We start from the raw sequence: 72,089 nt of genomic DNA, 5'->3' as shown, positions 1-72,089 counted from the left end.
GTAACATAGCGGGCTGTTTTGGGTTAGTTAATTAAAAACTATGATAAACTTTGATTTAAAAGTTGTTCTTCTGGGAAAATGATTTTTCTTATGAACATGAAACTATATCCAAAAATCATGATTAAACTCAAAGTGGAAGTATGTTTTCCAAAATGGTCATCTAGACGTCGTTCTTTCGACTGAAATGACTACCTTTACAAAAATGACTTGTAACCTGTATTTCTGACTATAAACTTATACTTTTTCTGTATAGATTCATAAACTTAAGTTCAATATGAAACCATATTCACTCAAAACGGATTTAAAACGAAGAAGTTATCGGTAAAACAAGATTGGATATTTTTACTTGTTGTAGCTACGTAAAAATTGGTAACAAATCTATATTAATCATATCCTAGCTAACTTATATTGTATAATACATATATTCTAATATATTATGTAATCTTGGAACAACCATAGACACTCTATATGCAGTAATGTTGGAGTTAGCTATACAGGATTGAGGTTGATTCCAAAAATATATATACTTTGAGTTGTGATCTAGCCTGAGACGTATATACACTGGGTCGTGAATTGGGTCAAGATAATATATATCAATTTATTTCTGTACATCTAACTATGGACAACTAGTTGTAGGTTACTAACGAGGACAGCTGACTTAATAAACTTAAAACATTAAAACATATTAGAAATGTTGTAAATATATTTTGAACATACTTTGATATATATGTACATATTTGGTATAGGTTCGTGAATCGACCAGTGGCCAAGTCTTACTTCCCGACGAAGTAAAAATATGTGAAAGTGAGTTATAGTCCCACTTTTAAAATCTAATATTTTTGGGATGAGAATACATGCAGCTTTATATATGTTTTACAAAATAGACACAAGTACATGAAACTACTTTCTATGGTTGAACGATCGAAGCCGAATATGCCCCTTTTACTTGGTAACCTAAGAATTAGTAAACCAGTCTACTAATTGATGCGAATCCTAAAGATAGATCTATTGGGCCCAACAAACCCCATCCGTTGTAGCGGATGCTTTAGTACTTCAAATTTTTATATCATGTCCGATGGATGTCCCGGAATGATGGGGATATTCTTATATGCATCTTGTTAATGTCGATTACCGGGTGTTCACCGTATGAATGATTTTTATCTCTATGTATGGGATGTATTGAAATATGAAATCTTATGGTCTATTATTATGATTTGATAATATATAGGTTAAACCTATAACTCACCATCATTTTTGTTGACGTTTTAAGCATGTTTATTCTCAGGTGATTATTAAGAACTTCCGATGTTGCATACTAAAATAAGGACAAGATTTGGAGTCCATGCTTGTATGATATTATGTAAATCTGCATTCAAGAAACTTATTTTTGATGTAATATATTCATATTGTAAACCATTATGTAATGGTCGTGTGTAAACGGTATATTTTAGATTATCATTATTTGATAATCTGCGTAATGCTTTTTAAACCTTTATCGATAAAATAAAGGTTATGGTTGTTTTAAAAATGAATGCAGTCTTTGAAAAATGTCTCATATAGAGGTCAAAACCTCGCAACGAAATCAATTAATATAGAACGTTTATAATCAATATGAACGGGACATTTCACTCGGGTCCTCTACGAGCATTCCATCAAACCTTAACAATTGGTGTCTTGTTTTGCTTAAGTCTTTTAACCTCAAGATCCATTATTTCGACGGGTTCTTCGACGAATTGAAGTTTTTCGTTGATTTGGATTTCGTCTAACGGAATAGTGAGATCTTCTTTAGCAAAACATTTCTTCAAATTTGAGACGTGGAAAGTGTTATGTACAGCCGCGAGTTGTTGTGATAAATTAAGTCGGTAAGCAACTGGTCCGACACGATCAATAATCTTGAATGGTCTAATATACCTTGGATTTAGTTTCCCCCGTTTTCCAAATCGAACAACGCCTTTCCAAGGTGCAACTTTAAGCATGACCATCTCTCCAATTTCAAATTCTATATCTTTTCTTTTAATGTCGGCGTAGCTCTTTTGTCGATTTTGGGTGGTTTTCAACCGTTGTTGAATTTGGATGATCTTCTTGGTAGTTTCTTGTATTATCTCCGGACCCGTAATCTGTCTATTCCCCACTTCACTCCAACAAATTGGAGACCTGCACTTTCTACCATAAGGTGCTTCAAACTGCGCCATCTCAATGCTTGAATGGTAGCTGTTGTTGTAGGAAAATTATGCTAACGGTAGATGTCGATCCCAAATGTTTCTGAAATCAATAACACATGCTCGTAGCATGTCTTCAAGCGTTTGTATCGTCCTTTCACTCTGCCCATCAGTTTGTGGATGATAGGCAGTACTCATGTCTAGACGAGTTCCTAATGCTTGCTGTAATGTCTGCCAGAATCTTGAAATAAATCTGCCATCCCTATCAGAGATAATAGAGATTGGTATTCCATGTCTGGAGACGACTTCCTTCAAATACAATCGTGTTAACTTCTCCATCTTATCATCTTCTCTTATTAGCAGGAAGTGTGCTGATTTGGTGAGACGATCAACTATTACCCAAATAGTATCAAAACCACTGGCAGTCCTTAGCAATTTAGTGATGAAATCCATGGTAATATTTTCCCATTTCCATTCCGGGATTTCGGGTTGTTGAAGTAGACCTGATGGTTTCTGATACTCCTCTTTGACCTTGGAACACGTCAAATATTCTCCTACGTATTTAGCAACATCGGCTTTCATACCTGGCCACCAAAAATGTTTCTTGAGATCCTTGTACATCTTCCCCATTCCAGGGTGAATTGAATATCTGGTTTTATGTGCTTCTCTAAGTACCATTTCTCTCATATCTCCAAATTTTGGTACCCAAATTTTTTCAGCCCTATACTGGGTTCCGTATTCTCGAATATCAAGATGCTTCTCCGATCCTTTGGGTATTTCATCCTTTAAATTTCCCTCTTTTAAAACTCCTTGTTGCGCCTCCTTTATTTGAGTAGTAAGGTTATTGTGAATCATTATATTCATAGCTTTTACTCGAATGGGTTCTCTGTCCTTTCTGCTCAAGGCGTCGGCTACCACATTTGCCTTCCAAGGGTGGTAACGAATCTCAAAGTCGTAATCATTCAACAATTCAATCCACCTACGCTGTATCATGTTCAGTTGTTTCTGGTTAAATATGCGTTGAAGACTTTTGTGGTCGGTATATATAATACTTTTGACCCCGTATATGTAGTGCCTCCAAGTCTTTAATGCAAAAACAACCGCGCCTAATTTCAAATCATGCGTCGTATAATTCTGCTCGTGAATCTTCAATTGTCTAGACACATAAGCAATTACCTTCGTTCGTTGCATTAATACACAACCGAGACCTTGCTTTGACGCGTCACAATATATCACAAAATCATCATTCCCTTCAGGTAATGACAATATAGGTGCCGTAGTTAACTTTTTCTTCAACAATTGAAACGCTTTCTCTTGTTCATCCTTCCATTCAAATTTCTTCCCTTTATGCGTTAATGCAGTCAAGGATTTTGCTATTTTGGAAAAATCTTGGATGAATCTCCTGTAATAACCAGCAAGCCCTAAAAATTGGCGTATGTGTTTCGGAGTTTTCGGGGTTTCCCACTTTTCAACGGTTTCAATCTTTGCTGGATCCACCTGAATACCTTCTTTGTTCACTATATGACCGAGGAATTGAACTTCTCCCAACCAAAATGCATACTTTGAAAATTTAGCGTACAGTTTTTCTTTCCTTAACAACTCTAGCACTTTTCTCAAATGTTCTTCATGCTCTTGGTCATTCTTTGAGTAAATAAGTATGTCATCGATGAAAACAATGAAAAACTTGTCAAGGTATGGTCCACACACTCGGTTCATGAGGTCCATGAACACAGCTGGTGCATTAGTCAACCCAAATGGAATAACCATAAACTCGTAATGACCGTAACGCGTCCTAAAAGCAGTCTTTGGAATATCATCCTCCTTCACCCGCATTTGATGATACCCAGAACGTAAATCAATCTTCGAATAAACCGACGAGCCTTGTAGTTGATCAAATAAGTCGTCGATTCTCGGTAGTGGGTAGCGGTTCTTGATGGTAAGTTTGTTCAACTCTCGGTAGTCGATACACAACCTGAATTTACCATCTTTCTTCTTGACAAACAGAACAGGAGCTCCCCATGGTGATGTACTTGGTCGAATGAAACCATGCTCTAAAAGTTCCTGTAATTGACTTTGTAATTCCTTCATTTCGCTGGGTGCGAGTCTGTATGGAGCGCGAGCTATTGGTGCAGCTCCTGGTACAAGGTCTATTTGAAATTCAACGGATCGATGTGGGGGTAATCTCGGTAATTCTTTCGGAAATACATCGGGAAATTCTTTTGCGACAGGAATATCACTGATGTTCTTTTCTTCAGGTTTAACTTCCTCGATGTGTGCTAGAATGACGTAACAACCTTTTCTTATTAGTTTTTGCGCCTTCAAACTACTAATAAGATTTAATTTTGCGTTGTTCTTTTCTCCGTACACCATTAAAGGTTTTTCCTTTTCACGCATAATGCGAATCGCATTTTTGTAACAAACGACCTCTGCTCTCACCTTTTTCAACCAGTCCATGCCAATTATTACATCAAAACTTCCTAACTCGACTGGTATTAAATCAATTTTAAATGTTTCGCTAACCAGTTTAATTTCTCGATTCCGACATATATTATCTGCTGTAATTAATTTACCATTTGCTAATTCGAGTAAAAATCTATTATCCAAAGGAGCCGGTGAGCAACTTAGTTTAGCACAGAAATCTCTACTCATATAGCTTCTATCTGCACCCGAATCAAATAAAACATAAGCAGATTTATTTTTAATGAGAAACGTACCCGTAACAAGCTCCGGGTCTTCCTGCGCTTCTGCCGTATTAATATTGAAAACTCTTCCACGGCTCTGCCCATTAGTATTTCCCTGATTCGGGCAATTTTTAATAATGTGACCCGGTTTTCCACATTTATAACAGACTACGTTGGCAGTACTTGCTCCGACACTACTTATTCCGACATTACTCGTTCCAGCATTATTTGTTCCTTTATTTCTGTTATACATTGGTCCGTAGACCTCACAATTTGTCGCGCTATGACCATTTCTTTTACACCTGTTGCAAAATGTTGTGCATAACCCCGGGTGATTCTCTTCACACCTTTGGCATTGATGTTTCTGATTATTGTTGTTGTTGCGGTTATTATTGTTGTTGGGACGATTATTGTAATTGTTGTTGTTGGGATGTTTGTTGTAGTTGTTGTTGTTGGGATTGCGATTGTTGTTGTTGCGATTTATGTTGCGGTTGTTGGGATAGTTGTTGCGATTGTGGTTGTAATTGTTGTTGTAGTTGTTGTACTGGTGAATCTTGTCACTGTTTTCCTCCCACTTCCTCTTGAGTTGTTTCGTGTTGGCTTCTTCAGCTGGCTGTTCTTTAATTCTCCCCTCAATCTGATTTATGAGTTTATGAGCCATTCGAATTGCCTTCTGTATGGAAGCGGGCTCGTGTGAACTCACATCTTCTTGAATCCTTACTGGTAACCCTTTTACAAACGCGTCGATCTTCTCTTCTTCATCTTCGAACGTTCCCAGACACAATAGGCACAACTCTGTGAATCGTCATTCATACGTGGTAATGTCGAACCCTTGTGTTCGTAACTCTCTAAGCTCTGCCTTGAGCTTATTGACCTCGTTTGTAGGACGGTACTGCTCGTTCATCAATTGCTTGAATGCTGACCATGGTAGTGCGTAAGCAGCATCTTGTCCTACCTGCTCAAGATAGGTATTCCACCATGTTAATGCCGTATCTGTAAAGGTATGCGTAGCGTACATAACTTTGTCCTCTTCAGTACACTTACTTATGGCAAACACCGATTCGACCTTCTCGGTCCACCGTTTCAATCCAATTGGCCCTTCGGTTCCATCAAATTCCAAAGGTTTGCAGGAAGTGAATTCTTTGTAGGAGCATCCTACACGATTTCTTGTGGAATTAGTTCCACTGCTAGATCCAGAGTTATTGTTATTTTGTATCGTAGCCTGTACTGCGGCTATGTTTGTTGCAAGGAAAACACGGAAGTCTTTCTCACTCATGTTCAAATTCTGACGAGTTGCCGGTGCCATTTCCTTCAAAAATAGCCAAAAGAATTGAGTTAATCATATAGAATTTAAGAGTAGTCAATAGTATTTCGTAGCATAATATGAACTTATTTATAAAAGCTTTTTCTTCATATTAGCATTTTATAGTTTTAATTAGGGTAGTACCTACCCGTTAAGTTCATACTTACTAGCTACTATACAACTTAACTACTACGCTTCTATATGAAAAACTTATTACAATAAAATTTCGCGTTCAAACTTTATACAAAATATTACAAACTTACAATACCGCTATTATACATATAGGATGAAATATAACACATAATAACATTGCTACTCGGCAGCTATAAAGGCAATTCTAGTTAATACGCAAGTTTTTTAGCAAAAGAAATAAAGACACGTAATTCATAAGTCCAGAAACAAGTCATGCATTCTGGTTTTACTAAGACGACTTCTCATCCTTGGTTTTGTGGAAAGTAACCGTTATGACCATTGGCTAAGCAGCATGTTGTAATGTCATCAAAAGGACGAGGGTTGCGTAATGCCCAACAGCCCCGTAACAATCTAAAAACTTTGTTTCTCATCTCAACTACCGAGTCCGTCACTTGTGAGAACGTTTTATTTAAAAGTTGCAACCCAATGTTCTTTTTCTCAATTTGATGAGAAGCGAACATTATTAACCCGTAAGCATAACATGCTTCTTTATGTTACATGTTAGAAGCTCTTTCTAATTCACGAAATCCTATGTTGGGATATGTTGAGTCAAAATAGGTTCTTAACCCGTAGCGAAAAATTGCATTTGGGTTCCCCGCATTTAACGCTTTAAAGAAAACATGGCGTAACTTACAGTCTCCCCAATGTGATATACCCCACCTATCAAAGGAAAGCCTTTTATAAACTAAGGCATTTCTGTAAAGTCTTTCAAATGTTTGACAAGTTAATTTCGCCATAACTAAATGTGCTGATGAATTCTGACCGACTCTAGACAAGATTTCCTCAGTCATATCCTCTGGTAGGTCTTCTAAAATATTCGGTTGTCTATCCTTAACGTCCATTTTGTTTTTATACTGTAAAATAGACAAGGATTAGATTCGTAAAAGATAATTAACAAACAATACAAACAATTTTTACATAGAACATAAAAGGGCAAGCACAATACAATACACATAATACACAACATGATTACAACCCTCTAATCTGAATCACTGGTTTCTTCTTCTTCGGACTTGGTTCGTTTTCCTAATTTTCTGGGGATATATGGTGTTCCTCTAATATGAGCCGTCGTTTTCCACAATAGTTTAGAAAAACCTGGTGGTTTAGAGGTTCCCGGGTTATTGTTACAATTTAGGAAATACGGACGTTGCCGATACATATAAAGTTCATCGGGGTTGGAATCATGTTTCTCTATTTTTATACCTTTTCCCTTATTATTTTCTTTTGCTTTATTAAATTGGGTCGAGGTAATTTCTATAATATCATCGGAATCCTCATCGGGATCTGATTCATCGGAAAATTGGTAATCTTCCCAATATTTTGCTTCCTTGGCGGAAACACTATTGACCATTTTTAACGTTGGTCCGTTGGTTGAGGATTTTCTTTTATTTAATCGATTTACTGTAGGTGTCAATATTTCTTCCTCCAGAACCTCTTCTTCTTCCGGTTCCTCCTCTTCCGGTTCCTCTTCTTCTGGTTCCTCCTCTTCCGGTTCCTCCTCTTCTGATTCCTCTTCGGGAATTTGTGAATCTTCCCAAAGTATATTCGACTCTTCATTATTATCAGGTGAGTCGATGGGATTTGTACTAGTGGTAGACATCTATCACACAATATCAAACATATTAAGAGGTTAATATATCACATAATAATTACATATAGTTTCCAACAAAAGTGTTAAGCAATCGTTTTTAAAGAAAACACGGTCGAAGTCCAGACTCACTAATGTAAACTAACAAACTTGATAAGACACACTAATGCAAATTTCTGGTTCTCTAAGACCAACGCTCGGATACCAACTGAAATGTCCCGTTCATATTGATTATAAACGTTCATATTAATTGATTTCGTTGCGAGGTTTTGACCTCTATATGATACATTTTTCAAAGACTACATTCGTTTTTAAAATAAACCATAACCTTTATTTTATCGACAAGGTTAAAAGGACACCACCTAGATTATCAGAAATGATAATCTAAAAAATATCACACTTACACACTACCAATACATATTGGTTTACAATATTAATATATTACAACAAAGTAAATTTCGAATGCAGTTTTAAACAATATTATACAAGCATGCTGACTCCAAATCTTGTCCATATATTAGCATGCAACAGCGGAAGCTCTTAATAATCACCTGAGAATAAACATGCTTTAAACGTAAACAAAAATGTTGTTGAGTTATAGGTTTAACCTATATATTTATCAAATCGTAATAATAGACCACAAGATTTCATATTTCAATATACATCCCCTACATAGAGATAAAAATCATTCATATGGTGAACACCTGGTAACCGACATTAACAAGATGCATATAAGAATATCCCCATCATTCCGGGACATCCATCAGACATGATATAAAACTCGAAGTACTAAAGCATCCGGTACTTTGGATGGGGTTCGTTAGGCCCAATAGATCTATCTTTAGGATTCGTGTCAATTAGGCGTGCACTAATTCTCAAAATTAGTGATGTTCCCTAATTCTTAGGCTACCAAGCAAAAGGGGCATATTCGGCTTCGATCATTCAACCATAGAAAGTAGTTTCATGTACTTGTGTCTATTTTGTAAAACATTTATAAATCTGCATGTATTCTCATCCCAAAAATATTAGATTTTAAAAGTGGGACTATAACTCACTTTCACAGATTTTTACTTCGTCGGGAAGTAAGACTTGGCCACTGGTTGATTCACGAACCTATAACAAATATGTACATATATATCAAAGTATGTTCAAAATATAATTATAACATTTTTAATACGTTTTAATGTTTTAAATTTTTTTCAGTCAGCTGTCCTCGTTAGTAACCTACAACTAGTTGTCCATAGTTAGATGTACAGAAATAAATTGATATATATTATCTTGACCCAATCCACGACCCAGTGTATACACATCTCAGGCTAGATCACAACTCAAAGTATATATATTTTTGGAATCAACCTCACCCCTGTATAGCTAACTCCAACATTACTGCATATAGAGTGTCTGTGGTTGTTCCAAATAATATATATAGATGGGTCGATATGATATGTCAAAATATTTGCATACGTGTCTATGGTATCCCAAGATTACATAATATATTAGAATACATGTATAATACAATATAAGTTAGCTAGGATATGATTTGTATAGAATTGTTACAATATTTCCCGTAGCTACAACAATAAAAAAATATCCAATCTTGTTTTACCCATAACTTCTTCGTTTTAAATCCGTTTTGAGTGAATCAAATTGATATGGTTTCATATTGAACTCTATTTTATGAATCTAAACAGAAAAAGTATAGGTTTATAGTCAGAAATATAAGTTACAAGTCATTTTTGTAAGAGGTAGCCATTTCAGTCGAAAGAACGACTTCTTGATGACCATTTTGAAAAACATACTTCTACTTTGAGTTTAACCATGATTTTTGGATATAGTTTCATGTTCATAAGAAAAATAATTTTTCCAGAAGAACAACTTTTAAATCAAATTTTATCATAGTTTTTAATTATCAAACCCAAAACAGCTCGCGGTGTTACTACGACGGCGTATGTCCGATTTTACGGTGTTTTTCGTATTTTCAGGTTTTAAATCATTAAGTTAGCATATCATATAGATATAGAACATGTGTTTAGTTAATTTTAAAAGTCAAGTTAGAAGGATTAACTTTTGTTTGCGAACAAGTTTAGAATTAACTAAACTATGTTCTAGTGATTTCAAGTTTAAATCTTCGAATAAGGTAGTTTTATATATATGAATCGAATGATGTTATAAACATCATTACTACCTCAAGTTTTGTGGATAAACCTACTGGAAATGAGAAAAATAGATCTAGCTTCAAAGGATCCTTGGATGGCTTGAAAGTTCTTGAAGCAGAATCATGACACGAAAACAAGTTCAAGTAAGATTTCCACTCGAAATAAGATTGTTATAGATATAGAAATTGAATCAAAGTTTGAATATGAGTATTACCTTGTATTAGAAAGATATCTTACTGTAAATAAGAAAGATTTCTTGAGGTTAGATGATCACTTTACAAGATTGGAAGTAAGCTAGCAAACTTGGAAGTATTCTTGATTTTATGAAACTAGAACTTATAGAATTTATGAAGAACACTTAGAACTTGAAGATAGAACTTGAGAGAGATCAATTAGATGAAGAAAATTGAAGAATGAAAGTGTTTGTAGGTGTTTTTGGTCGTTGGTATATGGATTAGATATAAAGGATGTGTAATTTTGTTTACATGTAAATAAGTCATGAATGATTACTAATATTTTTGTAATTTTATGAGATATTTCATGCTAGTTGCCAAATGATGGTTCCCACATGTGTTAGGTGACTCACATGGGCTGCTAAGAGCTGATCATTGGAGTGTATATACCAATAGTACATACATCTAAAAGTTGTGTATTGTACGAGTACGAATACGGGTGCATACGAGTAGAATTGTTGATGAAACTGAACGAGGATGTAATTGTAAGCATTTTTGTTAAGTAGAAGTATTTTGATAAGTGTCTTGAATTATTTCAAAAGTGTATGAATACATATTAAAACACTACATGTATATACATTTTAACTGAGTCGTTAAGTTATCGTTAGTCGTTACATGTAAATGTTGTTTTGAAACCTTTAGGTTAACGATCTTGTTAAATGTTGTTAACCCATTGTTTATTATATCTAAAGAGATGTTATATTATTTCATTATCATGATATTATGATATATTAATATATCTTAGTATGATATATATATACAGTTAAATGTTGTTACAACGATAATCGTTACATATATGTCTCGTTTCGAAATCATTAAGTTAGTAGTCTTGTTTTTACATATGTAGTTCATTGTTAATACACTTAATGACATGTTTACTTATAATTTATCATGATTAAACATAGTGTATCAATATCTTAATATGATTCATATGTATTTAGTAAGACGTTGTTATAACGATAATCGTTATATATATCGTTTTGAGTTTCTTAATTCAATAAACTCAATTTTATGTATATAACACATTGTTAAAATACCTAATGAGATACTTACTTATCATAATATCACGTTAACTATATATATAATTATATATATGTCATCATATAGTTTTTACAAGTTTTAACGTTCGTGAATCACTGGCCAACTTGGGTGGTCAATTGTCTATATGAAACCTATTTAAATTAATCAAGTCTTAACAAGTTTGATTGCTTAACATGTTGGAAACACTTAATCATGTAAATAATAATTTCATTTAATATATATAAACATGGAAAAGTTCGGGTCACTACATCAAGCATGAATTGCAATGAGGTACATGTATTCTATCCTTCTAATTATAAAGAATTGTTAGATAATTACAAGACTATTAAATTTGTGTATGATAGTAGTCGTGACAAAGTAAAACTTTTGGAGAAAGAATTACACAAAGTTAGACAACTTAACAAAGTTTTTGATGAAAATAACACCTTGAAAAGAAAACTTGAAAGGATAACTATTTGTGATTCATCAAGAGATAAACATGAAATGAATATATGTCACGACTCTAGCAAACACAAATCTTGTAATCAAAGTCCATTGTCTATTATTAGGAAAATTAAAAATATGGGAAAAATGGACCAAGCTAGCAATTCTATGGTAGGAATAAGTTAAGGATTGGGTAATCTTAAAATCAATCAAAATCAATGATCAAAATGCTAATAAGAATAACATTCTAAAAAAGACTTTGTATTAATAAAAGGTTTTTCTTGCAAATGCAAAATTGTTTTTGAAAAGTGATTTTAAAATATTAGTGTAGGAAGCTTACTTGCCTTAGGATTGCGTGTTTATGTGAAAATAGGTATTGCATGCTAAATACTAGATTGATGTGTTTTGTGTATACTATGTGAATGATTATATATATATATATATATATATATATATATATATATATATATATATATATATATATATATATATATATATATATATATATATATATATATATATATATATATATATATATATATATATATATATATATATATATATATACGGCAGCACTACGGCTGACCGTATACACGACCGTAGACTCCTGTCCTGAACGTGTAAAAATATCTGCATGGCTAACACCACGGTCGACCGTGCGTGGTCTGATTCTATTTTAAATTAAACTAAACCCTCACTTTTATTTCTCTTCAACCCACTTCAAAACACACACACCTACACACGGCTGAGGAGATCGACCGCACGGAGAAGAATTCTCATTCCATTAATTTCAATTCCTACTTTTCGGTATGATTAATCCTTGCTTTCCTAGCATTCAATTGTGTTTGTATGATGAATTAGGGTTATGAAGAAACCCTAACTAAAGTAAGTCAAAACTTGAATTGATGCAAACAATCAAATTGTTCTTGAAGAACAACTTGGAAACGATTGTAGTAGTACCTATCTATGCGTTAATTTAACAATGACTAATTCTAGGGTTCATTATACATCTAGGTTAGATTTTCATAGAAGCATTGTTCATATGATATAAACAACATTGTTGCAAATTGAGTGTAATAATGTTAGATGTCAAAACATGTGTTGATGATGATCTCAAAAGTCTAGAACACATATGAACCTTGTGAAAATCTTAATCTAGTTGCAAACTCATTGACAATAATGAAGAGTGAAAATGTGAAGAATATTAACATCAAAACACCTAAGTATTGATGATAATTAAAGTTTACAAAAGTTGTTGCCTACAATTGAATTATACACCTTGAACTAATCTGAAGTGTCATTGTGTAGAAAATGGCAAGAGGAAATGAACCAAGAAGAAAGGACTCATACAACCCACCTTCAGATCCTATAGAGAGAATTAAGTACAACGTTTGGTTTCTCTCTAGACGTCCTATCACTGAAGGAAGAAAAGTTGCCCACGATCAAATGCCAGAGCTTATGAGACAATTCAAAACTCTTCGATGGGAAGCATTTCTCACTCTTGATGGTCCCATTTATCCATCTCTCATTCGCGAATTTTATGCAAATTTCAACTTCGTGAATAATGTAGTCTCCTTTAGTCTTCAAGGGACAAATTATCGCTACTCTCTTGTAGATTTCGGTCGCATTCTCCAAGTTCCAACGGATGGTGTAGAATTCTTCAGTTCACATCATGGACTGACATATCTTCCAAATTTTATCTCCAACAAATCGGCAGTGATAGATACACTATACAAAGAAAGTGCTCCTCCAGATGAGATCGAGATGTCTGGAGTACTGGGAAGACATCTTTCATCTGAGTATGAAGTTTGGAACAAAGTCATTGACTACAACATCTACTGCAGATCAGGAAATCACTCAAACATTCATGCTACTCAAGTTGCTCTCTTGTGGTGCTTGGAAAATGGAATCAAAGTAAATATTGCCTACCTGATGGCAACCAGGATGAGTGGACTCATCACCGAAACAACTCGAGGATTGCCTTATAGAATGCATCTAAACAAACTGTTTAGGCACCTCAAAATCACAAGTGATAACTCTCTTCCACTCACTCATAAACCAATCCTACCACCAAAAACAACAGGAGGATCAACCTCCAAACGAAGAAGAACTACCAATGAGGCAGGAACGAGCAGAGGAGCTATTAAGATATCAGACAGTGAAAATGAAGAAGAAAATGAATCGGTAAGGGATCTTGGGGTCAATTCCAAGATGGATAAGATCTATCAGACTCAAATCAAAAGTCTGAAAAAGGAATCAAAGGTGAAGAAATTACTGAAAGGAGTGATCAGAAGCTTGACCTGTAGGTCAGGAAATGAGGAGGATGATAATTCGAGCGAAGAATTCTAACAAACTCTCATGAAAACTTTCTATGGTTAAATGGTTGAATGTTTAAGACAATAACGTTTGAGAACTTCAATATGCATGTTTAATAAAGTATTTGTGTGTGCTTATTACATGTTTTTAGTCCAAACATGTCGACTGTGAACCTAACCATGTATGTCCTGTACCAACGAGTTTAAGTTTTTTTTTTTTAACGATTAATCCACGGTTTACATCACGGACGACCGCAGCTCAACTGCAGAATAAACCCTGCATAAACTGACGAATCATTTTGTCCTATTAGGCTCAATAACTTTTCTCAAGTGAAAATTGACTTGTCAACCAAAAGACTTTACTCATTTAACCTACCTCTCTTGTGAAAAAGTAAAAGTGATTCCTAGTAAGTCTCTATAAGAACTAGTACATTCAACTAAAACTCATACCCACCATCACAATCCCTAAAAACCCACAATCAAATCATGAGATAAATTGCTGAAGGAAGAGAAGTGTCGACCCATCAACTCTCAACCTATTCGTTGGCCAACTTCTCTAGTGTGAATTGGAATGTCTTTCTCAATCTTCGAGGACCTCTATATCCTCTTCATGTGAATGAATTCTATGCAAACTTCCAATTTCATGATGATATGAAGATATCATTCACTCTCTATGGCAAAAGCTATTCCTTGATACTTGAAGAATTTGGAAACATCATGGATATTCTAAGTAACGGGATCGAATTCTTTCTTAACCCAAACTCATTTGATGAGTTTCCGGAATGGTTAGAAAGAGAATGTGTTCTTGAAACACCGAGTGAAGGACCACTCAAATTTGAGTCCGTCAACAAAGAGGGTTTCTTAGTGAATCACCTTGCTTCAACATATGATCTATGGCAACAGATCATCTCTATAAACATATATGGAAAGGGTGAATTACTTTGGAGAATGAATGCAAATGAGGTTACTCTTTTGTGGTGTCTCGTACACTCACTTAAGGTAAACATTGCATTTCTGATGGCATCTAGAATGCAACAAGATACTCAAGAACCCTTCTTGAAACTACCTTATGGCCTTCACTTAACTAAACTCTTTGCTCATCTCAAATTGACGACTTCCTATCACTACGCTGCTCAAGTTTCGTCATACTCGATTTGCAGAGCTTCAACCAGACCATTTGTTGAACCTTCTCTTGATAACCCTCCAAACTTTAACCTCCTTTCGACCACAGGACAAAGCAATGTCATTCATGAAAATGTTCTAAAAATCGAACGGCATCTAAACAAGCTAGAAGGAATTATAAGAGACACTCATCACTACATTCACCTCAAGAAATAGGCCAAGGTAATTTGAAGAATTCCTACCTATACATCCAATTTATGTGTCTTCCATGCATATTTTCATATATGCGTTACTATGTTTCATGCTTTCTTTGAATAAAATGTGTGCTTGTTATGTTTTAATATATGTTTTTCCAACGTGCACAATTTAAGGGGGATTTTGCTCTAAGGGCGAGCTTAGTTCTAGGGGGAGCTAACCTTTTTGCTTCGACAAAAGAGGGAGAAATATAGATACAAGTGATTGTTAACACTTGCGTATTTATAGCGAAATGTCCCTCAGCACTTGTATGTTTGTCATCATCAAAAAGGGGGAGAATGTTGGTTGAATGTGGGATAATGCACTAAACGATAAACTTAAGTATGATTAACCAAAGAATATGTTTTGATGATGACACACGCATATGCATAAGTGATAACTGACATCTTAACATAAAACACGCAAGGTCACTAATCCATACTTTATCTTGCAAACGACCAAGTCAAACATAGGTTAAAGAATGAAATCAAAAGTTCAGCTAAACACACGGTTGAGGTACGGTCGACCGCATAGTCAACCGTGAAACACCAAACTGAATTGCAACACAGTTTTGTGAAAACAAGTTGCACGGTCGCCACCACGGTCACCTGCAGTGCGACCGCAGTTTTCTCTGTTACCATTTTCGACCAAATAAAGTTTGACTAGTTCCCGACATCTATAATTCATGAAACCTTTCTCAACATGCTTAGAATAGATGTCGGGAACTACTCAACCGATTTTTGGTCATAAAAACACTAATTGTGATTAATTACGCCTAATGACATCTTAATGACAAATTAACCAAGATTAGGCATAACACATAAGTGTTAATCAACAACTTGTGATCTTAATTCTTATCTTGATATCCTTAGTATGATCATCAAGTATCAACACACTTAAGCCAAGGTCACTAGAAAAATGATTGCTATTAGAAATGACTTAGTGATTAATTAAGGTTAAATGAGGAACAATGCTCTCAAGGTTAACTAATAATGACTTGTAATCCTAAAACACACTTAGATACATTTAGGATGATCACCAAGTCCCAACTAGAGATTGCTCTTCCCTTGTGCATGTGTTGGACATTAATGTGTGCTTACACATTAATCAAGCAATATGTTATATTGCAAATTAAACTTATTAAGTGCTTGAATTATAAGTTGTGCAAGTATCTATATGATTGATCCTAGAATAACTATCTCTTACTATGTGAGTATTACTTACTACTTGTCAATATGCTTAATACTCATAAACTTATCAACTTGATTAATATGTTTGCTATGTGCTCATTAGTTAGGATTCAAGTAACTAACCTACTCCAATAGAAAGTGTAAAATGGTTCACAATGAAATTAGAGTCAATTGTCTATTTGGTCTAGTCTAAGTAACTAAGTGTGATTGCTTATTCAAGAATAACTTAACCTTAATATCTCTACATACTTCATGATTATCTTATAGAGACATCATTCAATTAATCTCTAATTAAACTCAAAGAGGACATGACTTGTGATTAATTGAAACTAGAAAGTTAATGACATAGTGACTAGTCTTTAGAATTGAACCAAGGGCATTAAAGTGACTAACTAAGTCTTGACCAAACTGAGATTTCTCAAAATATCAATCAAGACACTTCTCCAAGAATGTTGGGTTTACCACTTTTGAAATGATTAGTCACTTTCATGCATTAAGACCAAATCTCACACACTTAATGCATATAGTACTTGTATAGGATGTTTGGTTTCTTTTGCAGGTGCTAGAAGGAGTAAAGGTGCCAAAATGTAGTGTTCAAATTTGAGTCAAACGGCTATACAACGGATACCAAATTTGGACTGGAGCACGCATGGTCGCACCACGGTCCACCGTGATGACAACCGTTTGTCAACGGCTACTTTTTGAATCTCACTATAAAAGGCAAACATTTAAGAGCATTTGAAGGTGACCCGCTTGCATATTTCAAAGGCTTATTTCCAGTGATCACAAGTGCATCAATTACTACTCAAATGTGATCAAGCAAGAGAAGATTCTATGATCTTATAGATATAGATTTGGGTTGTTGTAAACTTACTAATCAAAATCATTTATCTTGTAAGTTTACTTAATGTAATGTATGTCCTAGTATTGTGTTAGGATCATCATTGCAAAGTGTACAAGTCTTGTAACTTCAATTAGTAGAAGCATAGGCTAGCTTAGTGATCTATGTCCTTAAAGGGACTTAGGAAGTTGATTAATCTTATTTGGAGATTAATACTTGTCCTAGGTGAAGACAAGTTGATTTAGGTTGGAGTTGATCTTTCAAAGAGATAGAAAGATTAGGTTTGTTGTCTACCAAAGAAGTTGAAGACTTGTAAATCGGATCTCCACCGGGTTTGGAGAAAAGTGCTTAGTGAAGCAACAAATCCCGATTAGTGTAATCGGGAAGTGGATTAAGGTGGATTAGTTAACATCCACCCGAACCACTATAAATCCTTGTGTCTATGTTCTTTACATTACTTCATTTAACATTTTGAACATATACACTACACACATCAAGTTTGAGTTGAGTAGGTTGATCAAAGTTGAATCGAATTTGGTGATCAATCGAAAAAGTGTTAAAAACGTATTAAGTAACTATTCAAACCCCCCCCCCCTAGTTACTTACAAAAATATATATATATATATATATATATATATATATATATATATATATATATATATATATATATATATATATATATATATATATATATATATATATGCGTTTACATTTACATATCATTTTATATGTTTATATTGCAAAAATAGATCGTGAAAATATAACTATGTGAATAATATTAAATTCGTATAGCTTTCATATATTACATATCTTTGTTAAAAATTTGATGGTTTCTTTTCATATTAGGAATATTGTTAGAAAAACTTAACATTCATCGGATATTTGTTACCCCTTCATCCAACAGATATGAATATGAGTGGATGAATTAATTTTAAATGGATATGAATTTTTAAAATTAAATAGATATAGATATAGGCTCACTCGATCCATTGACATCCCTAGCTATAGCAGTTGGTCTTGGAGTTTAATACACGTAGAGTCAGGCATGAGTTCGAGTTTCGTTTTATCTTCTTTTATTATTCTTTTTCACTTTTTAATTTTATAATTTCAACCTATAATTTTTTTTACTTCCGACTTTAAAGTTTTACACTTTTTTCACTTTAAAGTTTTAAATTTTTTTCACGTTTTTTTTTTATTTTTACATAAACCTTCTTTTTCTTGACCCAACAATAAAAGAGCCAGTTTTACCCAAACATTCATTCAAATAACTTACATGGTAAAAAAAACCAACACTTTGACGCAAATTATGTTTTCAATCTAAACCCTTGACCATCATGATTACCTAACATTTATCTCTATCCTCTATTAGTATTATTAAGTTACAAAAACGTGTCATGGCGTGTTGTTGGTGTTTAATAGGTTGGGAAAGAAATATGTTGAGGTTTCTAGAGATTGAGGAGGCCATTCTACAATGGAAATGCATTTAAGTTACTCATTCCCCATATGTTTTTGCATATCTTTTAATTCATATTTTCATATATATTATGGTTTTTTTAAGGCTATATATTATGATTACGATTATATATAATATATTATATGATGTTAATTTGTTATTATTGTATACATTTCAGCCACGAATGAATTTTGAGACGGTGCAGTCAGAGTCTTTACTTATTCCTGCTTTCCCCTTCAACTCAGCAAAAAAAGGAGATGTTGCAGTGAAACTGGTAATTGTAGAGCCTCCACAGGATTTTGTAACCACATTAGCCTAGGTTTCAACAAATTAATTTTGTAGAAGGGTTATTTATGAAAATTAGTTTGATTTTTCAGATTGATTTTGAAGTTCATTCACACTGTAAAGGGGCTGCTGAGATCGTGTTAGCTCAATGCACGATATTCTTTAACAGAAATCAGTAGCTTGTTCCCCTGGATAAAGCAAAAGTACGAGATTATTTCTGTTTTATACGATTCAGAACTCATTTTAGTTTATTTCTGTTGGCACTTTTGTTTGCTTAAAAATACTTTTCTTAACTGCTTTTAAACTTACTGGTTGAATATTCCTAAAAGGCAATTGAAGATAGGCTGGAAGCTTGCATTGTGTGCTATCGGGTTCAGACCGCTAAACATTGGAACCGTAACGAAAGAAGAAGAAGAATTGATGAAGTTGGAATTACCCGAGGTTTATGTTGGGAAAATTTATAGTTACTGATTTATTAAACCATTTATCAACATACTAATTCACGTAAAAACACTGCACTTCTATTGCCTACATCTTCTACAGTATACCAGTAACCATCTACAGTATACCAGTGACCTCTATTTTTTTTTTGTTTTTTTCCATCTCCAGAGTCTTAAGGAGTTTCTTCACCAAATTGCCCAAATTAAAAACCTAAAGCACCATCGCCATCAAACCCATCGCTTCCACCAGCGTGGTCCAGCGCAACCACCGCCTCTACCGCCATCGCCGCCATCACCTCTGCTACCACCAACATCGACCACGACCACCTCCACCGCCACATATCCGATTTCAACCCTCAATAGTCGGAATCAATTGCGTTTTCCATAGGTATCCGGAATCAATTAGGTTTTAGGTGATTCGTCGGCTCCATCGACTGCTGCTGCTGGTCGGAAATTTCTGAACAGTCAATTGCCAGTGGTTTAATACCATGGAAGATACTGGCCATGCTCAGCTTTATCACAAGGTTATGAATTTTCTTGATTATTTTGGTTTCTTGGTTTTGAGGGTTTTTTTTTTTTTTTTTTTTATATGTATATACAAAATATTACTGATTTTGTGGGACTAATGGAATTTTGAACGTTTCTATGTTTGGATCTGATATCAGTGGTTTATGCAAAAGATTTTCATGCTACAAATGTGTTAATTCAAGGTTTAGAAAGAATTTAATGTTTATCTTGGTTTCCTGCTTACGGGGGTTTCTTTTTTTGTGAGTTTTTAGTGCAAAATATTAGTGATTTTGTGGAATAATGGACTACTTAGTCTTAATTCTTAAAGAATCTGTTAATTCAAGATTTTAAAATATTAGGTATAAAGTTGTACATAATTTATGAACCGTTTTCTTATTATTCTACAGATTTGACCTCTTAAAATGTTTAATTGGAATGTGTTTTGATGTTTTTGTACAAAACTTTTGTTTGGACGTGATATCAGTGGGTTTAATTCGAAGGATATATTCCTGCTACAAATGATCAAAAAAGACTTTCCTTGCGATGCTGACCAGTTTTCGCATCCTTTGCACTCATGGCAGTCATGAGTCATTGACTTATCATCAGTTTTTGCAGAATATCAACACCTATACTTGAAGGCATATGTTGTTCTACTTGATTGTTACAATTCAATGATGATGATGTCATATGATATGAGTTGTTACGTGGGATTCGTGTAAGTTAATCTCTTTTTTTTTTTCTTTCCTAAATTGAATGATTTTCGTAGGTTTGAGTTAATCGATCAAAGGTTGATATTTACAGTATTTTGGCGTGGATACTTTTAGGGGTGGTCTGATACTTTCGATGTCGGTGTGCTTATTTTTTTTTGCAGCCATGGAGGTTTTATCCCTTTTGTACCATTTTTTTTTTTACAGATACTAGCCTGATACTTTCTTTAAAAAAAAATTTCTTTTTTTGTTTTTTAATAAACAGGTATTTGGAATTTTTATAGTTTGAGTGCTTCTTTCTATGAAGTTTCTGCTGTTTTTCACCTAAAATTTTCGTATTGGTGTACGTGCTTGTGTCATGATATCATGATAATATACTTCAGTTGAAATAACTTAATTTTACTTTCCCTTCAAGATCTTGAATATTATACCTATAGATTTTAAGATTTTGAATTATTAGTTTGCCTAATGGGAAATTGGAATTAAAGGAAAAAACAAATAGTTTTCTAAAAATTTTTGTTACTATTGCTATTGTAATTGAGTAATAATTGACGAAATGTAGGAGGCATCACGAGATGGTATAAATCGTATAGTAAAATAATATGCAGGTGTTCATTTTTTAAGTGGATAGGGAGCTATTTTTTTTAAAGTGGATAGGGATATATTGGTCATATGTTGATCTCAAAAAACCCTTTCAACTGATGTATGGTTACTTTTCAAGTAATCATTCTTTTTTAAGGTTCAAAGATTGATTTACCTTCTTTCGATTATACTTTTGATATTGCGTTCATGGGTTTTATGAAGTTTTACTTGGCCACTTATATTCTCTGTTTTTGTAGCATATTTCATTTCAGGTTCACTTTCATTCTTAATTAGAGTATTCTGATGAGTTGATTCCAGATCCAATGTTATGTGATGAATATATCCGACTATTCGTGATTGCATTGGTAAGTAAATCATTTTAGTAATTTGTAATTTTTAGGTTATTTTTTGGTAAAAGTCCAATCATATAACAGAATTTTTTGATGATCATCGAATCATTATACGATAGGTTATTTAGTATCTGTGATAGGCAGAGTCAAACATATAGCTATGTGCATGTGCCGAGATAGATGTTTAAAGATTTGAAAGTTTTGAGATTCACAATTTATTTTTTATTTTTTTGTAAGAAATGGAGATCTTTATTAATTGTTAACTGAATCACCATGTGTTGATATATGTGTAGACAACTTCTAAGCGTTTAGTTGATAGAAAGGTTCGAAGATTTGAGAAGAAGATCAAGAAGCAATATTATAATTATTGTGATAAGATCCTGTTAGTTTTTTTCTTCTTTGAATTCTTACGAAAACAATTTATATATGTACATGATGATAAAAAAAAATCAATATTTTTGCAGTTTCTTGCAGTGGGTTATGCTATAATGATAACAAGAACATTGGGTTTCGATTGGCAAATGAGAACATCACGAGTTTTACATATGTTTCTTCTGCCTGCTTTACGATATGCTTTGTATTATGGATTTTCGAGCTTCGGAAAATAATGTAACTCTTCATACATGTAATTAATAATCGAATTTTTTTTGGGTTCTACAAATTACCGTTATTGTAGAAAAAAGTGACTTTTTATGCGCTTTCATTTAGGTGATCGCAGGGATTGCAAGCGTTCAGAGAACTTCATGAAGAAATGCAAGCAAAAACCGATGGGCCTCGGACTAATTGCATAACAGAGTAACTTATTCAGGTACAGTTTGAAGCTACTCTTACAAAGAAACTGTATAGATACAAAGAAAAGTGTATGTAAATATGTTATTCATGTACTTTTAGTCTTAGCACTTACTTGCAACCCAATTTAGAAATATGACCCTGACCCAACATCATAAGTGCATTCTACATCTGTTATTGCATCCAATATGGGTCCACATTTGGGCCTAAAATTGTTTCTTCTGGATGAGATAAAATTTTGTGTATATGGTTTGTAATGGTTTGTAATTGTGAGATTTAATATCAAGTACAGTGCATCCCTTCAAATGTATACACGCATTAAACTCTTATATAGAACTTTGATGTGTTGCTCTGTTTAAACTTTATCATCCATTTGTTTAAACTTCAAATATAAGTTTTTTCAATCTTAATAACATTTAGTTAGTTATTTTTAGTAATGGTGAAGTTGTTTGTTATTGTGCAGTAACAACAACTGATGTTGTTGTTAAGGATCACATGCAAACCTTCTGCGCAATTGGGCAGACTAATGTACATACATTTTCAACTGGTAACTTAATACATTAGTTTTTTTTTTTTTTTTTTTTTTTTTTTATTTATTTATTTATTTATTTTTTTTTTGGTATTTACCAATTGTGAGTTTTTGTTTACCATTCAGCATGTTAGCGCTCTTTAGGTATTCAAGCTACTAATGTAATGCAGGCAACAAATCCTAGAAACATAATGCCAGGACCAAAAAGGGCACTCTTTAATGACCCATTAAAAAAAGGTCTCACAAACATATAACTCTGCACTCTTAAATTACTACGGAGTATGTATCTATATGTATGCTACAAATGTGTAATTCTGAATGTTCACCAAAAGCGCAGCAACGCGCGGAGCCCTAACCTAGTTATATTCTAATTCGTGTTACTTAATTGTTTATTGTACATGTGCTTTTATAACTATCTAATAAATTATATTTACCGTAGTTTTTTGTATGCCAATAATTATTCTTTCCAATACATTTCTAATGCCTTTCAAAACAGGTTTCATGATCTTTTGTCGCGGGTTATAAACTAGTTAGTATTATTAAGGTGCTGTTTGTTTTTTAAGATGTTTTTGTCTGAAGATCTGCGGACCATGTCTGTTAAGAAGATGTGGTCTGAAGGTCTGTATGCTGAATAATGAAGACTGTTTGTTTTTATGTCTGCAACATAACTTAATTCTGTCTGCAGCACTTAGAAGCACATTTCTAAGTCTGCGAGATTGCAGACATAATAAGACATTATTTTATCTTATGTCTTCAGAAAAACAAACTGTTTGCAGTAAAAAACGTCTGCGAGCGCGCAGACATAAGACATAATAAGGTCTGCAGACAGGAAAACAAACAACACCTAAGTTACAAAAATACCTTACTAAATCCCACTGCACAATCAAATACTGGGTCTACTTTGAATAATTTCATTCCGCTACACAAACAAAAAATTGTAATTAAAAAAAAAAAAAAAAAAAAAAAAACTTGATATGGTATCTATGAAACATGGCGATACAACAAGAAGCGTTCATCAAGAAAAAAGGTTATGGAGGACTCTACAAATTCAGTTAGTATAATTGCATATATTGATGTTAATCCTACGTTTAACAATTATCGACTCATCAGTTCGTATCATTTTCATACGTAACTACTCATCTTCATCTTCATGATTATTGATTAAATTAGTATTTTTTGTACTATCTTCTTATATTATTGATTATCGATTTTGTATTTGTTTTTATCTAATACTTTTAAATTTATACGTTCATTCATCTTATTAGAGTCTGTATCTTTAATTTAGGTTTTAATAAATTTATGCAAAATACTAACAGAATCAATGGCTTTGGCAATTGGTTAGTATTTATTTATTTTACACGTTAATGTTTTGGATAGGCTAGAGATGATTATATATTTATATGTAAGTGTTGAAATTATAGCAACAAACAAGCTTAGTTTAGAAATAGTTTTTATGCTTAGACTCATTTGTGATTTTCTAGCCAATTTCAGGTTGTTGCTGCTGCTAGTTGATAGTCAAAAGACTGATCATGTAGATTGCAAAAGTAGAAGGGCTGAACAGAAACATCTTGACATGGGCTAAGTGATGCTATTGGATTGTAGTTGATTAGTGGGCTTTTATATTCTCAAGTGGGCTTATTTGGATCCAACCCAAGCTATTGAGAGAGGAATATAAAAACAGTTTATTAATTTATTTTTATTTAATTTATTCATTCATTCGTTTGTGATTCTCTCTCAAGTTTTCTCTGTATTCGTTTTTTCTCTCTAACCCTAGAGTTTTCTGTGTTCTTGGCTCTACATCATCTTGATGATAGAGTTTCTGATTCATATAGTGGTTTAAGTAATTGTGGTATTAATTGTTGAGGTTGAGATTTCTGGTTTTCCGGTTTCTGTAAAAGATTCTTGTAAAGATTTGGTTTCTTGGTGATTTAGTTGATGATTAACTTCTGTAATTTGGAGTATTGGTATTTGATTGCACTTTTTAACATGGTATCAGAGCTGTAAGGCTCGATCGTGGTGGTTGATTCGTTATCTGTTTCAATTTGGTGTTCGAAAGAAATTTAGGGTTTCATCTGTTCTTGCTGTTAGATCGGTGGTGCTTGCTGTCTGTTTGGGTTCGATTGTGAACGTGTGGGTGATAGATTGCTGGATCTGTCGATTGTGATCGAAAACCCTAATTTTCTCTTAGGGTTAGAGTTGGTGTTCATCATTCTGAGTTTTCTCATCCGTCTTCCGCTGCATCATCAATCATTCGTGATTGATTGGTTACATCTTAACTCTTTTTTTTTTATTATTATTATTTGCATATTATTTCTGTTCTTGTTAAGATTTACAACACTGTGCCCAACTCTTGATCCCAATTCTTTGAAATTGGTGAAAACCTGATCAAGCACAGTTTAAGTTGTAAATTTTAATTCATATTTGCTATATTTGTGCGATTTCTTATTATCTGTTTTCTTTTGATATTATCTATCTTCTTGGCTGCTATTTGTGCTATTGCTTGTTATCTGTTTATCTATTTATCTGATCTGATCTTGTTTGTTATATCTGCTATATCTGTTGTTTGTTATCTATTTTCTGTTCATATCTGCTATATATGTTTGACTTATCTGATCTTGTTTGCTATTTGTTCTTCTTGTTATCATGGGGGATAGTGGAGGTGCTACTACATCCGTAACCTTAATCAATAAACTTGATTTTGGAGACCCTTTATATCTTCATCCAAGTGATACAACTTCTGGTACACCTATAATATCTATAAAACTCAAAGGCACAGAAAATTATAATATTTGGAGTAGATCAATGCTTCTTGCATTGGGTACTAAAAACAAAATTGGTTTTATTAATGGAAGTTGTGTCAAAAGTACAACTGATGAAATGTTTGCTGCTCAATGGAAAAGGTGTAACACAGTTGTATTATCTTGGATTCTGGGAACATTGACTGAAGAAATTTATTCAGGTCAAATCTTTAATAGTGTTGCTTTGAATGTTTGGAATGATTTAAAAGAAACTGATGATAAAAAGGATGGATCTGTTATTTTCAATCTACATCTTAAAATAAATTCTTTAAAGCAGGATGATAGTCCTCTATCAGAATACTATCATAATCTTAATAGTTTGTGGAAACAATATGATTCAATGATGTCCTCACCTCCTTGCACATGTGGCGCAGATGCCTGCACTTGTGCAACTTCTGTGTCTGCTGAAAATAATAATAAAATGATGAAACTTATGCAATTTTTAATGGGGTTAAATGATGCTTATATGCCAATAAGAAGTAATATTCTGTTAAGAGATCAATTACCTGATGTAAAAGTTGCATATGCTATAATTTCAAGAGAAGAGTCACACAGAATTAGTTCTTTAAAAGATTCAAATTCAAAATCACAAAATTCTGTATTTGTGGCATAGGGTCCAAACAAAACAAATTCTAATAATGTGTCAAGTTTTAACACAAACAGAGGCCTTAATCCAAACTTAAAGTGTAAAAAGTGCAATAAAATTGGCCACACTATTGAAAGGTGCTTTGAAATTGTTAGATATCCTCCAAACTTCAGGAAGAATTTTAATAATAACAACAACAGAAGTCAGAATAATTACAATAATTTCAGAAACACTTCCAACAATAATGCTGCTTCTAATGAAAACAATATTAACTCTTCTTCTCCTATCTCTTTTTCACAAGAGCAAATGCTTAAGCTTCTAAGTCTCATCAATGATTCTTCTGTTCCTACTTCTATAAGTGCTATGTCCAATATGAAAGGTACTTTCTTTAATTCAAGTGTTAAGTTCAATTTGAATTTTAACAAGTTCTTTAACTCTAATCTGTCTCAGTCAAAACCCATTCAAAATGGATGGATTATTGACTCAGGAGCTAATCAACACATGACTACAACTAGTAATGGTTTGAGTGATGTTGTTGACATATCTGGCTTAAAACTAACTGTGGGACATCCTAATGGTACTCAAGCAGTAATCAAAGGGATTGGTAATCTTGTTTTAAACAAGTTTATCACCTTGTTTGATGTACTAATTATCCCAGAGTATTGTGTGAGCCTTATGTCTGTGTGTAAACTTTCAAAAGATAATAAACTCATTGTAAGTTTTAATGAATCAACATGTTATGTTCTGGACTTGAAGGACAAGACAATAAAAGGGATTGGTAAAGAAGAAGGTAGGTTATATGTTTTTGATAACAAAATGCATCTTAATAACAACAATAATATTCAGTGTAATGTGAGCACACATTCTGCTTCTTGTAAACTCTGGCATTCCAGATTAGGTCATCCATCTGATCATGTTTTAACTATTCTTAAACACAAACTTAATATCAAAGATAAGATAAACAGTGAACCTTGTGAAATTTGTTTTAAGGCAAACCAAAGCAGAAATTCTTTTTCAGACAGTGAACATAAAACTGCAAGTTTAGGTGAATTAATTCACTTAGACTTATGGGGTCCTTTTAAAATTCAGTCAAGAGAAGATTTTAAATATTTTTTAACTGTGGTGGATGATTATTCTAGAGCTGTTTGGCTTTTCTTAATTAAAAGTAAAGAAGATGTTTGTGACAATTTGATCAATTTTGTTTAACTTATAAAAACTCAATTCAACAAAAAAAAGTAAAATTATTCAGAAGTGATAATGGTACAGAGTTTGTAAATCAAAAAATGAATAATTACACAAACAGCAAAGGTATAATACATCAAACCACATGCTCTTATACACCACAACAAAATGGTGTTGTGGAAAGGAAACATAGACACTTGCTAAATGTAGCAAGAGCTGTTATGTTTCAGGGGGGATTGCCATTAAACATGTGGTCTGAATGTGTTTTAACAGCTTGTTATTTAATCAACATGACTCCTTCTTCTGTGCTTGGTGGTTTCATGACCCGTCCTAATCCATCTGGACGAATACATTACATTTGGTTACATCGCGAGGTACTTGACCTCTATACGATACATTTTACAAACATTGCATTCGTTTTTAAAAGACAAACTTTCATTTCATCTAAAGTTGATGGCATGCATACCATTTCATAATATATCCAACTATAATTGACTTAATAATAATCTTGATGAACTCAACGACTCGAATGCAACGTCTTTTGAAATATGTCATGAATGACTCCAAGTAATATCTCTAAAATGAGCAAATGCACAGCGGAAGATTTCTTTCATACCTGAGAATAAACATGCTTTAAAGTGTCAACCAAAAGGTTGGTGAGTTCATTAGTTTATCATAAATAATCATTTCATAATTTTAATAGACCACAAGATTTTCATTTCCATTTCTCATAAATATACGTCCCATGCATAGAGACAAAAATCATTCATATGGATTGAACACCTGGTAACCGACATTAACAAGGTTCATATAAGAATATCCCCTATCATTCCGGGACATCCATCGGACATGATAAAACAACATCGAAGTACTAAAGCATCCGCTACAACGGATGGGGTTTGTTAGGACCAATAGATCTATCTTTAGGATTCGCGTCAATTAGTAGATCGGTTTACTAATTCTTAGGCTACCAAGCAAAAGGGGCATATTCGGCTTCGATCATTCAACCATAGAATGTAGTTTCGATTACTTGTGTCTATTTCGTAAAACATTTATAAAAGCGCATGTATTCTCAGTCCCAAAAATATATATATATTGCAAAAGCATTTAAAAAGGGAGTAATGAAACTCACCATACTGTATTTTATAGTAAAAATACATATGACGAAACTGAACAATGCAGGGTTGGCCTCGGATTCAAGAACCTATATCATTCATATGTATATTAATACATATACTTGAATTCGAACAATTTCATATATTATATATATATATATATATATATATATATATATATATATATATATATATATTTAATTTGGGTATATATTGAAAAAGATTAATACTTATATGATTTTATTAATATATATAACTTATTATTTTAAAAATACCTAATTGTTATATATAAATCTTTATATATAGATTGTTAATATGATTAATACATATTTATATGTAATATTGCTTTCAAGTATAGTTTTGTATAAATAATATTTATTTGGTAAAATAACGTTTATAATAGTAATAAAAATCGTATTTGATTATGATGATAACAATACTGATAATAATAATAATTATATTAATGATATTAGTAATGATAATAATAATAACACTTATAACAAAAACTAAATCATAAGTTTTCTACTAATGATAACAATAATGATAATTATAATAATAATAATAACTATAGTATCTATAATAACACTTTTACTAATAGTAGTAACTAGTTATTGAACCCTCGCTTCGCGCCGGGGGTTCGATTTTAAATGTATTTTATTGCGTTTAGTAAAATTATTTTGTGGCTAATGAAAATGTCGTTGAAGCTCAACTCGAGTCGAACTAAAAGGTATAACCGTGAAGATTTAAATGTTATTTTAAATTAACAATATATGTGCATCTCCGCGTTTCGCTATGGAATTATCGACTTTTAAAATTTAACGCAAAATCAACGTGTATGAAAAGTACCCCAAATATTTAGTGTTTTTTAAAAAGTGTCCGTTTTGCGTATAGCTAGTGACATTGTGTTCCTAAAATTATTTCAAGTTTAACGATGGTGTCGGAAAAATTTAACTCGTTGCGAGCGAGAAGATATGACCCGTTGAATATTTGGGTGGAGTTTATTTAAGATTTTTTATGAAAATGGTTATTTGACACTTTACCCCAAACTGGGGGGTCGATTTGAATTTTTCAAAAAAGTGTGGGGGCCTTTGTTGGTAAATGAAATTTAGTTAAATTTTTAAAAAAAAGGTGAAAAGTCGAAAATGCCCTTGGTACTTTTCATAACTTTTGTCTATTAGTTAATATGTAAATATTAATAATAATAATAATTATATCAATAATAATAATGATAATAACATTAATTTTTAATAACAAATGAAAAATTTAATAATAATGACAATGAAATGTTAATAATACTTACTACTTAATACTAATAATAATAATAATAATAATAATAATAATAATAATAATAATAATAATAGCAATTTTATTATTAAAGATGATAATATAATATTAGTAATAACAATAATGATAATAATAATTATAATTATAGTCATGATACTAATAATAAATAATAACTAATACTTATATTATTGACAATAACAATAACAATAATATTAATACTAGTAATAACAACATCAATTAATAATAATAATAATAATAATAATAATAATAATAATAATAATAATAATAATAATAATAATAATAATAATAATAATAATAATAATAATAATAATAATAATAACCATAAAAATAATAATTTTGATAAATAAACTGCCTTCCAAGCTCTTCCTAAAATAATGGCAGACGCCGGGCTCGAACCCTCGACCTCTCGTTCACATCAAACAACTCTGACCATCGTTCCATTTCAGTTTTTCTCAAATATATTGGATCCCGATTATATAAAACCCGTATTAAACAATTTCCCCCTTCTTCTTCAATCCAATACAAATGATCAGGGATCGAAACCATCTAATAACTAATTTAATAGAATTTAGAACGTACACAGAAAACGATTTGTAATGCTTGATTGAATTAGATTTAACCAAATGAAAAGGAATTTAATCAACTCAGACCTTCACGAACACAATTGAATTTCATACATGATTTTGAATTAAAGGACGTTTTAGCTTACGATTTCTTCTCAAAATAGTTTTCAATTCATACCTAGAAACTGTCTGTATCATCAATTGATCCAGAATCTTTTAAACAAATTCAAATTTCTCAAAAAAACAAATTGTTTGACTTTTTAGATTATAACTTTGACTCCCAAATTTGGATTCGATATAGAAAATTGAGTATTCAAACTTTGCAGACAGCTTAAACCGTTCAATCCTAAGAACTATGCATTAATAGAATTTGAAGTTTTATTTGAATTTGAGCTATTGTGAGAATGAACTAAGAACAGGGTAAACCGCTGAGTTTCTTGAGTTTTTCTTTGAAATTTCAATTTGATAGAGTCTGTAAGGGGTTTTAATTGATAATGATAATAAAAGTACTGAATGTGTTAATCACATTCATTGAATTATTCGCTTGTGATATAGTCAATTTGCTCGACAGATTCATCATCAGAATCAGATAAAGAAAATAAAAAGAATTAAAAGTGGCGTACGATTTCCTACTATATTTGTTGTATCTGTGATTTGATTCGATCCTGTAATTCGTTTTAGGGACAGAACAAAATCCATCTACAGGTTTGAAAAGGATATGAAACTAAATACATAAATTTTCCATTATTTATATATCTAAACGTGTTTATATAAATATATACCTTTGTATATGTATTTATATATCTATATCAGTATTTTATAGATGTATATATATATATATATATTTATATATGTATCTGTATTTTCATATTTTAATTATATATATCTGTATACGTATATATATCTAATTTCCTTATTTTTTGATATTTAACTAATATAATTATATTAATACTATTAATAATACAAATAATTATATTATTAATAATAATATTATTGATAAAGACTATTAATGATAATATGATAATATTAATACTATAATGATAATTTTAATAATTTTAATTACTAGTAATGGTCATGATAATAATATTTCTATTAGTTACAATGGTATTAATATTGTTAATGATAATAATAGTATTAATAATAATAGTATTAATATATATATATATATATATATATATATATATATATATATATATATATATATATATATATATATATATCAAATTTTATATACATATATATAGTTTATATTAGGTACAATCTTATTAATAATACAAATATTAATATTACTATTAATAATAATACTGAAAGTAATGCTCATATTATTAACATAATATTTATACTTTATATAATATAATATCTTTTATTGATTATTGATTATTTATATATTTTATATATAATACAATATCATAATAATCATATATATTTATATATAACTTCATTTGTAATTTACACTTAATTATTTTATATCTTATTTTACATATTTAATTCTAATGTTAAATTATATTTTAAAATTTCAAATTATTATATACTCTTGTATTAATATATACACATGTTTATTTGCAAACCAATTGTTCGTGAATCGTCGGGAATAGTCGAAGGTCATATGCAGTTATGAAAACGGTTCAAAATTTTTGAGACTCAACATTACAGGCTTTGCTCATCGTGTCAGAAACATTTAAAGATTAAGTTTAAATTTAGTCAGAAATTTCCGGGTCGTCACAGTACCTACCCGTTAAAGAAATTTCGTCCCCGAAATTTGATCGAGATCGTCATGGTTAACAATAAGAATGTTTTCCTGACGAATATGAGCTTATAAATAGAATTTTATTACTGTTGATTAATATGGATAAGATAATTCAGTTACTCGAAGAATACGAGTAAAGCTATAGTAAAAGAGTGAAATGAGAAAATAAAGTTTCGTTATATCTTTTGACGTAGTCACGGTTGAATTCCGGAATTCAAGGGATTTAGAGGAAATCTTCGTAATAAGATTTGGTTCTTCGGTAATTAAGGAAATTAGAATCTCCTTTGTTTAAATGTGACGATCTGTCTCGATTTCTCTGTCGGACATTTTACTATAAATCCACTCCCTTCGTTTCCTTTATATTTTTGAGTCCCATCCTTTTGTTTTCCTCTTCCCGACTTTAAGTCAAGTGAATAATGGTTCAGAATTTCATAAGTATGAAGTTTGAATGAACATGACTAATGTTCTAAGAGAGAGTTTGTAATAGCATGACATTGATTGGTTAACTTACCAGAATTCAAGAGAATAGATAGAACTATCAGGAAGATATATTCTTGATATGTTTGGAGATTAGGTAGAATGTAAGAGTCGTGTAACATGGCACTTGATGACGTTATGGTCTGTGAATCATCAAGTTTCATTAGAAACTCAGCATGACTTACTGTAATATAATCACGTTGATCAAATGTCATTACATTATACTAACACATGCTTCAGTTCCTAACACTACTTCAAAAACACTCATATTTTAAATTCGAATTTTTCAGAATTTAGAAACTAAAACAGTTTCCTTTCTGATGTAACACTGATATCGCGAAGAGATAAATGATTTCAAATAAGAATAGTCATGAAAATATCTTCAGAAGTATCGAGAATATTTATAATGAAAGGTACGATGATATCTTAGAATTTCTAATAACAGAGGATGATGAAGAATATTGTCCGCGAGGGTTTAGAGTAAGGAGCAAGGTATTCGCTGAAGATTTCATCAAAACAAAATCATCAGGATTCTTTATGTACAAGTTTAGTCCTTGTGGTTTGTTCAGAGTCTCCTTCATGGTTTGCTCAATTCACTTTTCGGTACTAAATTTTCTACTGAGCGTTTCTAATACTCCATTCTTTATCATCATACTTTTGACTGTTAAAGTCATCATCAGTTTTCGCTGCTTTATCAGTTTTCTCAAAATTTAAAGAACTGATTCGTAGACTAGAGTGCTATTCAGAGTTTCAGAATGAGAGCTCATAATTCTAAGAGATAAATGTTATATGTATATATAACTTTTGATGTAGAAACACTGCGAGATTCAAAATAGTGATTGCTGATTTCCCGATACTTGGTATGGCAATTCTCGTTACAAGATGCCAATGAGTTCATGATAAGACTTCAATAGATAAATATAGTGATTTGTCGAAGAGATTTAAGATCAATGAAGTTGTTGGTAAGTTTACTGCTAATGTGGTGGAACATAAACGATTCTCCGGTAACGATGATGAAGGGCGAACTTATATATCAAAGTTATAGTAGAGTTCATTTGAACAAAAAGTCGAATATTGATTTGCTGAAGCTGTGACAAAATTGGCTATTTTGGAAAGGAATTGCAAAGTTATTTTCGGTACTAACAATGCCAAAGGAGCTATCACATATACGTGTTAAACGTTTACTCAGGTTCCGAGAGTTTTCAGGTGCATAATTATATGCATCAATCTCTTCTTCCGTAGATGAAGTGCGGTTGGTTCATCCTCTCGATTGAGGTGTTTTCAAGAATCATGAAAGGTTTGAACGTAGATTGTAATTGTTAAGATACAAATGAGGTTTAAGATGAAATCAAGTGGCAAAATTGAAGAATTGTTTAGTTTCATATGTTAAAATCAATATTTTAATTCATTTTAATTGTCCAATATTAGTAGTCCACAGTTGGTAATTCAATAATTCATATATACTTTATAATATTCGAATTAATTAATACGTATCGTGACCCGTGTACATGTCTCAGACTCGATCACAACTCATAGTATATATATTATTGTAGAATCAACCTCAACCCTGTATAGCGAACTCGAGCATTACAGCATATAGAGTGTCTATGGTTATTCCAAATAATATATATATAGATGCGTCGATATGATATGTCAAAACCCTGTATACGTGTCCTGATATTTAAAGTGCGTAAATTAAATAACAGAAATTAAATGACGATAAATAAAATTGCGAGAATATAAATTGCGATAATTAAATTGCGATAAATAAAATGTAACCTGTTAGCTAGAAACAGTTAGCGTGGATTCTTAACAAGATTCTTCTCATAGTTAATTTGTTTGTTTCTAACAAATTTTATTTTGTCCAATGTTTTCTTCATTATGCCACTTGTTGGATTCTAATAAGTCAAAATCCAATTATGAAATTGAATGAAAATGGTTACTCTGTGGTGAACGGATTCGTATAGTTGTGGGTGTAAGTAGGATAGTAAATGATTGTTGAATCAGATTCGAAGAATGTATAGTGTAACTTTTTAATGTGAAATCTAAATATTCCTCGAGTATTACCTACCCGTTAAAATATTTTCACCATTAACAGTTTGTACAAAAGAATTTTTAATTACAATCTTTATGAAAACATATATACATATATATTTTCTTCAGATGCAATCATGGATTTAATGAGTTAATATTATATTAATCTCATTTGCTTTTCGATTTGAGCTAGAATAAGTAATCTTTAAAACTTTTAGAAACCACATATTCTTCACGGAATATTTCTTCTTCACAGAATATTTCTTCAATGAAGTTATGGATCAATACTTCATCGTTAACTATTAGGAACCACATATTCTTCGCAGAATATTTCTTCAATAAATTTATGGATCAATACTTCATCGTTCATTGTTTTTGGTACTCCTTGGTATCTATGGTGCGTATGTTGTTGATGTTCGTGGGATAGATTGTGATATTGAGGTGTGGGATGCGGATGTTGCTGTTGGTGGTGGTGATGATACTGTTGATGTTGTTGATGGTGGTACTGGTTATGCTGTTGGTGCTGCTGATGGTGGTACTGTTGCTGCCGGTGTTGCCGCTAGTGTTTGTAATCTTTGCACCATATTCTCCAAAGCCGTAACCCGAGCGCGAAGCTCGTTGACTTCTTCTATTACACCGGGGTGATTGTCGGTTCGATCGAGCGGATAAATAAAATCTAGAATTTGGTTTAGTATATAATCATGACGAGATACTCTGAAAATGAGAGAGAAAATGGTGTTTCAGACAGGTTCGCCGGTAAGTGCTTCAGGTTCTTCACCAAGAGGGCAATGTGGTGGATGGAAGGGATCGTCTTCTCCTTGTCTCCAATGATTAAGGAGGCTACGAACCCATCAGATGAATTGGGGATGGCCGATTGGTTGATTCATTCTGGTGACGCTGCTTCCGGAGCTCGAGTGAAAATCCATATCGGAATAGCTGTCGGAAGCCGAGGAATTTGAACTAGTTGCGAGTTCCATCTTGAACGGTTAGATAAAGGGTTTTTCGGTATAAAATAATTTTCGGCAATCGGATGGTATTCTAATTACATAGAATATCTATATATATAGAACAAAAGATTTCGTAGAATACGGAGGAATTTACGGAATATGTCAGGAAAAGTTTACAGTAACAGATACGCTAAGATATGAATTTTGTCTATACACTATTCATGCAATCACTGCAGTAAGATATGTCTAGACTAAGAAGGATAAGCAAGTTATTTTCGACACGAAATGATAAGCAAAACTTTTAACATGCAGACACGGTGGAAGTCCAGACTCACTAATGCATCTAAACAACTATCAGTTAGACACACTAATGCAAGACCTGGTTCGCTAAGACCACCGCTCCGATACCAACTTTCATGACCCGTCCTAATCCATCTGGACGAATACATTACATTTGGTTACATCGCGAGGTACTTGACCTCTATATGATACATTTTACAAACATTGCATTCGTTTTTAAAAGACAAACTTTCATTTCACCGAAAGTTGACGGCATGCATACCATTTCATAATATATCCAACTATAATTAACTTAATAATAATCTTGATAAACTCAACGACTCGAATGCAACGTCTTTTGAAATATGTCACGAATGACTCCAAGTAATATCTCTAAAATGAGCAAATGCACAGCGGAAGATTTCTTTCATACCTGATAATAAACATGCTTTAAAGTGTCAATCAAAAGGTTGGTGAGTTCATTAGTTTATCATAAATAATTAACAATGAATATTCTATTATGTAGAATTGATGTTCAGAAAAAATAATAACATGAAAATATGGGGATGTCTTGCATTTTGATATGAAGTGCCGATTCCTGATGATTCCTAGTAAGGTTAAAGATAACTAGAATAAGAATATAGTTGATGGTAAAAATTCTATCTCATTTTAACAAAGGTTGTTCATGAATTTAGGGATAGCAATGGATGTCCGATCCATCAGATATCCATCCGATCCGATCCGATCCGATCCATTTAAATGGATATGGATGATCTAAATGAATGATAAATGGATATGGATATGGATATGGATGATGTGAAAAATTAGTGGATCGGGTATGGATGACAATTTGTCATCCATGGATATATCCATTTACCACCCGAAATACATATATACATATAAATATATACATATTTACTTAAATATATGCATTACATTTACATATTCTTATATATGTACACTATAAACTATTAAAATGTTATCGAATATATAGATTGTGGAGACACAACTACGTGAAATAGTATTAAATTTGTATATATTACATATATTATATATCTTTGTTATAAATACTTTGAAGATTTCATTTCATGATAGGAAAATTCTTAGAATAACTTAATATCCACCGGATATCCATTTACCCACTTCATCCAACGGATATGGATGGATGAAATATATTTAAATGGATATGGATATGGATTTTAAAAATTAAATGGATATGGATATGGATATAGGCTCACCCGATCCATATCCGATCCACTGCCATCTCTATTCATGATGATTAATGATAACATGATTCGTAATAAGGCCAAAGATATGAATTTACTTGATACTAAAATTTCAATATTATTTGAGCCAAGAATGATAATCAAATTTGACATAAGATAGTTACGCTGGAACAACTAATCTCTTTGTAGGTTATCATAGTTATTTTTATCTAGTTAAATGATAACATTTTGGATCCGACAACCATGTGGTTGAGAAAGATTATGTTGTGAAATGAGACTGAAGCCCTTGAATAAATTTATATGAAGGAAAACCTAACTCAGTTAACCGGAGATTCCAAAATTCGAGTTCAATATGACAACCTAATTGTATGAACTGGTGAGGTCATTGTGGGGGATTTGATAAAAACCCTCTGCCTCTTTCAAAGGGACTTTATTCAACTATAGTAGACTTTCTAGTCTAATCCTAAAAGTGACGAGTACGAGGCAAAGCCTATGACTTTTAACGATTCAATTGATGTAGCCATTCATGGTAATTCATTTATATGAGAGATATTGGTGTCTCTTCGAAGGTTATTACTGGGGCACAGTACTTAATGGATCTCGCAGAACCAGGATAGTGTTCCAACACTATAATGAATACGGCTATGAGGACTTAACTTTGTCAGGAAGAGTCTTGTATTGCCTACAAAAATATTAGACGAGTTCAAAGACATCTTCATCTACTCAGAGCCAGTAGACTAAGTGCGTCTCATGAGCGAATGTTCAAAGGGTAACACCTATTATCGTATGCATGATTCAACTTTTGAAAATTTTGTTTAAACGTGTGTGTTTTTATGATCGATTTCTGTTCACATTGAAAAATCAAGGTGATGTGATATTCACACAAACTTTAGAATATATGTAGTCGGGGTCAATGCTTCATAACAAAGTGATATTTGTTCAAAGTAGATTTAGGTGAATGAAATATTGTTGCTCAAAGAGATGTAAATTTAGCTAAGGTTGATTATGATATGAGTGATTGATATTGTTTCGAGTATCCGCTTTATTAATGTTGTAAATTGTTGAAAATAAATAATGATTTGAATAAAAAATTAATGATTAGATGTTGAAAGGTTGTAACTTATATTAGTTAAGTTATATTGTAAAAGTTATGAACACTAATATACTCCATCCGTCCTATAAAAAAAGTCCACATTATTATTTATATATATCTCAATTAAATGTCTTTTACTCAATATACAATACCGAATTCAAATTTTAACTTTTCAATATATACAACAACAAAACCCAATATCACATAGAAGTCAGTAAAACAATTACTTCTAAATTTTTCCCTTACTTATTTTGTTAAGAAAGTTAATTAATTTTTTTATTAACATATTAAATAAAAATAAAATAGATATGTTAAGAATATATTTTAAATTAAATTTTTTTTTTGTTTGGGGACACTTTTGTTAACAAACTAGAAAAAATCCGACCGCGCGTTGCTGCGGTTGTATTCGACGCGCGGTCCAATTTGGATATACGATGTCCGTTTTGCGTATAGTTAGTCGTGTTGTATATGTATATATATGTATGTAATATAACCCGAAATATTTATTTTTTTAACGATGTCCGTTTCGCGTATAGTTAGTCGCGTTGTGTTCGTAAAATTATTTCGAGTTGAACGGTGGTCTCGGAAAAATTTAACTCGCACCGAGCGTGAATATAGGGCCCGTTATTTAGTGTTTTTTTAACGATGTCCGTTTTGCATATAGTTAGTCCCGTTGGGTTCGTGAGATTTTTTCGAGTTGAACGGTGGCCTCGGAAAAATTTAACTCGCACCGAGCGAGAAGATAGGACCCGTTATGAATTCGGGTGGAGTAAGGTTTTTTTATTTTAATTAAGGTATAAATTTACGTTTTTTACCGCGGAAAAAGTGTAAAGTTGAGGGGTTGTTGTGTAATTTGTGGGAAAGTTGGAGGACCATTTGTAGTGTGAATGCAAACTCAAAACGACAGCTCGTTAAAACTGAAACGACCAAATTTGGGAGGAGGTTTAGTATGTAAGTATAATATAATATAATATAATATAATATAATATAATATAATATAATAATATAATATAATATAATATAATATAATAATAATATAATATAATATAATATAATAATAGAGTAATAAATAAATAAATAGTACTATAACCATGTTTGTGTCTAGATAGTGACTGGTACAATCATTTAAATACTCGTAATTGATTTTAGAATTTTAACCTGGTTAATTATATTGTTCAGTTTTATATTATTATTCTACGTGACATGAATACTTGTTTGACATATAATACTGTACACTTTTTTAATTTAAACAGTATTGAAATCGGCCTATAAAATCACAACGTCGTTTTCTTGAACAAACTTTGTTTTTCTTACTACCTACACGCATAAATTGCTTTCTTCAATTCGGTGCTTTAAAGCTTTACTTCAATACCGAAAAATAATACTCGTAGAATAATACTATGGGAATTTAATATTTAATAATATAAAACAATTATAATGGGTTAGAAATAATACTATATTTATGCTTAGTTTCTTGGGTCTTGACTGACAGGGTTGACCAGTCAAAACTGACAATTGGTTTGGATCCAGCAAGGAAATCGATAAATGCGAAAGATAGAAACCAAGACGGACTGATGACACTCGTACCACTCTCAACTCTATTCTTTCACATAATTCTTTTAGAAATTTGACAGTTGTATAAATTTAAATTTAGAAATATATATTTTAATTTTAATATTTTATAACGACGAGTGAAAGTGTTAAGTGTATACGTAAATCATAGACAAAATTTCGATGTAAGTTTAAATACTAATTCCGTTTCAAATCTATTGTCTCCAGACAAAAAATAAACACTTTAATACTCCGTAAAAAATAACTGATACATTTAATTTTTTGTTAACTTTTCAATCTTACCTCTTACTTTTTATCCATCTTTTTGTGTATAAAGTAAGGGCATAAAAGAACTTTATCACATTATTCTATTTCATTTATGAAAATGAACAATTAATTGGAAACATTTAAAAAAAATTAATGAGTGGTTAATGCATATTATCTCCACTAATTCTATTCATTGAACTAGTTATGATTTGTTAATGCATACGGAGTATTACTTACTAGCCCTGACAGGAATTTGCCGGCCAATAACGAAGTTTCTGGGTGCACTGTCTTTATTAGAAGGCTGAGTATTGGCTTTGACAAAGTTGTATTGCAAGATACTTTCGGGAAGATAGGTTTTAACGCTCAATTGAAGTCTTGGCCGGAACGTCTTCGTTATTTACGAATCGAGGGAGGCTGCAACTGAGGACATTCAGTCTTTAAATGGCATCTCTCTGTTTGGTAAGAGCATCTATGTTGGGCTTGCAAAGCGTGCACACAGTTTTGGTCCTAAACTGTCAACGTCTTCACCTTTTCGTTCTCCGGTATTAAAACTCAATCTCAATCTTAATTTTGACATCGTTAACAGATTGAAGTTTAGCATTTTGTTAGTTGCCTCAAGACCTATCTCTGATGATATGGTTGTTGCTTGCCTCACTCGACGTCGTGTACTTGTTAACGATATTATTAGATGGGACATGTTTGGTGTAATCGTTTTGAGTCAAGATGTCGACAACCTTGAGAAGCTTAAGGCCGATCACCCCAGGGTGGATGGTCTATTATTGATCGAGCCTTTTGCTACACGATCCGAGTTTTTTTTTCGTTTTTCATGGTTGTCGATTTCTGGGATCCTGGCCAAGTATTTTTCCCCGGAGAATATCTCGGAGGTCGCCGCAACCTTTGGAAATGTTCTTCATGTAGCCAAATCTTTTTCCAATGTTTCCCAACTCGGTTTGGCTCATGTATTCATGGAAATGGGAACTCCTTCGGTTGTATTGAATGTGGAAAAGGTTGTCAAAAGTAATTTCACCCCTGATTCTTTTTGCATACGGGTGAACAAGATGGTCGATGTCGTTGACATAAATCGGTGTTGCCACAAATGATTCCCAAAGGACCTCTTAGTGTGCTCTAACCGAGCAGTGTGTAATGACGAGTTTATGTTGAATGTGGGATCCGATGTTGGTGGTGAAAGGATCCGTTCATATCGATTATAAACGATTCACAATAGTTGATTACATCGCGAGGTACTTGACCTCTATATGAAACATTTTACAAACATTGCATTCGTTTTTAAAAGACAAACTTTCATTTCATCGTAAGTTGACAGGCATGCATACCATTTCATAATATATCTAAACTATAAATGACTTGATAATAATCTTGATGAACTCGACGACTCGAATGCAACGTCTTTTGAAATATGTCATAAATGACTCCAAGTAATATCTCTAAAATGAGCAAATGCATAGCGGAAGATTTCTTTCATACCTGAGAATAAACATGCTTTAAAGTGTCAACCAAAAGGTTGGTGAGTTCATTAGTTTAACATAAATAATCATTTCCATCATTTTAATAGACCACAAGAATTTCATTTCCAGTTCTCATAAATATACGTCCCATGCATAGAGACAAAAATATCATTCATATGGTGAACACCTGGTAACCGACATTAACAAGATGCATATAAGAATATCCCCTATCATTCCGGGAAATCCTTCGGACATGATAAAACAACATCGAAGTACTAAAGCATCCGCTACAACGGATGGGGTTCGTTAGGCCCAATAGATCTATCTTTAGGATTCGCGTCAATTAGTAGACTGGTTTACGAATTCTTAGGCTACCAAGTAGTAAAAGGGGCATATTCAGCTTCGATCATTCAACCATATAATGTAGTTTCAATTACTTGTATCTATTTCGTAAAACAGTTATAAAAACAGCGCATGTATTCTCCGTTCCAAAAATATATATTGCAAAAGCATTTAAAAAGGGAGTAATGAAACTCACCATACTGTATTTTGTAGTAAAAATACATATGACGTCATTGAACAAATGTAGGGTTGGTCTCAGATTCACGAACCTATATCATGTATATATATTACTACCTCCGTCTCATTCCAATAGGCCATTATTCTATTTTGTGCTGTCCCATTTTGATAGTCCACTTCCATAAATAGAAAGAAAAGAAGATATTTCATTGGTGGATTTGGAGAGAGAAGATATTTCATTGGTGGAGAAATGAAGTTAGTGGGATTTTCTAAAACTGCGTGTTTTTTGTCTGTGGACTATTGGAATGAGACGGAGGTAGTAACACATCACATTTAATCAACTGAGTTTATTTATATTATATAATATATTAAGATTAATATCTTTATATATATACATACATACATATATATATATATATATATATATATATATATATATATATATATATATATATATATATATATATATATATATATATATATATATATATATATATATAGGATTATATTAAGATATGATTTTATATAACTACCACTTTATTTGGTAAAATAATATTTATAATAGAAAGTTGTAATATTTTTAGATTAATAATGATACTACTAATAATAATAATAATAATAATAATAATAATAATAGTAATAATAATAATAATAATAATAATAATAATAATAATAATAATAATAATAAGTTATTTTATTTTTATAATAAAATCAGTAATATTGATAATAATACCTAATACTAATACTGAGTAATAATAATACTAATTATGATAATAATGATAAAAATATTAGTTTTACTAATAATGTTAATCTTAGTAAAATGACAATTTTAATTAATAATAATGATAATAATAATAACAAAAATAATAAAAGTGCTACCTTAATGAAATAAGCTTTAAAAAGTTAAACACCCCTGTTCGGGCTCGAACCCGCGACGTCCCGCTAACCCGTTAACACCTCTAAACCAATGAACCAACGATTTATTTTGGTATTAACCCACATGATTAATTAGTTCATCAAACCCTTATCATTCCATTATCATTATCATGATCTAATATCATCATCATTCTAATATCATAATCAAATTATAATCATAATCATAATCATATCATGATCATAATCCTAATCATATTCGGTTATCTCGATCATCATCACCATCAGATTATCGATTATCATTTTCCTAAACACCATTATTATAATTCTTAACATCATCTAATCAATAAATCATATATCATCATCTAATATCGATCATTATGACTTCATGTATCATTCACTTCATAACCGTAACCATCCTCACGTACATCACCATCTTGAACTATCATCATCATCATACTATCATGTATCATCTTAAGCTTATCTTCATAAGTATCATCACCGTATCCATATCGTCATCAACCGGTATCATCAATCTTATACTAATATTTCTATAAAAAAAAATATAACGTGAGTTCTTGTTTTAGCCCAAGATTCCGCCGGCCCAACAGGACCTTCGTTTAATTTTGATGAGCTTGTTCGTTAGGCCCAATAAATGGAACCCATCTTCCTAAACCGATTAGCATAGTCCACGTAGTAAAGATTTTTGAGCTTCAGTGTTAGCGTAATTGAAACAGAAATCTTATAAAAAGCCTCGTCATTAACTATATTATATTAATCATCAACATTCAACTGTAAACCCCACCATTATGTATCCTCATCGTCAACTAATATCACACGTCGACATAATATAGTGGTAGGGTATTCGATTTATAAAAAAAATATATAAAAGAAGCAGCGATTTCTGCAGCCTTTTTCAACCACTCCCATCTTCAAATTATATTCAAATGGGGATATTGTGTTTGGGGTTGTCGGCCAAAAAGCAAAAAAAAAAAAAAAAATCGATCACCTTTCAACTTTTATTATAATCAGAGTATATAGTAACCTTTCCTTTTTCCTTTTTCATAATTCATCATACTCATCATCATTTTGTTCCACAGCTATTTTAAAAGAATTGTACAACGGTAGCAGGAAGAATTCATCAGCAATTTAGTGGATTTATTTGTGTGGGTCTTCAATGGTGGTGGTGTATGGCTACAATGGTGGTTTAAAGTCAAGAGGTGGTGGCTAGACGAATGTTGCGATGGTGGTTTTCTCGAACAAGGAAGACAGCTGCAACTTCTTCGATGGCGTTTTGGGTTTGACAGCGAATGGGAAAAACATAATTAAAGTAGTAATCGATGGTGGCAGAAACATGATGAATGGTTTTTGGCTATGTGGTATTGGGTCACGAAAAAGAAATAGAATTAAGATAGACGTGTTGCATCATCAATTAACATGGCTTTCGGTTTGTATGTATTTAAATAATGGTGATGGTTTTATATTAATGTTGTTGGTGGTAGTATTAGGTTGATGATTTAAGATAGTTTAAACCAAAGTGTCTTGAGGGTGGTTATGTGGCTCATCAATAAAGTAGTTTGAATGCTTGTTATAAAGAATCAATGGGATCGACATAGATAAACAGATAAGTCAAAAAAATAAAAAGGGAAGTTGATGTATAACAGAATCGTACGTTTACTGTTATTGATTGCTATCAATCTCAAACAAGAATCCAAAATTAGATAGAAAGTGAAAGATATTCTGACTTCAATCCGGATTTACGAATTTATATAAGGATTTTTAATATTTAATATTGATAATTATATTAATAATAATCAAAATACTAATAATAATAATATAATAATAATAATAATATTAATAATTAATAATAATAATATCTCTCAATAACAATAATTATAGTGAAATTTATATTAATGATATTAATAATGACATTACAATAATAATACTAATAATATTAATAATAATATATCCAATTACATGTATCAAATCTGATATTAATATTAATATTAATGATTATATTAAAAGTAATAATATTTATATAACAACTATATTCTAAATTGTCATTAAATTTAATATATTAATATTACATATTATAATTTTGTAATACTTACATATTAAGTAATAACATATTTGAATATTTAATATTTACATATTTTGTATATAGTACAATATACATATAATGTACAGATTTCATATATGTTTGTATAGATTTATTTTTTTTAATAACAACCTTATTATCTTGTATATTATTTTACATACTTGATTTTAATGTTTCAATTATATTTAATTATTATGTATATTTACTTTCATATTTATTTATTTATTTAGATACATAATTAATTACATCCAATTGTTCGTGAATCGTCATAAGCAGTCGAAGGGTAATTAAATTCGTGAAAACAGTTTGAAAATTTTAAGACTCAACATTACAGACTTTGCTTATCGTATCGAAATCATACAAAGATTAAGTTTAAATTTGATCGGAAATTTCTGGGTCGTCACAGTACCTACCCGTTAAAGAAATTTCGTCCCGAAATTTGATTGGGATGGTCATGGTTGACAATAAGTATGTTTTCATGACGCATATAAGCTGAAGATTAGGGTTTTATCATCATTAAGTAATATGGATAAAACCATTTGAGTTTTGTGAAGAGTACGAGTGAAGCTATCACCAAAAGAGTGAAATAAGTAGGTATAGATTCGTCATATCTTTTGACGTAGATAGGATTGATTTTTAAGTTCAAGAGATTTGGAGAAAATCTTCGTAATAGGATTTTATTCTTTGATAATCAGGGGAATTAAGATCTGCTTTAAATGCGATCACCTGTTTTGATTTATTTGTCGGATATTTTACAATAATTCCACCTCCTTTGTTTCCTTTTTAACTCACACCTTCCATTATTTCTAACTCATACTTTAAAACATTCATCAATATGCTCCATCCAGTTCTGCTTCTTGATATATTCCTAACCTTCATATCGGTCATTCTTATTTTTCATCTACCGCCGGAAGAATCTATTTACTTCTACTATACACTTGGTTTTATAGTGTTTTTAGTTCTCCCGTGTCTTTATATTGCCATACGCATCGATATATATGGTTTATAATTTCTGGTTTATCGTTGAGCTTTATATCTTCCCTTATATTTCAAAGTCTCTACTTCTGTCTTCTATAATCATTTTCATCCACAGTTAATGCTCTCTTTTATTTGCTGCAATTTATACCCCAATTTCTATTTCGGAGTTTTGTCCTTTCGTTTCTTCTTCTTGCGATTAAGCACCGCTTGTAATGGTACAGAATTCGCAGATATAAATTTCGGAATGAACAATGTTAATGTTCTAAGAAGGAAATGGTAATGGAAAGATCTTGATTTGTTAAATTACTAGAATACCCTGGAAAAGACCGAATCATCAAGAAGTATTTTCTTTATATTTTAGAGATTAAATAGAATATAAGAGTCGTGTAACATGGAACATGATGACGTTATGATCTGTGAATCATCACGTTCCATTTAGAAGCTCAGCATGAGTTACTGTAATATAATCACGTCGATCAAGTGTCATTATATTATACTAACTCATGCTTCAGTTCCCAACATTATTCCAAAAATATTCCTATTTTAAACTTGAAAGTTTCAGAATTTAGAAACTAAAATAGTTTCTTTTATGATGTAATATAGATAGCGCGATGAGATTAAAGATTTCAGATAAGAATAGCTATGGAAATATCTTCAGAAATATGGAGGATATTTATAATGAACGATACGATGATATCTTGGAATTTCTAATATCAGAGGATGATGAAGGGTATTATTTGCAGGGGTTTAGAGTCAGGAGCAAGGTATTCGTTAATGACTTTCGCAGATACTGAATCATTTGGATTCTTTGAAGGCAGGTTCAGTCGTTTTGATTTGTCCACAGCCTCCTTCATACTTTGCTCAATCCGTTTTCCGGTTCCAAAACTTCTCTTTTTCTGCGCTTTGCTAGCACACTATTCATTATCATCAAACTTTTTACTGTTAAGGTCGTTTTATAGTTTTTGCTGCTTCATCAACATTTCGAGAACTATTCCGCAGTTCAGGGTGTTTTTCAGAAACTTCACATTCAAGTATGTAAGTCCAGGAGATAGACGTTATATGTATACATATAACTGTTGGCGTAGACATGCAGCGATATTTCAAGATATTGATTGCTAATTCCCGATGATTCGTATAGCAATTCTAGTTACAAGATGCGAATGAGTAAATGATAAGGTTTCGATAAATATAATGATTCTTCGGAATGCCCAAGATCAGTGAAGTTGTTGGTAAGTTTATTGCTAATGTGGTGGAATATGAAAGGTTCTCCGGTAACAAAAGGGTAATCACATATATCAAAATTATGATAAGGCTACTCCGAATGAAAAATCGAAGTTGTATTGCTGGAGCTGTGATATAATTTGCTACTTTGCAAAGGAATTGCAAGGTTATTTTTGCTAATAAATGCCAAAAGATCTGACACAGATATGTGTTGAATTATGACTTTGGTTTTGAGAGCTTTTTAAGTACATAACTGTGGGTAATATGTGGTTGGATCATCATCTCGATTGCTCATTATTTGAAGTGTCTTTAGAAATTTTCGAAGGGTTTGAATACAAATTGTAATCGTTAATATACATTTGTTGTTCTAACATAGTTTTGAAGTCAAAGTATAGCTTTGAAAGATGTAGGAATCTAAAAGTGATGATACCGGTTATATCTCGAATTGAATTCTGAGGTTTCAAAATCAGAATATGTAATTGGGTTTGAATGAGTATGGTTGTTTTTATTTCTATGAAAGAATGTATATTATTGTGAAAGTAGGAAGTATAGTTGATAATTTGCTTGGTCAGATTCGAAGAATGTAACATATATATATATATATATATATATATATATATATATATATATATATATATATATATATATATATATATATATATATATATATATATATATATCTCGGGTATTACCTACCCGTTAAAAAAAAAATTTCACAATTAATATATTATACATAAGAATTTTATTACAGTCTTTATGAAAATATATATGTATATATTCTCCTCAGATGTAACTTCGATTTTAATGAGTTAATACTAAATTAAACTCATTCGATTTACGGTTGGAACTAGAATTGAATAATCCCTTGAAGGCTTTAGAGATTACATAAGTATTTCTTCAATAATATTGAAATTATGAATCAATACTTCGTTATATGTTGAGGCGTGATGTTGGTTTTTGTTAAATTCTTGTGAACTTCGCAAAGTACGAATGATGGTATCTGAAAATTTTTGGGTACATCGATGATGAAAGTGTAAAATCAAATATAAACTTGATTTATTATGAATTGGAATTTGTTGAATTGAGGCAGAGATTGTAGTTAACTATGGTTAAGTTGTGGCCGAAGGACGTACATTATTTCATATTTGTAATATGAATTAACCAAGTAGTTAAGATTTACACACAATAGCTTAGCACGAAAAGATTTATTTTTATTTCAAAAAATATATATATAAAATATACATATAATTTCTTCAGAGGGAATGAGTTAATCCTTCATAACTCGTTGATACAATATACACGTTATTGATTCGTAATGATGTCCACAGTGATTCTTGAACTGACCGGGTTTGTGATGTTATAGGTGTTGTTGATTCTGATGTTGACTGTACTGACGATGCTGGTGACGCTGACGGTACTGTTGATGCTGTTGGTAAAACAAGTTTAGCTTGTTAATCACACACCATTTTTGTCAGGGTTTCTACTCTTCCTTCTATCATTTTGGTTTGCTTAATTGATTTATGGTTAGGGCTAGATTAGATAATCTCTAAGACTTTAGAGATTACATAATCGCCGCGGAATGTTTCTCCAATGAAGTTATGAATTAATACTTCATCAGTTATTGTTGTTGGTACTCCTTGGTATCTATGGTGCGTATGACATTGATGCTCGTGGGACAGATTGTGAAGTTGAGGTTTACAACGCGATTATGGTTGGAGGTGGTAATGGTACTGTTGGCGTTGATGATGGTGGTACTGGTTATGCTGCTGTTGCTGCTACTGGTATTTGTAATCTTTGCACCATATTCTCCAAAGCCACTACCCGAGCGCGAAGCTCTTTGACTTCTTCTATTACACCGGGGTGATTGTCGGTTCGGACGAACGGATAAATAAAATCCAAAATTTGATGTAATATATAATCGTGACGAGATACTCTGGAAATGAGAGAGAAAATGGTGTTTCGGACAGGTTCGCCGGTAAGTGCCTCAGGTTCTTCGTCAAGAGGGCAATGTGGTGGATGGAAAGGATCACCTTCTTCTTGTCTCCAATGATTGAGGAGGCTACGAACCCATCCTCAATTCATCCAGAATAAATGATGGCTGATTGGTTGATCCTTTCCGGTCACACTGCTTTCAGAGCTTGAGTGAGATTCCATTTCGGAATCCGAGTGACTTGAACTGATGACGAATTCCATTTCGTACGATTGAATAAAGGATTTTTCGATATGTAATGATTTTCTGGCTATCGGATGGTATTCTAATTACATAGAATATATATATATATATATATATATATATATATATATATATATATATATATATATATATATATATATATATATATATATATATATATATATATATATATATATATATATATATATATATATATATATATATATATATATATATATATATATAGAGAGAGAGAGAGAGAGAGCAAAAGATTTCGTAGATTACGGAGGAATTTACGGAATATGTCATGCAAAGTTTACAGTAACAGATACGCGCTAAGATATGAATTAGCATATACGCTAAGATATGAATTTTGTCTATACACTATTCATGTAATCAATGCAGTAAGACGTGTCTAGACTAAGAATGATAAGCAGGTAATTTTATAAGGATGATAAGTAGGTAATTTTCGACACAAAATGATAAGCAAAACTTTTGACATGCAGACACGGTCGAAGTCCAGACTCACTAATGCATCCTAACGACTTATCAGTTAGACACAGTAATGCAGACCTGGTTCGCTAAGACCACCGCTCTGATACCAACTGAAAGGACCCGTTCATATCGATTATAAACGATTCACAATAGTTGATTACATCGCGATGTACTTGGCCTCTATATGAAACATTTTACAAACATTGCATTCGTTTTTAAATAACAAACTTTCATTTCATCGTAAGTTGACAGGTATGCATACTATTTCATAATATATTTAAACTATAAATGACTTGATAATAATCTTGATGAACTCGACGACTTGAATGCAACGTCTTTTGAAATATGTCATAAATGACTCCAAGTAATATCTCTAAAATGAGCAAATGCACAGCGGAAGATTTCTTTCATACATGATAATAAACATGCTTTAAAGTGTCAACCAAAAGGTTGGTGAGTTCATTAGTTTAACATAAATAATCATTTCCATCATTTTAATAGACCACAAGAATTTCATTTCCAGTTCTCATAAATATACGTCCCATGCATAGAGACAAAAATATCATTCATATGGTGAACACCTGGTAACCGACATTAACAAGATGCATATAAGAATATCCCCTATCATTCCGAGAAATCCTTCAGACACGATAAAAAACATCGAAGTACTAAAGCATCCGCTACAACGGATGGGGTTCGTTAGGCCCAATAGATCTATCTTTAGGATTCGCGTCAATTAGTAGACTGGTTTACTAATTCTTAGGCTACCAAGTAAAAGGGGCATATTCGGCTTCGATCATTCAACCATATAATGTAGGTTCAATTACTTGTGTCTATTTCGTAAAACAGTTATAAAAACAGCGCATGTATTCTCAATCCCAAAAATATATATTGCAAAAGTATTTAAAAAGGGAGTAATGAAACTCACCATACTGTATTTTGTAGTAAAAATACATATGACGTCATTGAACAAATGTAGGGTTGGTCTCGGATTCACGAACCTATATCATGTATATATATTAACACATATCACATTTAATCAACTGAGTTTATTTATATTATATAATATATTAAGATTAATATCTTTATATATATATATATATATATATATATATATATATATATATATATATATATATATATATATATATATATATAGGATTATATTAAGATATGTTTTTATATAACTACTACTTTATTTGGTAAAATAATATTTATAATAGAAAGTTGTAATATTTTTAGATTAATAATGATACTAATACTAATAATAATAATAATAATAATAATAATAATAATAATAATAATAATAATAATAATAATAATAATAATAATAATAATAATAATAATAATAATAATAAGTTATTTTAGTTTTATAATAAAATCAGTAATATTGATAATAATACCTAATACTAATACTGAGTAATAATAATACTAATTATGATAATAATGATAAAAATATTAATTTTACTAATAATGTTAATCTTAGTAAAATGACAATTTTAATTAATAATAATGATAATAATAATAACAAAAATAATAAAAGTGCTACCTTAATGAAACAAGCTTTAAAAAGTTAAATGCCCCTGCCCGGGCTCGAACCCGCGACGTCCCGCTAACCCGTTAACACCTCTAAACCAATGAACTAACGATTTGTTTTGGTATTAACCAGCATGATTAATTAGTTCATTCAAACCCTTATCATTCCATTATCATTATCATGATCTAATATCATCATCATTCTAATATCATAATCAAATTATAATCATAGTCATAATCATATCACGATCATAATCCAAATCATATTCGGTTATCTCGATCATCATCACCATCAGATTATCGATTATCATTATCATTTTCCTAAACACCATTATTATAATTCTTAACATCATCTAATCAATAAATCATATATCATCATCTAATATCGATCATTATGACTTCATGTATCATTCACTTCATAACCGTAACCATCCTCACGTACATCACCATCTTGAACTATCATCATCATCATACTATCATGTATCATCTTAAGCTCATCTTCATAAGTAATATCACCGTATCCATATCGTCATCAACCGGTATCATCAATCTTAAACTAATATTTAAAAAAAAAAAAAAAAATATAACGTGAGTTCTTGTTTTAGCCCAAGATTCCGCCGGCCCAACAGGCCCTTCGTTTAATTTTGATGAGCTTGTTCATTAGGCCCAATAAATGGAACCCATCTTCCTAAAACGATTAGCATAGTCCACGTAGTAAAGATTTTTGAGCTTCAGTGTTAGCGTAATTGAAACAGAAATCTTATAAAAAGCCTCGTCATTAACTATATTATATTAATCATCAACATTCAACTGTAAACCCCACCATTATGTATCCTCATCGTCAACTAATATCACACGTCGACATAATATAGTGGTAGGGTATTCGATTTATAAAAAAAAATATAAAAGAAGCAGCGATTTCTGCAGCCTTTTTCAACCACTCCCATCTTCAAATTATATTCAAATGGGGATATTGTGTTTGGGGTTATCGGCCAAAACGCAAAAAAAAAAAAAAAAAAAAAAAACAATCACCTTTCAACTTTTATTATAATCGGAGCATATAGTAACCTTTCCTTTTTCCTTTTTCATAATTCATCATACTCATCATCATTTTGTTCCACAGCTGTTTTAAAAGAATTGTACAACGATAGCAGGAAGAATTCATCAGCAATTTAGTGGATTTATCAATTGTGTGGGTCTTCAATGGTGGTGGTGTATGGCTACAATGGTGGTTTAAAGTCAAGAGGTGGTGGCTAGACGAATGTTGCGGTGGTGGTTTTCTCGAACAAGGAAGACAGCTGCAACTTCTTCGATGGCGTTTTGGGTTTGACAGCGAATGGGAAAAACATAATTAAAGTAGTAGTCAATGGTGGTGGAAACATGATGAATGTTTTTTGGTTATGTGGTATTGGGTCACGAAAAAGAAATAGAATTAAGATAGACGTGTTGCAGCATCAATTAACATGGCTTTCGGTTTGTATGTATTTAAATAATGCTGATGGTTTTATATTAATGTTGTTGGTGGTAGTATTAGGTTGATGATTTAAGATAGTTTAAACCAAAGTGTCTTAAGGGTGGTTATGTGGCTCATCAATAAAGTAGTTTGAATGCTTGTTATATAGAATCAATGGGATCGACATAGATAAACAGATAAGTCAAAAAAATAAAAAGGGAAGTTGATGTATAACAGAATCGTACGTTTACTGTTATTGATTGCTATCAATCTCAAACAAGAATCCAAAATTAGATAGAAAGTGATAGATATTTTGACTTCAATCCGGATTTATGAATTTATATAAGGATTTTTAATATTTAATATTTATAATTATATTAATAATAATCAAAATACTAATAATAATAATATAATAATAATAATAATAATATAAATAATTAATAATAATAATATGTCTCAATAACAATAATTGTAGTGAAATTTATATTAATGATATTATTAATGACATTACAATTATAATACTAATAATATTAATAATAATATATCCAATTGCATGTATCAAACCTGATATTAATATTAATGATTATATTAAAAGTAATAATATTTATATAGCAACTATATTCTAAATTGTCATTAAATTTAATATATTAATATTACATATTATAATTATGTAATACTTACATATGAAGTAATAACATATTTGAATATTTAATATTTACATATTTTTTATATAGTACAATATACATATAATGTACAGATTTCATATATGTTTATATAGATTTATTTTTTAATAACAACCTTATTATCTTGTATATTATTTTACATACTTGATTTTAATGTTTCAATTATATTTAATTATTATGTATATTTACTTTTATATTTATTTATTTATTTAGATACATAATTAATTACATCCAATTGTTCTTGAATCGTCGGAAGCGGTCGAAGGGTAATTGAATTCGTGAAAACAGTTTGAAAATTTTGAGACTCAACATTACAGACTTTGCTTATTGTATCGAAATCATACAAAGATTAAGTTTAAATTTGATCGAAAATTTCCGGGTCGTCACAGGTGGAGCCGAAACGATGAACGGTGAGCACTCTGTTTTGGTTCATAGAGTGGATTTGGAACCTTATATAAATCATTATGAAAAGGTAAAGGACCGGGTTAATTCTCAAAAATCACATAATACCGTGGTAGTTTTGGATGGGGATGACGGTTTAGTATATCAATCTAACGTTATTGTTGCCAACGAAGATGTTATGAAAGATGCTTGTGTGGGTGATGGTCTTTCTAAGGATGTGTTAAATCCTACTGTGGGGAGCTTCCATGAAGCATGTGAGGTTATATTAAATCCTACTGATGTGGGGTGCTTGTATAAAGAATGTGAGGTTGAATTGAATTCTAGTGTTGTTGTTACTAATGAAGATGTTATGTCAGAAGCTTGATAATTAGGCCCCTGTTTCGGATAAGTCGATCGACGTCCCTCATGATGTTGATTGTGGAGCGATTAACAACGTTTTGGATGAGTCAAACCTCAATTGCGATTCATCTCCTGTTGTTTGCCAAAAGGACATTGGGACGGTTAAATCGATCTTGGCTTTTCCTTGTAAAGGTGTTGAATGTGAGAAGAAGTGATCTCGCGCTTGGAGGTTCGCTCTTGATCATAAGGTTGACTTCGAGTGGTAATCGAGATGGGTTAAGATGGTCTCGGATGACACTTCGATGTGTCAATGTGGCAAAGTTTGCTTTATCGGTTGCAAGTTTGTTTCGAAAAAGGACCTTGGTTCATCAAATAGTTTGAAGCCTGGAGTGGTTTCTAAAGTTTTTTCGTCGGTTGCGAAGCCACCTTATATGGAATTATTGGTTTGTTCTTTACCAATTTGCACTCCGGTTGTAGATTTGGATAATACTCTTGATGTGGATAACGTGGTGGCTACACCTCCCATTTTTTTTACAGGGTCTACATCTTCGATGGGTGCGTAAGATTTATGTGACGACCCGTCAAGTATCCTTAACGGCTCCGTCACTTGGTCCCACAACTTGATCATAACTCTAAATGAATATAATAAATAAACATTACATTCTTTATTTAAAAATGATTTCCTATAAAGGAAACCTTCCGAAATATGTAAGTTTAGAAAAACTAACATCATTACATAACCAAAAGTTGACCAAAATAAAGTCAACAAACACCAACAATAATGTATTCAAAATAGAATGCAAGTTTTAAAGTTTAATAAAATCTGCCAACAAGCATGCAGACTCTCTAGCACAGCGGAAGCCAAATAATCAAGTACCTGAGAAAAACATGCGAGTAAACTGTCAACAAAAATGTTGAGTGAATTATAGGTTTAAATAACGTAAGCTTTAGACCACAAGATTTCAAATGTTAGAGAACATAAAACATTATTCCATTTATTAGTGAGCCACCTGGTAACCACTTAACCATTTTCTTAATCTTTCCAAACAACATTATACACTGAACATGTATATCTTCAAAATTACGAAGTACTAATACATTCCGATTATAAATTGCTAGCGCGACTAGCTCGAAATGGGGCTGTCAAGCCCGATAGATCTATCCATAGGATTTGTGTTCACCAGTAGAAACCAGTGATTACAGTTACCGGATTAGAGAATATTTTCGTTCAACTCATAATGAATAATTTAAAGTAATTTCCACTTGTGTCTAAACGTAAAACAAAAATTGCATGTAATCTCATCTCAAAAATACTTTAAAATAGTATGAACACGGGACTATAACTCACCTTAGAGCAAATGAAGCAATGAAACAGATAAGCGAGCATCAAAGTAAAGTGATCAAGAATGACCACAACTCGACCTAGAAATAAAGCAGGTCGATATAAATAACTAACTTAGGTTAAGTCTTAGTATGATGGCCATAGTACTTGTTGTAGTAAAGCATAGAACATCACTCGGTATGATTCAGTATGATCAGGACAGCGTATAACACATACTTTCTATTTTTAGAAAGTTTCTACTTTTAGTAAGTTTCTATTTTTGGAAAGTTTCTATTTTTGGAAAGTTTCTATTTTATGAAAGTTTCTATTTTATGAGAGTTTCTATTTTTGAAAATTTTCTATTTTAGGAAAGTCAACAAAGTCAACTGAAAGTCAAAGTCAACTCAAAAGTCAACCTTGGTCAAACTTAGTCAATCTTCAAGTTTAAAGTGTAAATCATGTTATTAATATAAGTTATAACATTATTTAAAATAATATTTGCATAATCATGTCATATCATAAGTTTAATTAAATCAAATTGAATTATAAATTTTAATATAATTTTAAATGATATAATAGATATAACATAAGTTTTAATTAATTAATTAAATATTAATCATATCTTTAGTATTATTAATTAATAATGAATTATTAATCATAACATAAGTATCTTGAATTAATTTTGAGATGTTACACATATCATAAGTATTTTAATGTAATTATTAAACCATAAGTATTTAATAATTAAATTGTATTATAATTTAATAATAACTAAGTCTTATAATAAATAAATAAATAATTAACCTTTATTACAAGTCTTGATATAATAATCACATTTCATAATTTTTATACTTATCATAAGTATTTCATTAATAATAATTGTATTATTAAATCATAAGTTTAATTATAGGAATAATTAAATCATAATATAAATATTAATTGATATAATAAATATATATATCATAAGTATTTATTTTTATTAATTACTTTTATAACCTAAGTAATTTAATAATAATTAACATTATTATTCATAACCTAAGTTAAATTTTATAACCATAAGTTTCATTAAAAAGTTCGTCGGGTCATAACTTGAGCCCCGAGTGTCAGTTTTTGACGAATCTTATATATATCCTCATCTAACCAACTATCTCGACACCTTAGAACACTCATGAACACCCTAAAATCAGTTCATAAGTCGTGATATACAGCCATGAACCAAATATTGCTTTAATTCGTTTCAAAGACTTGTTTTAGCCATTCCGGGTGATCCGTGGCTCGGATTTCGATGACCCGAACATGAATGTTCATCGCATAATCAATCCTAACCCAATGGTACACCCTAAAGACTCCAAATATGTCCATAAAGTGGGACCAAACCTGGTCTTACAAGATATCACATTTCAATCTCATCAAAACCTTAATTCATGCACAATTTTTGATCCGTAACTCAAAACGACATGAATCCAAAGCCTAAAATTATGTACTTGATGAGAGGAACTCATTTATACACTCTAATTAATCATAAATATGTGTTAAGTATACTAATTTTAAACAAAAAGCTGCTGTCCAAATTTAAGCAGGTGCAGGGGTTGACACGCCATTTGAGAACAAATGTGGGTACTTCTGCCTCATCTGATCTTCACGTTTCCAAGTGAACTCGGGCCCGCGTCTAGATTTCCATCTAACTCGGATGATAGGAATCTTACTTTGCTTGTGCTTCTTAACTTCTCGATCCATAATCTCAATAGGTTCCTCAACAAAATGGAGTTGTTTACCAATATGAAGTTCATCAAGAGGAATGGTTTCATCGGCCTCAGCCAAACACTTCTTCAAATTAGATACATGAAAAACGTCATGAACATCGCTAAGTTCTTGTGGCAATTTCAAACGATAAGCCACGGGTCTAATTCTTTCAGTAATCTCAATCGGTCCAACAAATCAAGGATTCAACTTTCCCCTCTCACCAACCACACCTTTCCAAGGTGATACCTTCAATATGACACGATCACCAACTTGAAACTCTAAATATTTTCTTCTAACATCGGCATAACTCTTTTGCCGACTCCTGGCGGTTCTCAACCTTTCTTTTATTAGCACAATTTTCTCGATAGTCTCATGAATAAGTTCTGGGCCTGTGAGTTGAGTATCCCCAACCTCATTCCAACATATAGGAGACCTACACTTTCTACCATATAATGCCTCAAACGGTGCAGCTTTAATACTTGCACGATAGCTGTTATTATAAGAAAATTCAACCAAGGACAAATATCTATCCAAACCATTCCTGAAATCAATAATGCACGCTCACAACATGTCCTTCAAAGTTTGAATGGTCCTTTCACTCTGACTATCCGTCTGTGGATGATAAGCAGTGCTCATATCCAATTTGGTTTTCAAAGCTTCCTGTAGAGAATGCCAAAACCTCGATGTAAATTAACCATCTCAGTCTAAAATAATGGATACGGGAACACCATGTCTTGAAACAATTTCCCTCAAATATAAACGGGTAAGCTTCTCCGTCGAATCAGTTTCTTTAATCGGCAAGAAATGAGCTGACTTTGTGAGTCGATCAATAATAACCCAAATAGTATTGTATCCACCCACAACTCTCGGTAACTTCATGATAAAATCCATTGTAATACCTTCCCACTTTCACTAGGAAAATTTCATGTTGCACTAACAGTCCGGATGGTTTCTGATGTTATGCTTTAACTTTAGCGCAGGTCAAACACTTAGCCACATAAGTAGCCACATCAGCCTTCAAATTAGGCCACCAATATAACTCTTTGAGATATTGATACATCTTCCCTGAACCAGAGTGAATAGAGTATCTAGAATTATGAGCTTCATCTAACACAAGTTGTGACGATCGCTCCAAATCCATATGGACAATACGTCATTCATCGATTTCATTGCGAGGTATTTGACCTCTATATGATACGTTTTGTAAACATTGCATTCTTTTGAAAAGGCACACCATATATGAATATTTAAATCAAAGGTTTTCGACATCTGATGATTTCTACATATAGACAATCATCGTAATATAATAGTTTACAATGATACTTCCGTTGACAATGCAGTCAAAATAAGATACATGGTGATGATTTGGTGAATGCAAAGTTTCCTTGAAAAGCATGCAAGACTCCATGCACATAGCTTATCTAACATATAAGCAAACAGCGGAAGACTTCTAGGGAACCTGAGAATAAACATGTTAACAAGTGTCAACACAAAGGTTGGTGAGTTCATAATTTTAGTGTTTCTCATAATCTGTATATAAAAGTGGATCACAAGATTTCAGTTGTTTCATCCAGAAACGTTTATCAAAATATTCTACAAGATTGAGCACCCTGGTAACTAAGCTTTAACGTTATAATAAGTACCCCTGTTTTAACATACATGCAACCAACATGTATAATACACGCAAACCAACGTGTACTAAACTCAAATAGCATACGTCTGTTTTATAGTTCAGGCTAGGGTTTCTATAGCTAGAACAGACGGGGATGTCAAGCCCTATGGATCCATATACTACTACTCGCGCCCACCAGTTCTTATAACCGGCAGTTACTAGTTACCAAAGCTAAGGGATTTTCGGTTCAAACTATGTGTAGAATTTAGTATGTACTTGTATCCATTGCGTTTAAAATAAAGTGTATGTATTCTCAGCCCAAAAATATAGATTGCAAAAGCAATTAAAAAGGGAGCAAATGAAACTCACCTTAGCAGCACATAAAGTTGTTCATCGTAATGTGACCGAAACTCGGAATATCAAATAATCGTAGGTCTCAACGTATCAATATTGTGATTTCATATTGCAGAAAAGTACGTAGACGCAATGAAGATGATAAACACTAGGTTTGACTCACAAATATACCCCCGAACATTACCCATAACCTCCTTGGCAATAACCCATAATTTCCTTAGCTCTATCCCGCTCGAAAACCCATTTCAAAAGTGACCCGCTCTTGGCCTCGTCGTAGTATTTTATGTACTAATACTACTAATAATATTAATCTTATTATTATTAATAATAATAATAATAATAATAATAATAATAATAATAATAATAATAATAATAATAATAATAATAAATTAAATAAAATAAATAATATACGGAGTAATGATGGTGTAACACTGAACCGAAATTCGATGCTTTTATAGGATGTGGCCTACAACAGTACCCCATGCGATCGCATGGGGTTTAGCCTCCTTGGCCATGCGATCGCATGGCTAGAGGATCCAGCTCACAAATTTTTGTCTCGTTGTTTGTCGACATATTATTTAATTATAAATATAACATAATTAATTTATATAATTGATTATATATTATATTAAATTCACGTGCATAGTGGACTTGTAATTTTTGTTCCGATAAGTCGTACGTTGTCACTCGACTTATGTCCCGGTTCCGGTTTCTCGAACGCATTTTCGTACGCTTAGAAAACTAATACTTTACGTTTCGTGACACGTACCTTTGTCAAAATATAGCCTTAAATTATCCATAAACTGTACCACTCAAAGTATATCTTAAACTTTCGTGTGTTTTGGTCATTTACTTCTATAAATCATTGTCTCGTAGTATATACATATACATATATACATTTTCATTTTAAAATAGTGTTTTACTGTAGCAAACTTACTGTAGAAAATAGTGATTTTTGAAAACACTGTAGCTTTTCGGGTACTGTAGCAATTCTAAAATACTGTAGCAAATTAGTGTTTTACTGGTTCATCTTAAACATTTTAGTTAACTTATCTAAATATCAATCAGATAATCAAACCAATAAGGTTAATGCACAATATCATTTTCATAACACTTTGTTAAGTTTTTCAAGTTATAGTATATATATGTATCTATTTACATATAATTGTTCGCGAATCGTTGAGAACAATCGAAGGGTATTTGAATAGTTCAAAATTTTGAGATTCAACTTCATAGACTTTGCTTATCATGTCGGAAACGTTAAAGATTAAGTTTAAATTTGGTCAGAAATTTCCGGGTCATCACACAAGTTGTCGTACGTCACCAAACTTCGGAACCCAAAGACGTCCCGTAAAATACTAGGTACCATCTGTTCGTACCTCAAATTGTTTACTCAAGCCTTTGACCTTCTCGTTCACAAAATTCTCCTCCTTCAAGGCTTCTTGTTGTGCTGCAAGAATCTGCCTTGCGAGGTTAGTTCGAATTTTCATATTCAAGGCTCGAAACTTACGAGGTTCGACTCTCTCTTTTTGACTTAAAGCATCAACCACAACATTGGGTTTTCCAGGATGATAAAGGAGTTCACAATCATAATCGTTCAACAACTCAACAAATCTTCGCTGCCTTATATTCAACTGTTTTTTTTATCAAAGATATGCTGAAGACTCTTGTGATCAGTGTACACCGTACATTTGACCCCATACAAATAATGTCTCCAAATCTTGAGTGCGAACACAATAGCTCCCAATTTTAAATCATGGGTCGTATAATTCTGTTCATGAATCTTCAATTGCCATAACGCGTAAGTAATGACCTTCTTTCGCTGCATCAAAACACAACCAAAGCCCTGACGCGAAGCGTTACAATAGATAACAAAATCATCATTACCTTCGGGTAGTGACAATATCGGTGCAGAAGTTAACTTCTCCTTCAAAGTTTGGAAAGCAGACTCTTGTTCACTCTTCCACTCATACTTCTTCCCTTTATGCGTTAAAGCAGTCAGAGGTTTTGCTACTCGTGAAAAATCTTGAATGAACCTTCTATAATAGCCTGCCAAACCTAGAAAATGACGACTCTGGGTAGGAGTCTTCGGAGTTCAATTGCCTCAATCTTGGCAGGATCAACTTGAATTCTCTGTTTACTTACAACGTGCCCAAGGAATTGAACTTATTTCAACCAGAATGCACACTTCGAAAAATTTAGCATATATCTCTTCTTTTCTTAACAATTCAAGCACTAATCTCAAATGCTCTTCATGCTCTTGATCACTCTTGGAATAGATAAGGATATCGTCGATGAAAACAATAACGAACTTGTCCAGATAAGGACTACACATACGGTTCATGAGATCCATGAACATTGCAGGTGCGTTAGTCAATCCGAATGGCATAACCAGAAATGCGTAATGACCATAACGGGTACGAAAGGCGGTTTTCAGAATATCAGTTTCTTTAACGCGCAATTGGTGATAACCAGAACGAAGATCGATCTTAGAATAGACAGATGAACCTTGGAGTTGATCGAACAGTTCATCAATTCTCGGAAGAGGGTAACGATTCTTAACAGTGAGCTTGTTTAATTCATGATAATCAATACATAATTGGAACGAACCATCTTTCTTCTTAACGAACAAAACAGAAGCTCCCTACGGGGACGAACTGGGACGAATAAAACCTTTGTCTAACAACTCATGAAGTTAACCTGACAATCTTGAAGTTTGGGAGGAGCGAGTCTATAAGGAGCACGTGCTACAGGAGCAGCACCGAGTACAAGATCAATTTGAAATTCTACCGAGCGATGCGGCAGAAGTCCAGTAAATCCTCGAGAAATACTTCAGGAAAATCTTTAACGACATGAACATCATTAATTTTCTTTTCTTCTTTGTCAGATTCTACTACATGGGCCATAATAGCATGACAGCCCTTGCGAAGATATTTATGAACTTTCAAACACCAGATAAGATTCAACTTATTGTATTTCTTATCTCCGAAGATCATCAACGATTCTCCATCTACTTGAGGAATACGAATGGGTTACCAAGGTAAACGATACCAGCTCTATTCTTCGATAGTAAAGCCTGACCAATCCCGATATCAAACTTTCTTAGCTTTATTGGCATGTGGTTATCTTTAAATGACCTTCCCGTTAAATTTAAAACACAACTTCAAATTATTCATCCACCCTCGTTAGTTTACCCTTTACTAGAATCTATAGATTTTTAACGTCCATGGTTGTTGGTGGATCATATGTCAAAGCACCAAATTCCTCGGATATACGGCTTCTACCATACCAGTGCTAAACAACTTTGAAATCATAAAATCTTGAGAAGGAATACACTATCATCGAAATCAGGATCCCTGTGAGCCTCTCTAGTTGAGATAAATATTGTCCTATCCAGAGAAAGTCCAGTGTTTATTCTATTTAAGCACTTATTCCTTAAGTGCCCAGGGCGTTCGAATCTATAACAAATTTCCAAGGTTAACGAATCTTCAATAAAAGTCCTTCTTGTGTAGTCCTTGGCTACATAGTCATTCTTTCTTAAATATCCGGCAGACCATCATTCAAATACACAAGTAGTGCTTACTAGAATTTTCTTTGATTCACTTTCTATTCCTCATGAAGCAGTATTGAAACTTCTATATGATTTACCGTAATATAATCCCGTTGGCCAGGCATCATTATATTACAATAATTCATACTTCCATTTCAATATCACCCCATAAGGTCAGGATATGTGATCAACTTCGATTTTCTACATAATTTCTTCTAATAAGATTTCTTAAACAGTGTGCTAAGGATAGCATGAAGAGACAAAAGTATCAAGAGTGATGAACATGAATAATGATGGCATAAAATGTCTTTGAAATATCAAGAATCTTTAAAAGTCAAGAACGACATTACCGATTTGTAAACTGAAGCACAAAGGCACGTAATAGAACAAGAATGTTACATACATAAATAAAATAGCTGACATTGGAATGCCAAGCATTCTAGATTTCATGAATGACATCCCTCAGTTTCACTAATCGAGGTGGTTTTATAAAAAAAATATACACGCATGAGTCAGAGAATACGTTTAATCGAAATGGGAGTTCCTCCCGGAGTCAGAACATAAGAGAGATGTATGTATATTGGAAATATGTCTATGAAATAAATAAATCATCCTTGAATCATATCATATCACATCTTCTTGGAACGGGTATGATAAGCTGGTCCAGCATGAGGTTCCTCGGGAGTCTCATACCTTTTCAACTTATCCTTCACCACCTCCAACTTAGCTTTGATGCCACGCATTCCATCCTCCAATGCCTTAAACTTCACGTCCACCTCGCGATTACGCTTACGGGTCAAGAAATCAACCCCGTTCCTGAAGCTATCGAACCTAGCCATATCACACCTAACATCATCAATCACTTCCATATGCGGCAGAACACGCATGTAATCACTCAAAGCATCAATACGGGTCTCTGACGTATAAGCCTGGGTCATGTGGGTAATAGTATACATATAGTAGTTAACCAAATCATCCATACGAGGCTGACGAGCATGACGTCGAGCGGTAGAGGGAGAGACAGGAGCAGGAACAGAGGCGTTACTTGAAGCCAGCATCTGCAAACAGGAAACACATACGAACATACAGTAGAGAAATAAATATAAGAAACAAACTTATAATTATTCCTCATAAGAACAGAAGTGAATAATTATGCTATAACAGGAAGGGTCAGCTATAGACTAGACTCTAATGTACCCTAATGACCAAGGGTTAACCACATTATTGAAGGTATTTCGTATGCTCGAGAGACATATTAAATTAACGTGGCTAATATGTTTTGATCCAAGTCGGGTCATACCTAATAACAAGCTTACCGACACCTTAATCGTATTTGATCTTGGCGATTGGATCGTTGATTAAATTACGTGACACTTAAAATTTAAGAAAAATGGTTTTCTAAAATAGTATTACTTGATGTGTATATAAATTATGGAATAATTTATATAATAAGAATTTAATTATTTATAGGTTAAATAATTAATAAAGTTATGTTACATTTTATAAAATTGGTTTTATAAAATGAAGTAAACATAACTTATAATATGGAATTCATAAAATGAGTTTTATAAATAAGTATACATAATTTATAAAATGCAAGTTTATAAAATTTGTTTTATAAAATCTAATTTTATAAAAACAAGTTTATGAAATATGCATGTTTATAAATAATGTCAAGTCTTATAAAACTATTTTATATACATGGAAGTGGCATTGGAAGTGTAGTAGGCATGCTAGAGATTCCTATGCTTTTCCATTTCCATATACATGCATGCTCCTTGACTAAGAAAAACACACATGCATCTACACATCAAGTAACTAGCTAAAAAATTCTGCACTCTATTTTTTCTTGGGGCTGTTTGGCCGTGGACTTCCAAGGGAAAAAAGAGAGTTCTTTTTCAAATTTGCAAGCTTATTTTCAAGTGTAATTTAAATCCTAACCAAAGTACAAGGTGCTGGTGGTTAGTTTGGGGTATAACTACTTGAGGTTTCATCCATTTGAGGCTCCATTCTTCATCATCATCTTCATCATACACCAACAAGCTTGGAGTAAGTATAAACTCTTTACTTGCTTGTAGTTTGTAAGTATATCTCACAACTTGATCCTATTTGGGATTTAACTTTAAAAAGTTAAAGATTAACATGTTCAAAAATGGTAATCTACATGCTTCCGCTATCTTAATTCTTAAAATGGTTTAAGTATATTATGAACTTGTTAAATCCCAACAATGGTATCTAGAGCCGAAGTTGTTGAAATATGCTTCGAGATGGTTATTAAACTCACTATATATTTTGCATTTTATGTACATGCATGAAAGTAAAATGAAAAAAATTATATGTTTGGGTGGGTTCTCTTTTTTGGCCGAATTTGGGAGACCCAAAAATGGGTTTGGATTCTTCCATTTTGGTCATGTTTGGTTGTATGATGATGTTCACAATCTAAGCCTTGACCTTGTGTTTGAATGGTTGAATGTTTGGTTGATTTAATTCATTCATTTGGTATGTAATATTAATTCATTCATTTGGTTTGTAATATTTATTCATTTGGTGATGTAATTAATTTTATATTTGGTATGTAAAATAGATTAAGTTGTATTTTCATTTTTTAGAAAAATGTATTAGGATATTTTTTTTGTAAAAGATGAAGATGCAAGATGAAGACAAGGAAGATACAAGATTAAGTGGGAGATTATGAAATCTCCTACTTTGTGTTATAACCCCTTAACTGGTGGCATTTGTTTTCGGCTAAACAAATGTCTACCAAATTGGCTTGATTGTGAACATATTTATTTTGCATGCATGGTTGTTTATTGTGTTTGTATGTTTGGTTGCTACAAGTAAATCACAAGTTAACAACAAGCAAAATGACAATTTAATTGGTTAAATTAAACATTATTAACGGCATGCAAAACGACAAATTAATTGGTTAAATTAAAAGTGGTAAAAGGACATTGATAAATGGTTATTAAGAACATAAAAGGATCAAATATTTAAAATGGTTTATATCATGTAATTGGATTAATTACAAGACATGAAAATGGTTTTTCATAAGTACCATACACTAAATGCATGTTGGTGTATGGCATAAAAGTTTTCTTAAACTAGAAATTATGAAAACTTAAAATCCCTTTAATTAACAAGGTAAACAAGTTAAACGCCATCCTTTTGTGTGACACTTAAAAACAATTAGGGAATTCATAATGGGATAAAGGTCACCTAACCGTTATGAGCAAACTAATATGATTAGGGTGAATTTCGCACACTTGTGGGATAAAGGTCACCTAACCACTTGTATGTTAAATTTACACGTTTACACAAGTAGGACGACTTGATTTGGGAATCATGAACTTAGGGTCACCGAAACATGAGGAACAAATAGGTGTTGATGGAATAAATATGCCATGCAAAAGGATTGCATGATTCCATAACTTAGAAGTTGCAAAAGGATTGCAATTGTCATATAATGACTACCTAGCTAAATCAAATGACTGGATAAAGGTCACCTAACCAAAATTTGGTTTACCGTTGAATTCTAAAATTTAATAAATATCAATTAAATTTAAAGGGTATTGATTGTTAAATTAAAATTGATACTTAAACAACTTTGTTAAATTTTGTAGATGGCCGCCAATAACAACAACATTCCAAACGCACCAATCAACTTTAACAACCTATCGTTGAGGTCAATCATCGAAAAGGAAAAACTCAACCATACGAACTTCATGGATTGGTTTCGCAATATAAGAATTGTCCTCAAACTAGAGGATAGGGTGTATGTGTTGGAAGATCCCATTCCCGATCAACCGGACGAGGATGATACGGAAGGCATGGCTTATTGGGATAAGTATTGCACCGATTAGGTGCAAGTCTCTTGCCTTATGCTTGGGACTATGATACCCGAACTCCAAAAGGACTTCGAGCATCATAGTGCATATGACATGATCACACAATTGAAGGAGATGTTCCTTCAACAAGCTCGTCTCGAGCGCTTCGAAACGGTTCGAGCGCTTCATGCATGTCGGATGGACGACTCCCAATCCGTTTCATCTTATGTCCATAAGATGAAAAGCCTAATTGATCGAACGAACCGTCTAAATTGCAACGTGTCTAATGAATTAGCCACAGACCTTATCCTTAATTCTTTGTCAAAAAGGTTTGACACATTCGTAATGAATTACAATATGAATGGTTGGGATAAGAGCATTGGCGAATTACATGCCATGCTTAAGATGGCCGAAGCAAGCATGGGTAAAAGGGCTTCACCCGTGTTTATGATCAATGAAGGCGGGTCCAAAAACAATAACACTTCTATGCCAAAGGTGGCTAAGAGGAAAGGACCCGCCTATTAAGGCAAGGGCAAGGGAAAGGGGAAGATGGTTACCCCAACCAATAATAGCAAGAAGCAAAAGGTTGCTTGTAAAGCAAACCCCAAAGAAGATCCGTGCTTTGGTTGCGGTGAGATGGGTCACTGGAAACGCAACTGCCCGATCTATCTAAAGGAGTTGAAAGAAAAGAGGGATGCAGGGCAAACCTCAGGTAATGTATATATGGTATAAGTTGAGCTTAGTATTACTTCTTCTAATACATGGGTATTAGACACAGGATGTGGAACTCATATTTTCAATTCTTTGCAGGGGTTCAAAAGAAGTAATCAAGATGCGGGAACAACAAGTCTCTTCATGGGAAATGAAGCAAGGGTGCAAGTGAAAGTTCAAGGAGACTTTGTTTTGAAGTTTTCAAGTGGTTTGGAGCTTATTTTGAAAAATGTTTTGTATGCACCCGATTTATCTCGAAACATTATTTCTGTATCCCGTTTGAAACAATATGGTTTTAATCTTAATTTCATTAATGATGATATCCATGTTTATTTAGATAATGTGTTCTATTTTAAGGCTTCGCCTTTAAATGGTATTTATGAATTGGTTCATGACGACACATCATACAATAGCTCAATGTTCCATGCAAACACCAAGAAACTCAAAAGGGATTTGAGTGATTCCTACTTATGACATTGTCGCCTTGGTCACATAAACAAGAATCGAATGCATACACTTTAAAAGAATGGACTTTTGAAATCAAATAAACTAGACTCATTTGATGTATGTGAATCTTGTTTACAAGGTAAAATGACTAAAGCACCTTTTAAAGGGACCTATGAAAGGGCTAAAGACTTATTGGGATTAATACATTCGAATGTATGTGGACCCTTTAAGCCCATGACTAGGAAAGGTGAAAGATACTTCGTCACTTTCATTGATGACTTTAGTCATTTCGGATATGTCTACTTGTTAAGACACAAGGACAAAACTTTTGAAGCATTCAAGGAATATCAAAACGAAGTACAAAATCAACTCAATAAGACAATCAAGGTACTTCGTACCGATAGAGGAGGTGAATATCTAAGCGATGCTTTCCAAGATCATCTTAAAAGTTGTGGGATTATCTCGCAACTCACCCCTCCTGGAATACCCCAACTTAATGGAGTTTCTGAAAGGAGGAACCGAACCTTAATGGATATGGTTCGATCTATGATGGCTAGAAGCTCGTTACCTCTATCATTTTGGGGTTATTGTCTATGCTCCATGGCTCGTATTCTAAATATGGCCCCAACCAAGAAAGTGGAACGAACTCCTCATGAGATGTGGTTTGGAAAACCTCCATCTCTGTCATACTTAAAGGTATGAGGATGTTAAGCTTATCCTAAGCGTTACGTCCCTAATAAGTTGAATGCTTGATCCACGAAGTGTATCTTCATAGGATATCCCAAGGATGATATGGGATATTATTTCTATGATCCATCCGAGCAGAATGTATTTGTTGCTCGGAAGGTTGAATTCCTTGAAACTAAGTTCCTATTGGAAGGTAATAGTGAAAGGAAGATAGATCTTGAAGAGGTTCAAGATCAAATAGATGATACACAATTGGTTGACACTAGCACTCAACATGAAAATATTGAGAATGATCAAATGGATGATCAAAGTGTAAAAGACGTTCGTAGATCTGGTAGGATTAGTAATCCTCCTGAGAGATATGGGTTTCTCATGGATGGTTGCTATGTGGTTGATTTGGATGAACCAACAAACTACCAAGATGCTTTATCAAGGATTGATAAAGATAAATGGCAGGAAGCCATGAATGCTGAGATGCAATCCATGTATGATAACCAAGTTTGGGAACTTGTCACACAACCTACTGGCTCAAGGCTAGTTGATTGTAAATGGCTTTTCAAAATGAAAACCGACATACATGGAAACTTGGATACATATAACGTTAGATTTATAGCAAAAGGTTTCACTCAAACTCAAGGGGTTGACTATGATGAAACTTTTTCGCCTGTGGCAATGCTAAAGTCTATTAAAATATTACTTGCCATTGCTGCTCATTATGATTATGAAATATGGCAAATGGATGTCAAGACCGCTTTCCTAAATGGACATCTTGAGGAAGATGTCTATATGGTTCAGCCTGAAGGTTTTGTTGATCTGAAATATCCTAAAAAGGTATGTAAGTTAAAAAGGTCAATCTACGGATTGAAACAAGCATCTAGAATGTGGAATCATCATTTTAATGAGGAGGCCAAGAAGTTTAGCTTCATTAAAAATGGTGATGAAGCTTGTGTATACAAGAAAGCTAGTGGGAGTACTATCATGTTCCTTGTACTATATGTAGATGATATATTGTTATCTGGAAATGATATTCTGGCAATGCAAGGTGTTAAAACTTGGCTAAGTAAATGCTTATCCATTAAGGATCTTGGAGAAGCACAATACATTTTGGGGATTGGGATCTACAGGGATAGATGCAAGAAACTGATAGGTTTGAATCAAAGTGCATACATTGAAAAGATCTTGAAAAGGTTCAAGATGGATAACTCTAAGAAAGGTTTGGTACCTATTCAAAGAGGAACGCTTCTCAGTTCATCTCAGTGCCCTACCTCGAAAGATTAATAAGAGAGAATGAAGAAAGTCTCGTATGCATCTGCTATTGGGTCAATCATGTATGCAATGATATGTACTAGACCGGATGTGTCATGCGCTCTTAGATTGACAAGTAGATACCAGAATAACCCAGGAAACAGTCATTGGATTGCGGTTAAAAGTATATTGAAATACCTTAGGAGGACTAAGGATATGTTTCTAATATAGGGGTCTGGTGAGGAGGAACTCGCTGTAAAAGTTACGTGGACGCGAGTTTCCAAACTGATCGAGATGATTCTCGATCACAGTCCGGTTATGTCTTCACATTAAATGGAGGTGCGGTCTCTTGGAAGAGTTCAAAACAGGATGTTGTTGCATTATCCACTACAGAGTCGAAGTACATTTTCGCCTCATTGGCAGCTCAGGAAGCTGCATGGATGCGACGACTTAGGAGTTGTCCCTTCCATTCAGGACCCTCTTGAGATCTTTTGTGACAATGAGGGTGCGATTGCTAAAATCAAGGAACCTCGTGCTCACCAAAAGACCCGTCACATTGAGCGGAGATTCAACTACATAAGGGATGAAGTTGAAAAGGGAAAGATATGTATTCGCAAAGTTCACACAGATCTTAATATAGTGGATCCTCTTACGAAGCTCTTACATGGAGCAAAACATGCAGGACATGTTTGTGCATTAGAGCTTCGATATTCTAGTGATTGGTCATGATCTATTTTAAGTATTGTAACGGAACGAAATTGTTCAAACTCATTAATATAATTATGGTATTAATTTATTTTGAGTCAAGTTCCTATTTTGCATATTTTATCCATGAATAAGAAATTATTCTAAATTCCGTAGTCGATCACATTTGTGGGTGCAAGTGTGAGGTTTAGACTATTATGAACTTGGATTGGTATACATTCACAGGATGAATGTGGGGCAAGGTTGCAACCAAGGTTCATAGATATTTGTGGGATACAAATATTGGAAGACCCGGCCTCATGATTTACTAAATGGAGCCTTTGTGGTTGATCACGTGTAATCTTGAGTAAAGGCGAATATCATTGTATCCTCTGACCTGAGATACATATTGGGTTCGGATATTTACCAAGTATTGTGCCTTGATTCTTTCCTTCGCTATTCTGAAATATGGTAGTTCATAAGGAAGAGCTCAGGTATAATGCAAGGTATATATTTAGGACGTATGTAGTCAAGATGGAATTTGTCCCTCTTATTCGTTGAGAGTCAGATGTCTAAGGCCTGATAAAGTTAAATCTAGAAGAGAGTGATCACTCTGTGTCTCTTGGATTTAACATGACATCTAGGATAAAAGGATGTAATGAAAGATTCACCTATTCATATTCGAGATGGAAACTCGAAAGGGATGATGTTATTGAATGGCACAAAGTCATAACATATTGAGGGTGATGAAAGGTCGTTAGGTGGTATCCATCACTTGCATTAATTTCTTATGTTTCTCGTGCAAGTGGGAGATTGAAGGTATTTCGTATGCCCGAGAGACATATTAAATTAACGTGGCTAATATGTTTTGATCCAAGTTGGGTCATACCTAATAACAAGCTTACCGACACCTTGATCGTATTTGATCTTGGCGATTGGATCGTTGATTAAATTACGTGACACTTGAAATTTAAGAAAAATGGTTTTCTAAAATAATATTACTTGATGTGTATTTAAATTATGGAATAATTTATATAATAAGAATTTAATTATTTATAGGTTAAATAATTAATAAAGTTATGTTACATTTTATAAAATAGGTTTTATAAAATAAAGTAAACATAACTTATAATATGGAATTCATAAAATGAGTTTTATAAATAAGTATACATAATTTATAAAATGCAAGTTTATAAAATTTGTTTTATAAAATCTAATTTTATAAAAACAAGTTTATGAAATATGCATGTTTATAAATAATGTCAAGTCTTATAAAACTATTTTATATACATGGAAGTGGCATTGGAAGTGTAGTGGGCATGCTAGAGATTCCTATGCTTTTCCATTTCCATATACATGCATGCTCCTTGACTAAGAAAAACACA

The 72,089-nt window shown here is 32.4% G+C and overlaps 1 protein-coding gene and 1 long non-coding RNA gene across 9 annotated transcripts; both read left to right on the top strand.

The window, feature by feature from the left end:
• Positions 1-19,776: 19,776 nt before the first annotated feature.
• Positions 19,777-24,979, top strand: LOC139897664 (uncharacterized). Of its 8 annotated transcripts, none has more exons than XR_011776717.1 (8): positions 19,777-20,180; positions 20,648-20,878; positions 20,965-21,817; positions 22,096-22,184; positions 22,267-22,411; positions 22,511-22,610; positions 23,055-23,138; positions 23,247-23,501. It is a non-coding gene; the product is annotated as an uncharacterized lncRNA (long non-coding RNA). The 8 variants fall into 8 exon arrangements; XR_011776716.1 differs by having other exon boundaries at positions 19,778-20,180; positions 20,779-20,878; XR_011776719.1 differs by having other exon boundaries at positions 19,783-20,878; positions 20,965-21,042; positions 21,710-21,817; positions 23,247-23,498.
• A 784-nt stretch (positions 24,980-25,763) lies between these two features.
• On the top strand, positions 25,764-27,710 carry LOC139901304 (uncharacterized). Its single transcript, XM_071884032.1, has 2 exons — positions 25,764-26,429; positions 26,532-27,710. Exons 1-2 carry the CDS (start codon positions 25,764-25,766, stop codon positions 27,708-27,710), a joined length of 1,845 nt encoding a protein of 614 aa, XP_071740133.1.
• Positions 27,711-72,089: the final 44,379 nt, after the last annotated feature.

The sequence above is a fragment of the Rutidosis leptorrhynchoides genome, chromosome 3 (genome assembly GCF_046630445.1).
Source record: "Rutidosis leptorrhynchoides isolate AG116_Rl617_1_P2 chromosome 3, CSIRO_AGI_Rlap_v1, whole genome shotgun sequence".
NCBI lineage: Eukaryota > Viridiplantae > Streptophyta > Magnoliopsida > Asterales > Asteraceae > Rutidosis > Rutidosis leptorrhynchoides.
Note: the sequence above shows the minus strand (reverse complement) of the source record. Positions and strands in the feature narration are given on the sequence as shown.

What these genes read in the sequence shown, in the direction of transcription:
- LOC139901304 (XM_071884032.1), top strand. Translation starts at nt 25,764, where the DNA reads ATGGGGGATAGTGGAGGTGCTACTACATCCGTAACCTTAATCAATAAA. An exon ending in TAAGAGATCAATTACCTGAT is followed by an intron (nt 26,430 to 26,531) that starts GTAAAAGTTGCA and finishes TTTGTGGCATAG; the next exon opens with GGTCCAAACAAAACAAATTC.